Source organism: Prunus dulcis, chromosome 1 (assembly GCF_902201215.1).
Source record: "Prunus dulcis chromosome 1, ALMONDv2, whole genome shotgun sequence".
Classification (NCBI taxonomy): Eukaryota; Viridiplantae; Streptophyta; class Magnoliopsida; order Rosales; family Rosaceae; genus Prunus; species Prunus dulcis.
This window is the reverse complement of record NC_047650.1, coordinates 38,647,303-38,710,703: the sequence shown is the minus strand read 5'-3', so window position 1 is coordinate 38,710,703 and position 63,401 is coordinate 38,647,303. Positions and strand designations below refer to the sequence as shown.

Here is a 63,401-nt window from a genome sequence, read left to right as displayed (position 1 = left end):
GGAAGTCATGTGATTGCTACATGCACTATCAACATACCACATATTCACATTCTTTCCAATTGTTGCAGCATGACATGCATAGAACATAATGGCAGGTTCAGTTACCTGATTTGCAATGTTAGCAAGTTTCCTTGCCTTGTTTGCTTGATCACAATCCTTGACAAAATGACCAAATCGATTGCAGCCATGACACTTTGGTTTTCCTTTAAACCAACACTCACCATAGTGTAGCTTCTCACAATGTTTGCATTTTCCAGATTTGTCACATTGACTCGGTTTTCCCCCTTGATTGGCATTGTTTTGAGGTTTAGAATCCCATTTCTTATCCTTGGACTTCCAGTTCTTCTTTGATTTATTAGTGCCAGGACTAGAACTTGACTGAGATCCTTTTGAGTTTATGCTCATGCTGCTGAAAGCTTTCTCAGTGGTGCTTTCAGCATGTCTGTCAAGACGCTGAGCAAATCCTCTTAATGCTGCAATTACCTCCTGCACTTCAATGGTTTCAATGTCCCTAGTTTGCTCAATCACATAGCAGACTGGATCAAACTCCTTGGTTAAGCTTATTAGCAGTTTTTGAACTATCCTCCCTTTGGTCAGATCTTCCCCATATCCCTTCATCTGATTTACAAGCTCAAGTAGCCGAGTGATGTATCCAGACAAGATCTCATCATCCCTCATCCTGGTGTACTCAAAATCTCGACGCAGACCCTGCAACATGATGGATTTGACTTGCCTATCACCATGAAACTCCTGATGCAAGATATCCCAAGCACCTTTTGAGGTTTCTTCATTTGAGATTCTGGGGAAGATGTCATCTGAAACAGCACCTTGGATAATACCAAGAGCCTTAGCATCCTTCATCAACAAGGACACCATCTCAGAATCTGATGACCCTTCTTCATCAACTTTTGAATCTGGAACTTGAAGGCCTTTCTCAACCAAATTCCAGATTCCATGAGATTTGAAAATTGTTCTCATTCGAATCTTCCAAAACTCATAGTTCTCCCCATTGAATATTGGAGCTCTAAGATCACTCCCTCCTGACCCAGCCATCTGAGACCAGACTCAATGAGCTGAGAGTTGGAAATTTCTCGTTGGATTTCCAGACTCAGCTCACACAGCTTCAACGCCCACTATCCAGATCCAACCTGCGCACCTGATACCATGTTGAATATTTGGATTGCAAATGGAGCAAGAAATGTACTGAGAGAGAGAGAGCAGAGAAACTGAGATTGATATAACAAAATGCTTACTCTGCATGAACATTGCAGCAGAGCTTATATTCCCTCATGACAATAGCATGATCTCTTACATCAGTCGATTCCAAATCTAACAGATTGTAATAGTAAGCCAATGTGAATATGACACATGGCAATACACAGCTGTCCTAACAGCTGGGAATAGAAAACAGACTCAAGCATTGCACCTGGCATATAAGCTCAAGGTACTCAGCTAACACAAAGATTAGAACAGATTAAATATAAACTGACTTAGAACTTACTAACTAATCTGAAATTAGCTAGGCAGTTTACATTTTAACAGGGCTTGCATTGGCTTTTGGCTTGCGGAGAAAATTTGTGGCATTTTTTCTGGGACAGTAAGTCCATGTGGATAGATCATCAAGTGTTTGATTTTGAATGCTAGCTTTCCATTTAAGCAGAGCCTCTGCTTCAGTGGAGCTAGCAAAGCATGGTGTTGTTGAAACCAACTGAACATAAAAGATAAGGCAAGCCAGAGAGGCTAACTTCTCATAAAAAGTTGAAGAGCTCATCTTCTTTTCTTTCGGGCGAAATGTACAATGTAGTGGTTGTGCTTCTGAGATGTATATTTATAATGTTCTTGGCTATGACTTTGTCTTCCACTCAACCATTGGAGTTTCCTTTCATAGGCTTCAGAATTTAGAGGTGTGCAGAAGAATAATGGGGGGCTGTTTTTATATTTTAATTACTTCACTTTGAAAGTGAAGATGATTTGGTGAAGACTTTGGATTAATTCATACACTAGCGTCAAAATTAGGGTGCTGGAAAATATTTTCAAAATGTTACAGGATAAATCGTCCTAAATGGATTACAATTAGGCAAGATCTATGAAAAATCTGCCGGGATCAAGTAGATAGTGGATAACATATGGGAAGGCGCCATTTGAGTTTCTCATGAGCCATGGAAGCAAATCACTTGCTATTTCTAACTAAAGCAGGTGAATCCATTGTTATATAAAATTAATCGGATAAGGAGATTTTAGCTCAAGTGATTAAGAGCAGTTATATACCCGATGTCGTGTGTTCCAATCCCTACTTAAAAGATATAAAATAATCATGAGTTAACCATGCCACATTGAGTTGGGCCTTAAGAATTAGACTGACCCTGACTCGAGTAGGTCCAAATGAATTGGGCCAATATCCCACATGAATAAAATGAGCAGACATGCGTTCACCATTTTGAGCTCAATTTCAAAGTTTTAATAAATTAGAAATAAATGCTATTGAATTAGGAAATAAATTAATTAAATTTAGTAAATTATGTATATGTACATAAGAAAAATAAATAAATTAAAGAGCGAAATCTTAGTAGTTGGAAGGGCTCCTGGTTGGACCTCAGTCCAGGCAAGTGAAGGTGGTCATTGTAATTTGATACATTGCTAAGGTGACAAATGGGGACCAAATTAACACCAAAATATGTATGAAGACATAAATTAGACCAATTAGCCAAGGCAGTGTTGCCTTTGAATGAAGACGTAAATCAGACCAGTTGAATGAAGACGTAAATCAGACCAATTAGCCAAGGCGGTGTTGCCGTTGCTCGTACTCGAATTCAATTCCTTCTTCTCCCACATGGTGACCTTCTAAACTTGTACGAATTTGTTTACTTATTTTTCTTTTCAAAAGAGGACATGATTTTGTTCCCCCAAATATTAGCAACGGACAAAAGCTTTATTCGATTGTTCATACAATTGCTCAGTAGCAGCACCACAGTACCAACTGGTAGTAGTACACTACTTCTACAAATATTTGGGGCAAAAAAAAAAAAAGATCAGGATGAATGTACAGAGCATCGAAAATAAAACCAGAAAAAGAAAAAAAAAAACATTTTAACATTTGCCATGAATTATTAGAATGAGTTCATTTCCAGTAAATAACTCTTGGCCTTGAGCAAAGCCTCTACAACTTCCCCGTAAAGCACATCCCCGCCAAATGCCCCCATCGCCAAATCACCATCCTCCACGTCACCGCTCAAACTCGGCCTCACCACAACAAGTGTCGCGCCCTCCACCCAAACCCCACCCTTCAGTTCCATTCTCGGCACGTGCCTCATCCGCATCCTCACGCTAGGCACCCTGCTCCTTCCCCTATCCCATCCCTCCTCCTCCACCTCCTCCTCCTCCTCCTCCGCATCACACGTGTCCTCCCTCCCGCACTCTCTCAACCCTTCCTTCTCCATCACCACCACGCCCTCTCCTTCTCTGTCTCTCAGAACCAGCGTTTCCAGCCCTCTCTGCTCCCTCACCACCTCCTTCAGCAAGTAGTGCCTCGCCGATGCCGCGATCAGCGCGCTGATCGTCCACACCACCCGCACCTTCAGCCCTCCGGCGAAGTCCGCGTCATCTCCGGGCACCGGCGTTTCCCCGCCGGCGACGACCGATCGGAACCCGAGGATCACACAGCTCCTCAAGGTCTTCCCGAAATCCGCTCGCCATTTCAGCACCGTGCCCTTCTCGAGCCTGAGATCCCCGGAGGGCAGCTCGATCGAGAGGTTTCGGACGTTGTGGAAGGACCGGAGGATCTGGGCGGGCGAGTTCTGGGAGCGGGCCCGGGTCGGGTCGGGCCTCGCCGAGACGAGGTCGTGGATCGATTTCAGAATGGACTTCAGGAAGGTAACCAGGAGGTGCGAAACGTCGTCGTTCGCCGAATCCGAGTCCGAATCGGATGAGATGACTCGGTCGACGGTTAAGAGGAGCGAGTCGGTTTGGGGAACGAGCGAGTTGAACCGCTTCGACACGGCGCGGCAGCGGATGAGCGTCTTGACGTCGGAGACCGAGTCGAAGATCTGGAGGATCAGTGAGTCCGGGAGTCGATCGAAGCCGTCCATTTGAGGGAGTAATCTCGGAGACTTGCAGACAGAGTGTGCAGTGCTCTCTCTTTGCTTGTTTTGGGTGTAAATGAGGATAGACGAGAGAGAAGAACAGAAAGGCAGTGCCTTTTTAGAAGAATCGGGCAGGGGTGGGCCCCATATTTGACCGTCTAGGTGGTGTAGGGAGGGCCCCTGTGGTTAACGCCGGCTCCGGTTTTCGATTTGTTTTTAGATTTCATTTATCACAGAGAGATATTTTGTTTTGAAATGCGTGGCTGACGCGGCCAGTTATGAGCCGTTGATCATAAATGATAATCTCAACGTAAGATATAACGGTCAATAAGTTACAGACTTACGGTCGTTTACGCGTAGATCGACGACTTTGCTCTTACGGGTAGAAACGACATGGTGTGCGGAAGCGTTGAAACAAAACGACGACGGCCCGCAGCTTGAAGAATTGTGAATAGTCAATGTTGAAGAGAAGAGAGACTGGGTCCAAATAAGGTTACAAATTTTGTGTTGAAACACATATTTATTTGCTAACCAAAAGCCCACTGATTTATTTATTTTTCTATAATTCGTTAATGTGTTAGGTCCCAACTAAAGTATTTGTTAAATCCATCTGAGTCAGATAAACACGGTCCATTCTGATCTTTTGCCTAAAACTGGAAAATTGTTTGTGGGTCAATGTGGTTTTATTTTCACTCATTATACACAGAATTAAAGACAAAGATTGCCATTTTTTGTTATCGGTTTTAACTCAATGGAATAGGGCCTCGATTTATAAATTAGCGGTCTCATGTTCGAATTTCAATGACACTTTGGTAGTTATAAAAACCCCCTCCTCCAATATCACTTTGGTAGTTGTAAAAACACCCCTCCCCTAATATCGCTTGTATTTTTAAATATAAAAAAAAACATTGCAATTTTTTTAATAAGAATTTGAAAAATTAAACCTAAAGGAGAGAGAATAAAATATTGATTAAAAATATAAAATAAAAGGCAAGTTCCTCCAACCACGCAATCCTGGTAAGTGATCACCTAACCTTCTAGGCCACTCTTCATCTAACTATGTACAAAGTTGGGCGTGGAGTAATCCACACACAAGATTCAAGGTTCTTTTTTATGGGATGTTTCCTTATTTGGAATATGAGACTCGTGAATTCGGCAAGTTAGAAGTTGGGAAGGGGTAAAAGAATTGATTAGTAAATATTTTTGCTCATCATTTTAATTCAAGGTGTATTTTTATTATTATTTTCAACACTTGACACGTGTTCATGGGTCTAACCATAGTTAATTTTTTACTTTATATTTATAAAACTATGGTTATGCTCATGGACATGTGTTGAGAAGGGTAGTGGTGATCAGTGACGAACGGATTAAGGGACAAAAGGGGTCGCACAACCCCATGAAATGGCCAGAAATATGGCTGTGGATAGCCTGTGGAGGTCTAAGTATACCCCATGACTAGTTGCAAGATGACCTTGAGATGCACGCAAGGTGCTCAACGAAATGCCAACCTGATGAGCTTGAATTGAGCGCTAAAAAGTCAGATAATTGATCTTTGCTTAAGAAGATAGAGAGAAATTAGTGCAAGATGTGTGTGAGATATATTAAAATAGACATTACTACACCTGAGATCTTCAAAAACCCTTCTTCTTCTGGGTATTAGACAGAGGATTTCTAGGGTAGGTTGGGGTTAATGGTAGAGTATTAGTGTGTGTGTTTTATTTATTTATTTATAATTTTTTAAATTTATTTTTATTATTTAAATAATTGGATAGGAAATGACTCATTTGTCCTAAAAAATGCTTCAATAGTTTAGCCTAAAAAAATTTCGACACTTTTACATTGTGACCCTATGACCTGAGAATCCCGGATCCGCTACTAGTGATGATACACCATGAGTTAAAGTGGTGAGCAAAAATGCTCTCAATGGATTATTCCCTCCAATCAATCTAAACTAGTTCAAATTATGAATTTCATTTCGAAACAATTACATACAAGGCAAGTCAATTCTCTTTTTGATTCCTTTTATGTCACTTAATGCATGAGAATTTTAAAACAAGTATTATATCAATAAGCATATGAGAAATTAGAAATTATAATAATTATAATACCAATTTGATGTTGTTGTGCTTGTAAACATGCCATTAGGGTTACCAATTGTTTGAGCTAGATTTTTTTCGTTTTCGACTCACACGTATTCTTAAGTTAGATAAAATGTGAAGGATTCAAGTTAATTCGTGTTAAGGATTCAAGATTAGATGATGGTGAAGAGAAAAGGTAAATAATAAAGAATGAATACAACACATGAATGCTAACTATTTTTCTTTTTTGTATTTTTTGTTAGATAGAGAAAAGCGATAATTGTATTCATATATTAAGCACAAAGACTATCCGCCACAAGGGCAAATACAAATGCCCGCAAAAGGGTAATACAAATATGGAAGCATAATAACCATATAGGGTTAATCCAAATATAGGCCACAAAAGGCCAAAGAAATTTCGGCATAAAAACCGCATGCCTTAACAAACCAAACATGAATCGCAGCGCCCAAATCTACCAATATAACCCTCACAAGTACAAAATACAAGTAGAAACTAGAAAACCATCAAAGCCACTACCGCAGTTGTTGCCACCACCACCACATCTGTTGCTGCCGTCTTGGAGATAGAGAACACCACTGAGATTGCAGACTGTTACCCTACAACAAAACCACATATCCACAGATCTGGACACAAATAACCTCCCTACAAGTAAAACAGGAAATCTAGTAGATGGGAAAGGGGAAAAATAAGTAGGGAAGTAAGGAAAGAGATAGAGGGAGAAAGGAGGAGGAGGAGGAGTGGCGTCCTCCCCTCTCCCCAGAACACACAACGTAAAAGAGGTTTGAGAGAGAGAGAGAGAGAGAGAGAATGGAGGCTAGGATTTTTTAAATACTTTATTCGTTTCTATTGTTATCGTGCAATGTGCTTTAATAATCAGAATCATTTATCTTTTAACTTACTCTTCAACAATCATCTTTGTAAAACATCAACCAAATCAGTGTTTTGTTGAAACATTAATAAAATGACGAAACAACTTCCAATTTAGTTGATTTTTTTGCATAAATAATTCTTAACAAGATGAGCTCGATAACGAATAGTTTCCATTATCATACACATTGGAGAATTAAGAAGAAGTTAGGGGAAGAAAGCTTGGCATTCCCTCTATGCACCGGCAAAATTAGGCAACATTGACTTTAAGTTCAATTTTCAGCAAATGTCGGCATATGGAGCTTTCTCGACTGACGTGGTTTGAGCAAACACCACCAGAAGTTGAAAACAAAACTGCAACCATAAACCACAGTCAAAAACCTCTGCATCCCTATGCCCCCACCAGTCACTTCGGGTGGCAGCATGAGTTGGTGTTGAATTCAATTAGATGAGTTGAAAGACTGTGCAACTACAAGTCATTGAAAAATTCTCCTCTTTTTTGTGTTTTTTTTTTCTTATTTTTAATACAAATGATAGTTTAAAGTTTAAACTATAGAGGAAAGGTAGTTTCACATACACTACTGATTTTGAAAAAATCAAAGTCTTTTTTCACTGAATTATACCATTTTAGCCTTTTATGAGTATTATTAAAACCCAAATTATTTTGATATTCTTCAAACAAAATTGTCAATATTTTTTTAGTTTTCTCATGCTTTGTAAGTCAAAAACTTTGGGAAGTGGCCTATATGCAATATACAAATCTCAAGTTGCAAATTTTAAATTGACTTGACTGGGAACATTGACAAATTTCTATATTATTTTTTGCCCTAATTATTAAACTAAAGGATGGTAGTGTTGTGTATTCTATTCAAGCTGCTGACCAATTAGAGTTACCTTTGGGATATTATAACGCCCAGTTGAGTGTCCAGAGAAAGTGCAAAACTTTGAAATTCAAAGATGGGTGACCAGAGACGAGGTTTGGGTGTAGATAGCACTCATCCACTTCTTTCGAAAGATTCTTGCAAGTGTCTTCCGGTCTTCAGGCCCAGGCTTATTGGTTAGTCTAGTTATTTGGCCCATTTTTCCGTTTTATTATAGATACCCAAGACTTGTCCTTGGACACCCAATGACATTGGGTATAGGCTTAGGGTTTATCATTTGCAATGCGTATCTTTCTATCTCACTCATTACGTAATTCTTGCTATCATTACGTCACATACGTCATGAAAGATATAAAGAGATGGGTTGGACCGGTTTGTGAATTGGGTGTGACTAAGCTCACTAGGGTAAGGTCATAGTGGGACTATAATTTACCTATGTAGTAATCACAAGAGAGTAAAATCCACTGCCTCTTTTTATTTAGGGTGAATCAAAAAATCATCATCATTGAATTCTCCAGTGGCCATTAGTATATGTAATTGACCTAGTAAACAACCTCTAATAATAGTCTAATTTGGAATATCCTCTTGAGTCAAAGACTTTTGCATGCAACACCCCTCTTTTTCTTCTCTCTACCTCACTGCCTCCCATTTGTCCCATGCAATCGACGCTCCATTTTCCAATTGCTCATACACCACCCTCCTTGTCTTCACCACCGCTCCCCATCTTCCCATGGCGGAGCGGGCCCTACCTGCCGGCGACAATGACCCCGTCCCTACAACATCTCCCAAACACCCCGAATTCATCCCACCTCCGCTACCCCCACCAAACTCCCAACAATTGATCCTCTCCAATTCAAACGGCTCCACCGCCACCTTCCGCTCCGGCACCTACATTGTCCAGGTCCCCAAGGACCAAATCTACCGCATGCCCCCGCCCGAACACGCCACCATTGTTGAACGACACCGGGACTCGGGTGTCAACAAAAAGAGTTGCTCCTATTGTTGCCTCGGCATCATTGCTTTCATTGTCCTATTTATCATCACCCTGGTGGCAGTTATTTTGACCATGTTGGCCAAGTCCGGAGACCCCAAATTCAGCGTCGAACGCGTGGTTGTCAAGGGCAAATCGGGGCGGCCCGACTACGACCTGACGTTGGAAGCCCGAAACCCTAACTCAAGAGTGGCGATTGTGTACAAGGACGGTGGTGGAGCTAGCCTTTATTTCAAGCAAAAAAAGATAGCGAATGGAAAATACCCTTCTCTCTACCAAGGCAGCGGCAAATCCAAAGAGGTCGCCCTTGTCCTCCATGGCTCCAACATAAAATTGCCTAAGGAGATTGAGAAAAGCTTGAAAAGTAGATACAGCAGCACATATAAAAAAGGGCATCGTGTGAGCTTGTCCCTGAACATGGACATTCCGGCACGGATGAGAATTGGGACGTTAAATAGTAGAAGCAGGAAATTTCATGTGACGTGTGACATAACGGTGGATACATTGGCAAAAGGGACCAAGGTTCTGAAACAGGAATGTCAAACCGAACGTAAATAGCAATTAAAAATGTTGTTCTTCTTATTGTTCTTGTTGTATGTATAATTAGGAATGAGTTTGGCAGCCATGTAGCGGTGGTAGTTGGTGGTGCTATTCTTTTTTTCTTTTCTTCCTCTTTCGCTCTAGTTCTGTTGATTTGAAGCCTGCAGGTGATGAACGCATGGATGGAGCGTCGATCATGTCCTGTGTGTGTTTCCATTCCCAGAAGATGATGGATATTGATTCACAGAAAGACAAGCCAAAGAAACTTGTTAGTTTTTTCTCATAATTAACCAGTTGTTCCAAACCAACATCAGTTGATCATTATTTGAAGAATTAATCTTCTGTAAGTTGTAGCTGGTCGTTGTCTATAATTACTAACAGTAATTTATATATACATTCTTGCTCCTTTCATAAGCACTAACATCTGCTGATGTAGCAAAACTTGAATTGGCTCGTTACTCGACCGGGTTCACTCTAGTTTTTTCTTGTTTACTCTTTTAGATATAGCAGCAATTCTACATAGAGGTTTTTACTTCACTCATAAGCATACACAAATCGGATTGTTAATTATCCCGGCAGTGGAACATGTATGTTTTTTTTGGATTTTGACAGCGATTCTATAGAGTTTATGATGAAATGAGTTGGGTCAATCCATACCCATTGTAAGTTTTTTTTTTTTTTTTTTTCACACAGAAATCAATTCAAAATGAACCATGCACACTCGTTGGCATAATACTTAGGTTAATAGATTGAAAAAAAAAATTGAAGTTTGGATTGAACATATAGATTTACAAGGGTACAATGTAGTTGTACAAGACATATATTCGATATTAGGATGACAATGAGGCAAATCGGGGTTGAGTATCCCATTCTCCTCTCCTTCCCTATTAAGTTTTTCTCCCACATCTCCGCCTCCATACTAGTAATATTGAAATTGAGGGTTCCGCATCTCTAAATTCGTTTGGAATGAATTCTCCAACCCATTCCCAATAATTTGTTAATGAGAAGGAAAAAAAAAAAAAAAAAAAAAAAAAAGGAGGGCAACAAACAAAATATAATTTTAGTGGGAGTCGTGAAGTCACTCTCAATTTCAATCCCCATTGTGTGAAAGACTTATACATTACTCATTCACCATTCATCTATAATTACAAATTTTGACCCATTCAAAACATAAACTAAAAGATCACTGAAAATTCAATCAAACAAATCATGAGCCTCCTATGAGTTTTATTTCGGCAGCATGAAATTGCATAGAGTTACATGAGTAGTAATTAGGGTTAAGATAGGAAACTACAGCCGTAGAATTCTATAGTAAGGGTCTTATGCTAAGGCCTTACATGATGTCTTATCTCTTAACCATTAGATCAAGTTGTTTAATCGTTGAATTAAATTGGTTAGTTTGATTCAACAGATAAAAAATAGGATCTCATATAAGGACCTTAAAGGTCTTTATGTTAACAATATATGAGCTGGAGAGTGGTCACGTGCTTCTCAGTGTATAACTCGTGAGTGTTAGTTAAGCTTGTTAGTTAGGCTACTTAGTAGAAGTTGTCAGCTATATAAACATCAGATTAAGTTTTGCTTTAGTTCAGTAAGAATTGTAACAGATTTTGATAATAGAAATACAGATCTATATCTCTCTCTATCTCTCTCCCTTCAACTTTCTCTCTCAAACACCCAAACCTAACTTTCTTTCCTCCATGGTTAACATGGTATCAGAGCGGGTTGCCCACGTGTGAAAGCCCAACGGCCATATGTGCTCCACGTCACCCAAAATATGTTGTCCACGTGTTAAGCTTGAAAATTCGCCACACGTGCGGGGGCTTGTGAGAATGTGAAGGTAAAAAGTCCCACATTGGAAAGTTGTAAAACCTAACAAGGGCTTATAAGGAGTTGGGCTACTCCCCCCATTGCCAATTAGTTTCCTATGGGCTTTAATAGGGATAAATCCCAGACAAATACTTCTCATGGTGCTTATCAGTCTTCAGAGTTCTCTCCTTCGTCTTATCAGCCTAATAATACATCAAGCTCTACCACTCAGTTTGTTCCTCGCGGTAGAGGCTCTGTCAATGGTCGATTCCATAATCACAATAGCAACAGAGGTGGTTTTTCACCACGGTTCCCTTCTGCTCCGAGATCACAGGCCATACCTGAGTGCCAAATCTGCAATAAGAAAGGACATACGGCACCAAACTGTTACTACAGAATTCCAAATAACTCATCCACTCCTATCCTTGAGTGTCAAATCTGTGGCAAGAAAGGGCACATAGCATTGAACTGTTATCATCGAGCCAACTTTCCATACCAAGGTGCTCCTCCTCCACAGTCTATTCAGGCTATGACAGCCAATATGTCCTATACTCCAAATGACCTATGGATAGCAGACAGTGGAGCTTCCCATCACATGACACCCAATGTGCATCAATTGCAAGCGTCTGCCCCTTACTCTTCTGAAGACAAGATTACTATAGGCAATGGGGAAGGTCTGTGCATTGACCATATTGGCCATTCTATTTTATCCGCCTTACCAGGCACTTTACACTTAAATAAAGTGTATCATGTTCCTAAACTTGCAGCCAATCTGTTATCTATGTATCAACTATGCAAGGATAATAACTGTAATGTTATTTTTGATGAGTATCACATATACGTGCAGGACAAGCAAACTCACAGGATTTTGTACAAAGGTCAGAGTGACAAAGGGCTCTATCCCATTCCACAAGTTCATCCTCAACCTTCACAAATTCACAAGTCACCCTTGGATTCTTCAATTTCTGTCATAGCAAATAAAGATGCAGCCAATGATAAAGCCTTGTCTCTACCTCCAGCAGCACAAGGGAATTCAAGACCTCATGCACTTTTGGGTCAACAAGTCAAAACCAAGCTGTGGCATCTTCGACTGGGCCATTCTTCCAATGATGTTCTTCATCACATGTTAAAGGTTTCTAATATTCCTTTGTCTGTTGATTCCACAACTGAGATGTGTGACTCTTGTTTACAAGGCAAAATGCACAAATTGCCCTTTTCTTCCTCTTCTACCACTAGTCTTAGACCATTTACTAAGCTGCATACAGATGTTTGGGGCCCTTCCAATGTTGCAGCTCTAGGTGGTTATAGATACTTTCTCACCATTATAGACGATTGTACACGCTACATGTGGGTATTTCCCTTGATCAATAAATCAGAAGTTTCATCTGTTTTCATAAAGTTTCATGCCTATATTGTGACTCATTATCAAGCTCAAGTTCAGTTTTTGCAATCTGATGGTGGTGGTGAATATATTAGTCACATGTTCAAAGATTTTCTAGCTTCTAAAGGCATTCTTCATCAGCTCTCTTGTCCTTATACTCCTCAGCAAAATGGATTGGCTGAGAGGAAGAATAGGCATCTTATTGAGACTACTCTTGCTCTATTAACTACAGCTGGGTTATCTCTTCCATTTTGGTTTTATGCTGTGACTCACGCAGCATTCCTGATCAATCGCATGCCAAGTCGAGTTCTCAATATGCTATCTCCATATTATAAGTTGTTTGGTGGCCATCCAGATTTACTATCTCTCAAAATCTTTGGGTCTGCAGTGTATCCTCTGCTGCGTCCCTATAATGCTCACAAGCTTGAACCAAGATCTCATCAATGTATTTTCTTGGGGTATTCCATGGGATATAAGGGAGTACTGTGTTATGATCTGAGAACTCATAAGGTTCTCATTTCTAGACATGTTATACACAATGAAGATGTGTTTCCATGTAAGACAACCCAAGTTTCGACTCAAAATCAAAATCAGTCCTCACTGTCAACCTCTACCTCTCGATCTCCACCAGTGGCTGTTATTGTGGCTTCCATGCCTCAGAAATCTCCATCCGCACCTATGCTTAATTCCTCTACATCATCCACCAATTCTTCTTCTTTCTCCAGATCTCCAGTTCATGATAATCAGGTGCTGCCAGTTTTCACAGATGCACAATTAGAAGTTCTACTTCCTCTTGAGTCTGCATCTTCACTTATGGACAATTCAGGACCACTTCCTGCGCAGGTGCATCCTGCAAGCTCTATGAATAATCATCCCATGCAAACTCGTTCCAAGTCTGGTATTGTGCAATCCAAGCAATTCCCAGAATTTTCCAGCTTTCATACACAGTTAACTTCCATTTCAGAACCAGACACACCATCCTATTTTAAACAAGCTCTTGGTCATCCAGCATGGAAACAAGCCATGACTGAAGAAATTCAAGCTCTTGATCAACAAGGAACCTGGACTCTTGTTCCTTCTCCTCCACATACAAATATTGTTGGTTGTAAATGGATCTTTAAGATCAAAAAGAATGCAGATGGCACTATCTCTCGCTATAAGGCCAGATTAGTTGCTCAGGGATTCAGTCAAGAATATGGATTAGATTATGAGGAAACCTTCAGTCCTGTGGTACGTCATACAACGGTGCTCATTCTTGGTCTAGCTGTCAATTTTCAGTGGGAATTACGGCAGCTGGATGTGAAAAATGCTTTTCTTCATGGTGAGCTTCAAGAAGAAGTGTTCATGAAGCAACCTCAAGGCTTTGTCGATTCTCAATATCCTAATCATGTGTGCAAGCTTCAAAAATCTCTCTACGGCCTGAAGCAAGCTCCTCGGGCATGGAATGCAAAATTCACAGGCTATTTACCTACCTTGGGTTTTTCGGTTTCACACTCTGATCCCAGCCTGTTTGTGAAGAAAACTGAAGTTGCTGTTGTAATCCTATTACTCTATGTTGATGATATAATAATCACAGGCTCTGATCCTTCACTGGTGACATCTGTTATTCAAGCTCTTAGTGAAGTATTTGAGCTTAAAGATCTGGGAAAGCTCAAATATTTCCTTGGTCTTGAGGTGCAATACCATTCAGGAGGGAAAATATTTGTCAATCAAGCCAAATATGCTAGAGATCTCATCAAAAAGGCATCTATGGATACATGTAAGCCTTGTAGCACTCCTTCTAAACCTCACCATCAGGTCTTAAAGGATGAAGGTACTCCACTTCCAAATCCCACACTCTTTCGAAGCATTGTAGGTGCTCTGCAATACTTGACATTCACAAGACCAGACATTGCTTTTGCTGTCAACACAGTCTGTCAGTTTATGCATAGTCCTACAGATGTTCACCTTAGCTTAGTTAAACGTATTATCAGGTACTTGCAAGGCACATTGCAGTTTGGTGTCACGTTTTCTCCAGGATCCATGGTCTTATCTGGATATTGTGATGCCGATTGGGCTGGTGATCCCAATACACGCAGATCCACCATAGGATATGTTGTTTTCCTCGGTTCCAATCCGATTTCTTGGTCCTCCAACAAGCAAGCTTCTGTTTCTCGCAGCTCTACAGAAGCAGAATATCGAGCACTTGCTCACTGTGCTGCAGATATCTCATGGATACGACAAGTCTTGTGCGATTTGCATATGATAGTTCCTGAAGCTCCTCTCCTACACAGCGACAACTTGTCTGCTCTAGCTCTCAGTGCAAACCCTGTTTTTCATTCTCGCATCAAACACCTGGATGTGGATTTTCACTTCATTAGAGAACGTGTTCAAAGTAAAGATCTCATTGTCCAATATGTTCCCACAGATGAACAGGTTGCTGATATTTTGACAAAAGGCCTTCATAGTCCAATATTCATCAAACATTGCTCCAATCTCAGCCTTGGCTCTCCCCCAGCTGAGCTTGAGGGGGGGTGTTAACAATATATGAGCTGGAGAGTGGTCACGTGCTTCTCAGTGTATAACTCGTGAGTGTTAGTTAAGCTTGTTAGTTAGGCTACTTAGTAGAAGTTGTCAGCTATATAAACATCAGATTAAGTTTTGCTTTAGTTCAGTAAGAATTGTAACAGATTTTGATAATAGAAATACAGATCTCTATCTCTCTCTATCTCTCTCCCTTCAACTTTCTCTCTCAAACACCCAAACCTAACTTTCTTTCCTCCATGGTTAACATAGAATGACTCAACTACAACGCACTTGCGGAAATAAAAATGAAATAACATGCCAGATCTGGCCCATCTTGCCAGTAACTCAGTACAAAATCCAGCTCCTCTTGTCTGCCACTTTGGGTTAAGGGCCCTAACAAAAGGCCATTATAAACAGCCACATCAAGAGAAGACATCATCCACGAAGCACGTTTCCTTTGAATCATTCTCCACATGTTATCATCATATAATTTATCTTACTTAACATAATCTCAATCATAGGAGCTCGGATGCACAAATAACTGCTTATAACCACTTGAATTACAGATTCCTTACCTAACTTAACATACTTAGTTTGATTCTCATGTATTGCCTGTTTAAATAACACCCCATCTTTATACAGACAGTGATTTGTATTAACACAAATTTCCATCCCTTCCCTTGCAACGAAAGACTGAAAAGTAAACACCCTCAGCCTTTCTTCTTCCTGCCAACCCAGCTCCTAATCCCCTTATGATTAGAATTCAAAAGTCGATTAGAATATTTAGTTTTTTTTTAATTATAATTTATAATGAGTTCCTATACACAAGGGATTAGGTCCAAGCTACCTGCAATGTGAGCACCTTATGCACCTGCTCCCTTTGTGAAGATCATTTAGCTAGTCACATGGGTAATCAATCAAAGATCTATATTTATCCAAATCTCGAACACATGCATGCAAATATATATACTTCTTTTACTGACCAACTCCGTACATAAATGATCAATTTTTATTACCTCATTTATGCGTCGACAGTGTTGCACCACCCTCCATGGAGGGACCAGATTTCCTACAGCATGACACGTTTATAAATTATATGTACATCTAATTATACTCGATGCCAGAAACCATGTTAAAAAAAACTTTAAAGACATCCTTTATTTGTTCCCAAATATTCAATTCACAGAGATCCCTTTTTTCCCCCCTTGTTTTAAAGAGACTTGTCTAACCACATGGAGGAGACCTCTCCTCTCACTGCATATATAACACGTACACACATCTCTCTAAATACACTTTTATTCAGGATTGGTCTTTTTATAACTCTAATATTTAATATTTCTTTTTTAATTCCCCCGGGTGTTTGTTTGTTGGCACCCCAGAGGGTTCACTTTAAAATTTTTGAATTAAATTAAATTTTTTATATATAAAAACGATATCCTACTTTAAATTAAACTCGATGCATAGTGAGAAGCACATCAACTCTATCCAATTTTATTAAGCCCGTGTCTGCATTGATTAAATTAAATTAACTAACTCGAAAGACTTTTCTTTTCCTTTTTCTTTTTTTGGGTTTCTGTTTGGTTTGAGACACATCATATGTTATGTCATGGATGATGATTCGAGTGAAATGAAAATTTAAAGCTGCAGAAAGTGTGATACAGGGAGTTTTAGTTGGTCGAATTGTCCTTGATGAGATTTTTTTATGAAAAAAACTCCCACCAATAATTGGGGGCCTCATCAAGCTTGAAATAATAGAAGAGCAAGACTTTGTTTATTTCTGTTTCAGGAGCCAATAATGGGGTGGAAGGAAGATGAATCTAAGTGGGAAACTTTCTTTACACGTCTGAAAATAGGGCAGAGGTTTTCCATGGGTTGGAAGCATGCTGGGTGTCCCAATACAAATTAAAACCCATGTCTTCTTCATAGCAAGCACTTTCAGTGGATTCCAACTCCTCCTTCAACCATATTGGGATCCCTCTAGGCCACCTAGCAATAGCCATAGCTAAAAGCTAGCTCTCATTCATATATAAGCTTAGTGGGTTTCCCTCTCATCACCTAACCCTATGAAAATAACACATATTAATATTCCAATGACAAATTGTATCCAATAAAATACTTCTTTCTAAGATTCTTCCATTAATCTTTTGATGTGGGCTCTCCCAAATCTTGGTGCCCAATAGCTTAGGTCTATATCTCTCTTTCAAAAGCCATATGCTCTTCTGTTCACTCATTTTCCACCCCCTCTAATATCTTAACCCTAGCTGTTTAGCTACCTTGGATCTTATATATATTTGTTTATGTAATTGGGATCTTTTTATATATTTGTTTTTGTTTTGGATCAAATTTAATATCCATCATTTGTGCGATCGGTTTAAAAAGCATAGCTTCTTTATTTGCTTTAGGTTTATAAAAAAATGGGTTCATGGTAAGTAATATTGTTCCTTTGTACCCTAATACTGGTGCCAGAAATTAATTAAAACTTAATAAAACTTAGGTCTCGTGTGGTCCTCTTTCCATGATCTCTTGTCTGAGACGAGGGTGAAGATGAAATAGTATCTATGAACGGAAGCAACAAGATGGGGCTAAAAGATTTAATAGTTGGCTATGGCTTTAGGTCTATGTACTGAGGTGCATGTGTGTTACTTAAAAAACACATCAATCATCAGTTTAAATTGGTTCTTTTTCAAATCATCCCCTCAATTATTGGTATAGCTTCATCACTGTGTGCCGACGGGAAAACTTTGCTTATATTTTGCTGTGATTCAAATATACATCAAATATTTACCCAATCTGTCTTATGCGTGTGTGGCTGTTATTTTTTACGCAAACAAATTCACACATAATATTAAGTAAACTCTTATCATTTAAAGTAATATCTTTCACTTTGTTGAAAGAGATCCCAAATTCGAATCTCTCCTCAAATAAATAAACGACAAGTTCATATGGAAAAGTTTGCACCCTGATGAATTAGCTTAAGTTTAGGCAATAATGATTGAAGCACAAATTCATTTTGGAAATCATCACTTAATGATTGTGAACAACAATTAAAGAGGTGGTAAGTGAATATGATATATATATATATTAAAGGTACATATGCACTTACTATACAGGATTTGCAAACAAATCAAAGTTTAGGCAACAGAATCATTTTCCTAATTTAGGGTTTTCTTAAAGAATATATGATCCCAATCATAACTAGAGGGTCACAGCATTTTGATGGTGCCATTTTAGGTCTCATATTCCTTGATGATACAATCATGCATAGACTGATAATGAGTGAGGACAAAATGATTAGCACAAATGGAAATCCCATTGGGACTTTAATGTTTTGGCTTGAGATGCCTTGTTGCCAGATTAAGAAGATACTTAATGGTTGGGTTGTGTATGGAGATGATGAATATATGCCTGCTAATTATGTAGGAAAAGATTAATAATGTGAATGAACAAGGCCACTAATACGTCCTCGCAGAATAAGATATTTTTTTTAGTACAAGCGATGGGGGTTTTATACAAATATATTTATGGGGTGCCTTGAAATTTCGAATCTCTATTCACATAGTAGACGAACTACCACACTAATGACGCCCAAGAATTTAAAATAATGCATGTGAGTTTGGAGCAAAACATGTAAACGTCATCAACTTGCACACATTTTGGGCAATAGTCGCAGTAATTATTCATATATTAAAAGAATACAAATATAGAATTCATTAGGTTCTTTACTCTAAAAATAAAATCACAAAGTCTTAAACCTCAATTCAAGAAAAGTGTTGATATTCTAATGTTTGGAGAGCACCATTCTGCCTAACTATTTGGGCATTTTGACAACTGTGAATAGATGCTTCCTATTATTGAGGGTTTTAATAACATTGAGTTTGTGTGGACAGAAGCCACCCAATAAACATTGGTCATTTGAAACACTCAATTCAAGAATTCTCAACTGTGCCTTTTGACTGCTGCATGCATATTTTTCTATGCTTTTGTTAGGTGATCAAGTGTAAAATCATAGAATTAAATTAGACATAAGAGGATCTCAGAACACGGCTTCCTACACCACGTTAATCCAACACCAAATATAATTAACTTATTATTAATATATATTAAGGCAATGTGCACCAAACTTGGTCCCCAATTAAGTTCAGGTCTTGGATTCCCTAGTGCATGCAAGACAGCTTTTATATGCAATGTGCCACCAAACTTATTGGTCCCCAAGTTCAGTTCTTCAAGCTAAAAACTAATAAAAAAAAGTAAAAATTTGGAATATGTAACTTCATGGTCCCCATCTTCATTTACATAATCATATATATATATATATATATATTCTTCTTCTCACAGTAATTTATATATAGTTTAAGTGGTTAAGAACATTCATTCTTACACCAGAGATCCTAAGTTCGATTCCCACTTTCTCTAGTATAGCTTGTATAAAAAATATAGATTCTCCCTCTCGATTACTAATAAAAGAAGTTCAAATGTTCATTATTATATATGGAGTAGGGTCTAAATCACTAGTGCCCCTGTAAAGAGACATGTCTTGATTCCATAATACAAGTGGAACCAAGTTCTATAGGATGCTGGGATTGGAAATAAATAAATTAATTAAAGAGTAAAAATACAAATAAAAAGCAAGAAAATGGCTCAATTTGTCGTAAAATAGTGCAAGGAAACTATTTGCCTTTTCCTACATGTGAAGGGCAACTTCCCCTCCTCATCGACATGATATGTCAAGGAGCTGCATGAATCGCTTTCAAATCAGAATAATTCATTGATTTATTAACTTCAATTTGATTTGATAATCGTACTATTTTCATTACTTTATAGGAGTAAATTACATGTCAATTCAGTAATATAAGCATTGTCCTTTCTAAAATAATGATGCTTGCATATGTGTGTAAAAAGATGACTCCAAGTATATACATGTCATTCATAATTGTTTCTTATTTGCTTTAGAAAATTAAATTTTCATCTCTATTAAACTCTAATGTTAGATTATATTAGTCATTCGTTAGGTACATTATTCATGTAGGTACAAACATAGATATATTGGTGTAGATACATCATATGTACCTACGTATGCATATAATCATAATAGTGCACCTAATCAAAGAACCAAAATCACAAAATATATAATTAAAAAATCCGCGCTCAGTGAAGGGAAAAAAATAACTTATATCAAAGGATGAGAATCCCAATGTCCTTTTATTTTTTTTAACATACAACAAAAAAAAGATGAATTGTAAGTACGAGACGAGCTATAAATTTAGACTATATATATTTAATCTTAATCCCAAATGAAGAATAGAAAGCATTGCATTACAAATTACAATAATGATATGAGTTTTTTGGCCCATGGTCAATTTATTTCAACTTCGAAGGGGCAGGATAATTTTGCATAGGCTCTAGGCATATATATAGGCTTTGACATATATATATATATATATATTTTTTTGTTGTTGTTAAAGTCGTACGTTTTTCAGTTTGACAAGTGCAATATGAAGCTACTACACAGAAAAACGGCCATGCAGATCGATGTATATGGTTGAGTAAACAAATAGAGTAAGGCACAGAGAGAGAGAGAGAGAGCATTATATACAATTTCCAAAATTAATTATGGGATCGAGTTCAATAATTGATAACCACTGGAAAAGAAATTAGAGTAGATAATTCAAGCCACCCTTGACAAAATTTTAGGGTGGGTTTCAATCAATTTTTTTTCTCTATTTCAAGCCACCTCTCTACGAGTCTAGTTTCTTTGTTGTTGGGACAATCTTTTCCACTCCACCAAACGCCACAAAAAGTCCTTAACCTGCGAAAGTAATGCAATAATACAATACATTAATTAGGTTTAAACCAAACAAAAAATATATATAAAATAGCATAAATTCCAGGTTGGGGTTCAATAATATTATTATTCTTACCTCTGCTGGTTCTTGTAAAGAATAGGACGCATTTGTTTCTTTTGGAACTTTAGAAACCAGAATTCCAAACCCCTGTCCTCTATCGCGTAGCACCTAATTATTTTAGATGTGACAATACCTTAGACGAAATGTACGAAAATATTGGCAAAGGCAAATTAAAGAATTACAGGGAAGGGCATTTGATACCTTGAAGGCATCCTCATCTGTTCGATCATCTCCAATATAGACCGGTAGCACTTCATTTGAATTCGCATATCCTAAAAGGACAACAAACAATTTTATTAGACGTAATCGTTGATACGGGCATGGACGTGCTTTTGTAAACGTTGATTGATGTGAGTCTCAATAGAGAATCAATGGTAATGTCCTTTTAGAAGAAAGTATTGGCTCAAGCTCACCTAATGACTCTAGCAAGAATTCAAGAGCTTTGCCCTTGTCCCATTTGATGGTTGGCCTGATCTCTAATACCTGTTTTAAATCCAACACATGAAGTTAAGCAATTGCTTATGTCCTTAAAAAATAACCAAGGCCATGCAAAAATTAACTGAACTTTTTGGTCAAGAAGATTGATCTCAATACAGGTATGATGGTACCTTTCTCCCCTGAGTCAACCTGAGCTTTGGATACTCATTGAGCACTAGTCTGACTTGCTCTGCTAAAGCAGCCCAACTCTGGCAAACAAAAAAAATAAGAATATATCATTCATCAAATTATATGACTACAACATGTTAAAATTAAGAAAATAATTGTAAAAAAATAGGTGGGATTTATTTGTTTACCTTCTCATCAACACAACGAAAGTGTACAGATAAGCAAAACTTATTATTTTCCACCCTTGCTCCTGAGATGGATCTGGTTTTCTCCACTAAAATTTTGCACACCTATTGGAAGAGTTACACAAATTCAGTCCCTCAAACACAATTTTTTATATATTCATTTTTGTTTTTTTTTTTCCTTAAAAATGATATCAAAACAAACCTCATCAATCATTGGTACGAACTCACTGGCTGGTTGGAAGAGAACTGCTTGATTACCCTGAGTAATTCAACAATAAATAAAATAACTCAAAATCATAACAAAAAGTAATATTCAGTAAAAATAAAAAGAACAGAGATGAATAATAAAGCTCACATTCTTATATTTGCTACTTTTGGATGGTCCTTTGATGTCCATCCCATGGCTGCCTGCATAGTAGAGCTCTCCTAATTTCACAAAGCTATGAACCTGCAAATTTGTCCAAAAACATAATAACCATTATTGTTAATATATGTCCTTTCAATCATTCAAAATAATAATAATAATAATTTTATTTTTCTGTTTATATAAAGAAAAATTGTACCTTGTCTCTGCACCTCCCGCTGACTATTGCTGTAGGAAAGTATCTAGCAGCAGCCTTCACAGCGTTTCTCATCTGACCAAAATGACCACAGTAGTTCAGAAGCTTTACATATAAATATATACACATCAGAAATACAAACATATACGTATATATATACATATGTATTTTATTTTATTTTATTGTGAAGAAAGTTGAGCAGAATCAGGGTAGGAGTGAAAAATAAACCTCTCTGGACATGAAAGCTCGATCTGGGTCTTCCACAATGGGGGAGAGGGTCCCGTCATAGTCAAGAAAGAGCACAATCTGCTTGCCCTTTGAATAATTTGTTATCTCCCCGAACATGCTCATAGCTGAAGGATGATGAAGCTATATATATGTATTTCCAAGACCATCAAAACAGAAACAAATTAATCAAAATTGTCAACAACAAAAAAAAACAGATACACACACATAGAGTTGCATATATAGGGCAATGCTTACATTCCAAGAGCTATAATCCACAGTTTCAGTGGCAGATTTCACACGAGGTGGAGAAGAAGCCCTCAGAGAGTCAACCCAAGCATTGACTCTGGCAGCTCCACCTTCTGTCTCAACCTTCAAAAGCTTAATGTTCCTGGGAATGGTGAAGCAGCCTCCACCTCCTCCTGCCTCAGCAGTCCTTGGCTTCGGCACAGAGGAAGAGAACATGGACTGGTTCGCAACAGTCACTGTAACAGCCACTGTAACAGCCACACCTTTCGCATCAGAAACAACCACATTTTGGTTGGTCATTTTTGTTTCTCTTCAAGTTTCAGTTCAAGCCCTGCATACATACAAAGAAAGCAACAAACTTTCAAACTCTAGCCACATCAAAGCAAACACAGAACTTTAATTTTTTTTCATTTGATGGAATGATTTTGAGAAAGCCCATTTGAATGATTGTGTTTATATACCTTGAAAGACCGATGAATTTGAGGAAAAGGGTTGGGATTGAAAGAGGGAACAGAGGAAGAGGAAAAGAGAGCAGAGAAAAAACAGAGGAGCTGGTTTTTTGTTTGTCTTCTTTGTGGTGGGTTCTTGGGGAGGAAACAGAGGAAGGGCGAGGGTTTTAATAGCACAAAACCTGAGGAAAAAGGTTGAAAAATCACAGCACACGCGCACTGGCTTCACAAGTATTTGACATGGGGTCGCTTGTCAATTTATAACTCTGTTTCACGGCACTACCTGACGAAAGTATCTCTCTTGTAAACGCCTGTACTTTTCGGCCTCAATATTGTAATAGAATGGCAGGGAGGGACCACTGTGACCCCAGTGCAATGCACCCAATAATAACATCCTTCAAACAAACCTTTGTAATCAGAAAAATAAAAAGTAATAATTTTAACTAGAGATACCCTGAAATTGACATAAATCCATTGCTATTTCTAATTTTCAATACCGCATGCTCTCTCTCAGAACGGAAAATTATTGTGTGGTACTGAAATACAAGTAATATTTTAGTGTGACAATAATACTATAATGTTGTATAGTTTGTTCTAGTGTTATAACACGAGTGAATAATATTTGTTCATATTATAACATGTGAATTGATTACATTACGTGTTGTTTCAGTTTATAATTTGTTTAATGAAACCCTGAAAATTAAGCTTAACACAAAAGTGCCCTTTAAAAGGAGCCCATAAAATTTTGTGAATATGTATGTGAACTTTCTTCTTAGGCTGATCAATCCAGGTTGAATCAAAAGGTTAGGAGACTGCTTCCTTAAAAGCGTGGCGGGTGAGAGTTGAATTCTCATGGTGAGTGTGGAAACATTTTTACCACTAAAACTATAAGCCTATTTTCTTGAAAAAAGATTCTCTTGTCGAAACAAGTTAAAGTGGGATCTAAACACCGCGTAGAATATATACCAATTCTACCTTTGACCAACCAAAGGTTTTAACTTTATGCATTTCGTTGAGTTTCTACAACTTCTTGACAAATCTGTCTTGCAATGTTCAGGTTATTCCATTGTTTTTCAAGTAATTATTTTAATACAAAATTTCCTACCAAAGGCATAACTCCAAATAAAATCATCTTCTACCTCCGGACAAGTGCAATCCAAAAATGAAAAAGTGCCAAATGAAATACGTGTAATATAGTGCATGTAATCATCTCTTACTTTCCTCTTTGTTTACAATGACAGCTGCACGATAATAATTTTCAAACATCAATAAGGGAATAACTATATATATAAGTGATGCATATAATCTACATTATACAATGCAGATTTTGAGTAGAGGGGTCTATTATATATATGGCCCCATTGTAGTAAACTTGTTCACGATGCAAGAAAAAGACAATGTTATAGCACTATCTTGGAGCACTGATCACAAAATGGCCAGGGACCACTTCAAGTCCAAATCTCTCCCTATATGTTTGATTTTTGTTTGTGATCAATTACAAATCAAATTACACTAATTAAGCAAGAATGTTGGTTCCTGCAATCATGGTTATAAAATAAAAAAAAATGCATAAATCATGTACAAACACAATTTATACCAGCCATTAATTATTATCTGTGCAAGATTTATGATCCAAAAAAATCATGATTTTTTCTCCTCTTCCACTTATACCATGTTAGTAATGCAATGATATGTCAAGTCAGTTTATGATGTGACTCAAAGTAATGAGGATGCCTCTTGTATACTAAACAATGACATAAATTACAGCAATGCCTTTTTTTTTCTTGGTTTACTTTTTTTTCTCAAATAACTTTAAAATATCATGAATTTCATTTTCAAAGTGTTTCACATCATATTTGTATTTTTATAGAGCGCTCTTTGAGGTCTATCAATGCTCATCAGGAGACAATAGACTCATCAAAAGTTTTTACACATGTGTCAAACCGTAATTTACATGAAGAAATTTCTCTTTACAGGAAAGGAGATAAGTAGTATCCCTAAAAAAATATCGTAAAACTTGAATATTAAGAATACAAAGACCCTCAAACACAGACCTCCTCCTGACAAGAGTCCAAAGAATAGAACAATATTTAAATTGAAAGTGAGCTAGCAAGGAAGGAGAAGTAAAATTCAAACTTGCAAAACAAGAAAGACCTGCTTTTAATTAATAAAGCATGTGGTACACTTCAGAAAGCATCAATTCTCCTACTAAAAATACCAACTACTTTCACACTGACTGTGCCTGCGCCCCTTGTAATCTCATAGTTCTGAACAAAAACAACCAGCTCCAATCTAATCTCCCAACCCACGTACGTTGTTTGAATCAAAACCAGCAACTATAAATATTTTTTCAATGGCTTTTCCATTATGTTGTCTGCAAATGCACCATATCAATTTTATCCCATTTTTTCTTTTCAATTTCATAAAGAAAAAGCATAACTCAGTGTGTGATTAATAAATTAATATCAAGGGGTCGACATTGTTGAATTTGTTAGTAGATTCATGTGTAAATTATTTATATATAGACGTGCACTTTCGGTTTTGAAAGCTGAGTTGAGCTTTTTGTTTGTGCCTAGAAGTTTGAAAATGATGAGAACTTTTCTTCGTCTCTGTCTGGGATTATAATTATGCGATGTAGGAAAATATGTTTTGGGTGCAGACTGCAGGGATGAAGAAAGGGGATGGAAGTTTCCTAACAATTGTTACGTGCTTTTTAATAAATAATTTATTGGCCTAATTATATGAGTTTGCATGGTGACCAAAGGCCTACGGCATATGGACTGACGCGATCCTTTGACCAGGTACAGTAATTAGGAAGCCAACCAAGTCCCACTTCTAGACTATAATTTCTTTTTTCTTTTCTTTTTATTGATTCACATAATAATATTTTAAAAATGAAAAAAATTGAATTCTTGTGGTAAATGCGTAAATAAGTTACAACCCAGCAAATGATCAACTTTCGAGTTGAATTCTAATCAAGATCTGAGATTTTGAGAGCCCTATATTAAATTAATTTCACTAAATACATAAGTATGTAAATATGTTGCATGCTCACATATATATACAATACACACATGAAAAAAAAATTCAAGGGCCCACTCCAATACTGACTATCTTCTTAATTTATTTAATATATTAAGATCATATATGTAGTTTAAAAGGTTTTTTTTTTTCATGATATGAAATAATTTTTGTTCAAATTAGAACTAATTTGTAAATACAAACCAAAATAAATAAATTTGTCACAATCATTTACGAAAAAAGAACTTTGTCACAGTTGATGTCTAACATTCGATAAATATTTTATGTTGGTATCTATATAATTCATTAAATATGTCCTCTTATTCAATTAGAACTTTCAAGAAGGCAGTGATTATTCGTGGTAGTATTGAGATCTCAATCAATGGTTGAACCTTCCTTGTCTTTCTCGACACCTGGTTTTTTTTTCTTTTTTAGAGGAAATGATACATTGCATTTATAAATCAAGTTCAAAGGTCATTCATTGAAAAGGCCATTACAAGGACAGATACATATACTTAATTTTTAGGATTAATTCATATAAAAAAAAATACACCGACGTCAACAATATAACTTCCGACATAACCACACATAACTATAATGAATACGTTAAAACTACGTGAGCCTAGACATAACAGGGAAGAACACCTCTGAAATAAGCACTTGTACCACAAAAGAAAGGATCTCCTAATAATTTAAATATTATTGCTAAAGGTAGCTAGGTCTTTCTGATTCTTTCTTCCAATTTGTTTCCATGTCCATATGTATTGTCATTAGTCAAAGTCGGTGGCAGAGATGCTTTGAAGTTTGAAGCCGAACGTGACAGAGAAGTATGGCAAAATTCAGTTAGATAAACTGATTGTCAAAAAGACATAGTTAGGCAAGCAAAAGGAAGATTAAAGCCATGAGACCATTGAATTAGGCCATTAAAAAAAAGGAATAACTTTTTGGTTAAGTTAATGTAATTATTTATCCTTTCAAATAATTAATATTCTAATTCTGATTGCCTGAGGAACAACAATAATGCAAAGGAATATTACCCCTAGTTCTAACTACGTGCCATATTATGTGAACATAAACGTGTGTTTTGGTTGATCAAATCTTATTACTATATTTGCTAGAATGAGTTCTCTCTTGGTAGCCTAATTCTAGAATAAGAACCTTCATTTTGGTACTTTATTTGCTTCTCTTTTTCTTTTAAATCAAATCTTGGATTAATTGGTGCCAGAGGCTTCTAGCTCAAGTATCTAAAAGTATTCACTTGTACACTCACATCACATGAACACCCCGATATTGCATGTATATTAAGGAAACATAGGATACTCACATGTGGTCATATGTTTGATTTACTTTTCCATGATATCTCAAATTAAAGAAATAAAGGGTTAGTTGCAATTTCAATCCTTGTACTTTAGTTTATATTTCAATTGGATCTGTGACATTTTAGTTAATTAACTTGTTAATTTATCGTTGCTTATGCTGTCTCTCCTTTTATACTGAGGGATTTCTTATTTGAGGGACATCTATTTGGAGAGATGAAAATTGAGGAAATGCTTAAAATTTAGGCGATATAAAATAGATTAAAATACAATATAAAATAGATTCTACAAAAATATCTCACAAACAAAGTATTTGAAAGATCCCTCAATTAAAACTTGGTATGGATACATGAAGCTCACACTATGGCCATATTAACAAAACCCAGCGATTGTAAACATGTACATGTTGTCAACACATTAAGGTTGACAATATAACCATTCAAATTTTGGGAACTAAGTGGAATATGGCCTCAAGATTAGTAGAAAAACTTACTTGTAACAGGAATAACACTGCCTTGCTATCTTCAACCAATAACACAATGAAACATGAAAAAATTATCTCATATGTTATTGTGTTATTGACCACTTTGTTGCATGAAAGCCTTTTTCCAAGATTAAAGAGGCAAAAGGGCTATCCAACTCAATTTTCTTAAATATTTAAAGTTTTTATTTTTGTCGTTTTAAGGATTTCCGCCCATATTTTCTCAATTTTTACATGGGACTCGATGAAAGAAACTTCCACTCATATGCTTAAAAAGATGAAAGAAGTTCCTCAAGTTTCCCTTTCACCACTTGGCCACTTGTCCAAGGTAGTTTCATTTTTAAAGTCCCACATGTTTTTGTGTTACTTGACTAAGAAATATAAATAAAAGTTGCTAGCACTTTCTAGGGGGCTAATATCGACTTGAAATTCTGGTCAAGAATAAAATTAAATTCTAAAATTACAATTAAAAAGACGGAAGGTTAAAGTCTCACACGAAGCTTCTCCCGATGCATATTCAATAAATTGTTCGAGAAAAAAGTATTTAGACTCTTCTATTTCAAAGTTAAGGTTTATATTACAAATGGTTTTGTCGTTTTTAAAAGTCGTTTAAAATGGATTAATTTACATTAATCGATATAAGATCAAATGACTTTTGTTATATCAGAAATGTGGCACACAATATGAAAGTTACTTTATGCTTGCGGAAAAGAATATATATTTTCAACGTGAATTCAAATATAAGCAAATAAAATGTTGATGAATTTTTAGAATTTTAAAAATTAGGTTAAGAGTTGGTGTCTATAATATTCTTAACCTAATTTTTTTTTATTATAAGGCACTTAATCAAGTAGAAAGAGCTTGGGACCTCTCACTGATTTTTTATTTATTTTATTTAAAAAAAAAAACTACCGACAAAGGAAGTACTAACACGGAAACCCTAATGACCTTTTTAACTTTTATCCCGTGAGAAAAATTATCTTAAATTTTTAATTGAAAATCTAGGTTCAATTTTGATTAATCTTAGTCATACTAATTACATATGTCGACGGTGGACCTAATGGGTCAAAGATTCTTTTAACTGGAAATAATCATGCGTGGACATATATGTTTGTTGTGGTATCTTCGATGACAAAAGTCGTGGGGAAACCTTTTAGGCGGTGACAACAAAATCCCCATGGACCAAACTTTGGATTGCAACGGCAACCAAGACATTTTACTTCCTTAAGGGCAAAGAAAGCTTAGGGATGCATTGAAAAGTGCAAGGGTTTTACAAATTGTTCACTCTTTCTTTGACCCAAAAAAGGAAAAAAAAAAAAAAAAAGTTATAACCTTTGTTAATAAGACGTTGCACTTCTCTATTCAGGTGAGTTTGAATTTGTAAGTAACCGTCTAACACTGTTGTAGTTAGTTAAAAGTGTTAAGTGACGGTCTAATTAAAAACTGACTACCACTCAACATTACTACGTAGCTGGAACAACCCCTCTTAAGCTTTTTACATTTTACTACAATGTTTAAAACAAATTTTTCTTTCAAACTATAAAAGTGAAAAGAATTATAATTGATCCTAACTTATACTAATTTGTAAGTGCATCGTTTATTTTCATAGTTGAAGGCTTGAAGCCTTCCGAAAGGTAAAGGTCAAAGAATGAAATGGCATCCAACAAGGTGTGAATTAGTTCACTTGATTGACAAGGCATCAAATCAAAATGATGTTTGCATCAAAAGTGGCACAAACACACGTGCCCCCTCGTAAAAGTTGGAATACAATTCAAACACACCAAGCGTGCAAATATGTATTTGATTGAATAGCTAGCACATAGATACCTAGAACGAGAAATGAGATATGACTTATATGAGCATGAGCCATCACGTTATACACAGCTAGAGAGCACTGACCCACCATTTTCCTCACCCAATCGAACCTTCTCGTGTTAACTGCATAGTAAATAAATATGTACTTGTGAGAACTTAGTTCAGTCTCGACAATTTCTGTGTTTGGCCTGAATTGAGCCAAATACGTAAACAACATATATTAAGACGTGAGATATGTATAGTTGTTGAGCTTGACAAGTTAACATCTACAACATCGAGCATCAATTAAAACTAATTGAAAATGAATAAAGAAAACGCACAGTTCATGAAGTTCAGAAAACAATATCAAGTTATAATCATTTAAGCACAGTTAGCCATATATACTTGCCAACTTTTTAGTGAATCAGGAGAACAAAAATATGTCTCCATTACAATTTACATATAACTTATAACCCACTCCTCCCCACCCAAATGAATAAATAACATAAAAGTTTTATAAAAGAATTGGAAAAAGAACAGAGCCATTCATTGCTGCTAGCCCCCTGAATCGTTGCAGAAATCCTCAGCCAAAAATAGAAAAGGCAATCTAATGCCAGAAGACATTAATAGGGTAAAGAGAGCTAAAACTGAAAAAACTGCCACAACAACAAAGAAACACCTAATGGTTTTTTCAGTTAAGAAAATGGGCCTCCACTAAGAAAGAAAAACCAGACGCTGCATGATATAATGGGCCCACTCCCTTTCCTTTTATCTGATGTGACATGGGGAGTTGGCCTGGCAATGATTCATCAAGGGGCCCACAAATCATGTTCAAGTGCTAAGCCCACTGAAATGCCCACCATCCCCCACTCAAACTCTAAAAATTCATCTTACCCTAGTCCCCCACCAAGCACCTTCCGAATATCCTCTCCCCCTTTTCTTTTTCTAGATTTTTATGGATTTTAATATTTTGTAAAGTGGGGCATTAAGAACAAGTAGAGATAGATCAAAAGCTAAATGTTGTTCTATTATGATTTTGAATTAAGCATTTAGTGGGTTGTTTGGGGCTGCCAAATTAAGGTAGCTTTCCATGTCTATATGTCTAGGTTTTGAGAAATATGCAATGTATGGGACTAATTTGGATTCACATCCACCCATAATTCTTTAGTTTTTTCAATCTTCTTTTCTTTTTCTACTACTTTGTATCACTATTCACGCATAAAAAATAGAGAAGCGTTATCCAAATTTCTTTAAACAAACATATTTTCCGTAGGATCAGCAATGCTAGAAAAGAGCGTGAAATCAGGAGTGCAACAGAAAAGCACTATTTTTGTAGTTTGTGTTATGTTCCTCTTAAGGCCTTAACAAAGTGCCTAATTAAGAACTTATGGCGCATGCAAGAAGATTTTCCAATTGATTATAATGGGATAATGAGGAAGTTGCTTTAAATTATGAATGATAGCTAAGTTGCTCCTCTAATATTCTATTAAAAGAATCTCCTGGTTTCTCTTTCCATTTTCTGGTTTTTTAATTTGAAAAAAATCAAGCTAATTGTACTTGAGACAAATTAATGGAAACATCCTAAGACAAAATCATTGCTATAAAATTAAGTAGCTTTACGAAGTTAGGCTAAGATAGATAACACATCGATGAATTCGCCATGCTTGCCAAGATCTTAAAGTGCCTTTAACTCATTATTTGTGTTAGTGCCTTGGGCACTAACTAGGATGTCTAAAGTCGAATTGATTGCCACGCATTGCTCTCATAGATGTTACATCTTAAATCCATTACTCTCCTATGATAAGGTGTATTTTGTCCTAATTCAACTTCAACGACAAATTAAATTTTCCACAAGCATTCTATTGGTAGCTTATTAGTTTGGAACTGTGGAATTTATATCTTCTAACATTAAATGATTTCTTTTATGTTTTCGTCATGTTAAATACTATGAATCTTATCTTTTTAAAACTCTCCCATTTCGAAATCTCATGCTACTTATCCAAACACATTGTAAATAGCTACGTTGTACATACGTCACACGACTAGCGTCCAATACCTTTGAAGAGATTGGAAAAATTCTTTATTTTGTTTCACCCCGGATATGGGATATTGTTTCTCATATGTTATAATTTTTGCCAAGGACGTGCACGTTGCATTCCTTTCTTGTTTCTCGTATATATGCATGCATGAAATTTCTCACTTGTTAGCTTGCAAAATGAAACTTGATCAATCAACTTATATCGGCATGTTTGAGCGATGAACTATTCTATATAGGGTTACAGCAGCTGCACTCAGTCATATATATGTCATCTTCACGCATTTTTCCCTTCCACTTTGATCCCTAATAATTTCGTGCATAACTTCTTCTTTTACTACCTCCATCCATTACTTAATGATTGAGATCCATGAAAAGATATGGAGAAGATGGTAAGCCAGATTTGACATAAAACCAAGCCTTTATTTCTTGTTCAATATTTGCATTATTCAAATAAAAACTTGGTCAGTGGGGATTTAGGGAAATCTTTGGCTTAAAAAGTCTGAGTCAAAATGATTCACATCCATATATGCTAGGAACTCAAAGTTGTGAATAAAGTATTTGACAGTACAATCATTGTACAATTGAAATGTGTTTTTTTATATTCTTCTTAACTCCATTTGGAGGAATCGAAGACAAATTCCCACACACAGCAAATGGGAAATTATAATTTGATTTGCTCTCAAATTTGCTCATGTTTGGATTAGATATCTGCGCACCCAAGATATTGACAGGCAGAAGTTGAAGTACAAAATGCATTCCAAAGTTGGATGAGTAGAGTTTCACGTGCTTTTAAAAGAATGAAGAAAGAAATCATATTGCGGACAGAATTATTTTGGATGTTACGGCACCAAGTAGGATCCTTTTGGTCATGATCTTTTGTAATTAAGTGGTAACAAGAAGAGCCCTATGATTTTTATAGTCGACATGTTTATCTTAATACCTTATACTTGATGAAAGAGAAAACAGGGACGAGAACTTTTACTTGTTAAGTAAAAATTATGTAACTTTCAGTTCGATTTAATTACCTTTCTATTATGAATACTAAATCTTAAAGCAAAGCGATCAATGCTGCGTTTTCTTCATGACAAGGACAATGGCACACAGATTTGTGAGAGAATTATTATAACTAATTGATTGACGGATCCAAAAGAGGCTGCTAAATTTCAAAGATATCATACAAAGATTCATTCATGCTTCATCTAGTAAGCATAACCAACTCCATTAACTTTTTGGTGCAAATAGTCCATTAATTGCATTTGGCTAGGAAACGCAAGAATCAATTCTTATGTCCAATGTTCTTATATCTACACCTTTAGAGGTCATTTTGATACAAGATAACTCAGCTAAGTTGAAGAAAACTTGACAATGACTTCATCTCTCATTTAATCAATCTAACTTCGTCAGTTGAAATCACATAATTTTACTTTTTGATATCATCGAATGTAACTTAAAATTGTATACTCCTTTTTAAATCAGTGGAGGTAGGGTAATTGAATCTTACGATCTCTTTCTAATATTTGGAAGAAAAATATCACTAGATCAAGACCTAGTTAGCATATTTCGATTTCGACTCTTACAATGATTTGTGTCTCGTGCCAAAGTTTTAACTACAAAAAAAGCCCAGCCCAAGTTTGTGTTGGTCTCATTCCCCAACCACAAAGCATTAGTAGCAAACCTCAACCAAAAACCAATAAATAAAAAACCCAGCCCATCAAGGAGTATGATGGAGTGAGCTTGATCTGAGCCCAAGCTGAAATTGCAGTCCGGCAGACTCGACCCGAACCTGAAATTCCCAAATCTAAAGTTTCGGGTTTTGTCCCAGCTCATTGGTACCTTCTTACATTACATTCCAACGTAAATCCAGAGAGACAAGGACCTTATTTTCCGGCCAAAAAATCTAAAAATGTAACGAGAAAAAGGGGAAAAAAAAAAAACTTAACGGAATAGAATAGAAAATCCTTAAAATGCAAAAAAGAGAATAAATAAATAAATAAATATTGGCAAAAAAAACGACCCGAATTCTCATTTCCCGGCAAGTGGCAAGAAACAAACAAACAGCTCCCACCACCAATTTCTCGTAAAAAAAAAAAGAAAAAGAAAAAATAATTAAATATAAAAATATAAAAAACAAATACAAGAAGATTCTGAAAGGCGAAAGCCAAAATCAACTTAGACGCCCCGTTCGCAATTTTCCCTTTTTTTCTTCAATAAAATCTGTGTCTCTGTCTCTCCTTGCTTTGAATTGCGACGGGGTGTTTAGGTTTCAATTCTATCAAATTTCAGAGATTGATTCAATTTCGGTTTCAGAGACATTAGGTGAGGGATTAGTGTAATAAATCGTGAAGAAAAATCAGATCTTTGAGATAGCGACAACAAATTGGGCAGAGAAGGAAGACCAAAAATGGAGAATATGATGAGCAGGCTTCGGAATTTGGACGCCTACCCCAAAATCAATGAAGATTTCTACAGTCGCACGCTCTCTGGTGGCGTCATCACTCTCGCCTCCTCCATTGTCATGCTCTTGCTCTTCCTCTCCGAGCTTCGTACGTCTCCTTCTTCCTTTTTTTTTGTTTTTTTTCCTGTTTTGTCTTGTTATATTTGTGTATGTTTATTCAATTTCTCTGTGTTAATAGATCTCCATGATTGTTTGGTTTGGTTTTGGAAGGAGGATCTATTCGCTTTCTAGGGTTTGTTGTTGAATTGCTCTGTTTGAATAATGTAGTAATAGGAACATAAAATGATTGAATTCTGAATTCCAAGTTATGTAAAGCTGCATTTTTTTTGTTTGGCAACCTAGTGGATCATCATGGAAACTCATTTTGCATGAAGACTTAGTATGTCAGAATGTTGTTCTTAATATGTTAAATTTTCATTACGTTGGTTCAGGGTTATATCTTCATGCGGTAACGGAAACAAAGCTTGTGGTGGATACTTCAAGAGGAGAAACACTACGTATCAATGTAATGTTTTTTTTCCTTCTACAAGAATCTAACTTTGAGATGTGGTACGATTGTTCACTTAAACTAACCGGTGCATATGCTTTTTGGCATTTACGAGTGCAGTTTGATGTAACCTTTTCTGCTCTTCCTTGTTCTATACTAAGTCTTGATGCCATGGACATCAGTGGCGAGCAGCATTTGGATGTAGTATGTATCACAATTGATCGGTGATGTGATATAACTTTTGCTTTCTACTCAGTCACACACAATTATACTGTGCCCTACACTCGTCACCTTGTGCTTGTTTTTCAAGATTGACTTGTTTATAATTTCTCGTTCTTATTTAATTGCAGAAGCATGACATAATCAAAAAAAGATTAGACTCCCATGGAAATGTTATAGAATCAAGGCCAGATGGAATTGGTGCACCCAAGGTTAGTAGTATAATGTTGTTTGAAGAACGTTTCTTAGAACCAACTCTTTTCATTTACATTTTATACATAACACAGTTAAAAATATTCTGGAACTAAGAAGTTCACCGAGATAGTTATTTCCTTTGGTCTGCAATTGCAATTTTGTAAATGAGTTGCATTGAGGATCTAGATAATTTCTCTTTGTTTTTACTCATCTGTCTCTCATTCTCTTATACCTGTTACTCCTTGACACAGATTGAGAAGCCCTTACAGAGACATGGTGGGAGGCTTGAGCACAACGAGACATACTGTGGTTCCTGTTATGGTGCAGAAGCAGTATGTTTGTTTGTCTGGATCCTTATGCTAGATTTGAGTTAGATATAATGTTGGAATTTGTTTGTGTACGCATTACAGTGCAGTACCATGGGGAATGCTGAACTAGATAGGTGTTATTAATGCATCCTGTATCTGTTAATGATGCTGATTATGATATGCAGCTGCGGTGTGGCACATGAACTTAAGCTATTTTCAGATCCAATTGTGTTATAATTCCAAAGAACTAAATTTTCTAACAATAAACTAGAAAGATTCTCACACGTGTTTGAATTATGATGGAAGCTAGTACTGGGAATACAGAAAACTGGGTTGCAGAGGATAACGGTGAGTGTTTTGTTGAGAGAAGGAAGATGAGAGTAAAAACAGGAAACTGATTGGAAATGGGGTAGTGTTCAATTATCATACTCACTTTGTTTCTTAAAATAGTGGAAGTATATTGAGCATCTCATTATCATATATTTCCAACAACAGAAGTTCTATAATAATATAGATATACCGATTCAATGCCTTAGTAGACTGTAATAGGATATGCAAAGGAAATGGCCTTTTATTTCTGTGAAGCTCTGTTCATTGTGTTGTATTTTCTATTTTAATGTTGTCTAAATACATATAGCTCACAATCACTTAAGCTTAATCAATTACTTCAACTTGATTACATTCAGCTTCCAAGAGGAACAATTTCAGAAATGGCTTATACTTTCGGTGCTATATCTGTCACTTTGGCCTCCATCCATTGCTGTAGTTTTTCCTTTGTATTTCATTTCTCCTGGGCGTTCTGTATGCAGACAATGTTTTCATTTCGGATTTTGTGCTGCCACTTTTGAGAGGCATTGTAAATATAGCTGAAAGTTTGTTCATCGCAAGTGATAATCATTCTATACAAAGATGTTTGAGTCAAAGAATTTCCTTTAATTATGAGTTTCTTATTTTTCTAAGTTTATTTATTACTGCAGGCTGATGAGGATTGTTGTAATTCCTGTGAAGACGTCCGCGAAGCTTACCGAAAGAAAGGTTGGGCAATTTCAAATCCAGATGTGATTGACCAGGTGGGTGAGCTTGAGATTGAATCTGAATGAGAAATGGAAATTGAGAAATATTTATTGTTGTGATCTCTATATGCGAGTATAAACTTAATCTTATGCATTTAGTGTTTCTAATGGTATGTGTTGCATAACAGTGCAAAAGAGAAGGTTTTTTGCAAAGAATTAAAGATGAAGAAGGTGAAGGATGCAATATATATGGATTCTTAGAAGTCAACAAGGTAGCTGGGAACTTCCATTTTGCACCTGGGAAAAGCTTTCAACAATCAAATGTTCATGTGCATGATCTGCTGGCATTTCAAAAGGATAGTTTCAATGTAAGACCTGATCCTGGATCTTTCTAGTTTTCTTTGTATGTGATATGGTTCTAATGAAAAGATTAAGAGATTTGTAATTTTATATGATAAGCAAATTTCCTTGAAATCAATTTTTAGGAACTCCACCCTGCATTGTCAGAAAAGTCTCCTAATTAATTTATATTGCATGGCACAGATTAGTCACACAATCAACAGATTGTCTTTTGGAGACTATTTCCCTGGTGTTGTAAATCCTCTTGATGGGTATGTTTTCTTCTCTTCCTTCATTTCCAAATCCAGTCAGCATTATTTATTTCTAAACATTTGAAATCCTCTAGGTGTTAGCTATTTATACGTCATAATTATTGATATATGCTATATATTGGTTTTTCAACTATCAGCGTGCACTGGGCACAAGCAACACCAAGTGGGATGTATCAATATTTTATCAAGGTACAGTGCCTGCAGTGTTGCCTCTCAATTTTGTTAACTGGTATTCTTAGTCTAATGGAAAGAAACCAAAGAAACCGTGGGTCTTATATTTGTTTTGTTCTTTTCCATACTAGTATAGTGTCTGCAGTTTATTTATTTATTTACTTCTTTTCACCACAGCTTTTGAAATCCACTTGCGAAAGATTTAGAGCTTAAATTCACAGGATTCACTATTTCTTGTTGTTAGTTATTATGTCAAATACATATGTATACACATATACAGAGCTACATTTATGAGCATGTGCATGCACACACTCACGCGCGTGCGCACACAAAACATGGGTTTTAAGTTAGCAGGGCAAATGGGAGAATGGGGGCTGGGGCGGGGAAGAGAGCTATTAGATTCCACAACATTTTTGCCCTAGATGTTTTTGTTGAAATTTTTGGACTATGGATATTTTTGTAGATAAAAGAGAATTAGTCCTTTTGCCCCTTTATCATTACATAGCATACTCCAGCTAGAAGTTGACAGTTGGGAATGTCTTACGTGAAAGCATGCTATTGGGGGGAAAACTGACTTATTTCAGAACTTACACATATTTGGTATTGAATGATGACTCTGGTTTAACTTGCTGGCTATCTGCTTCTTTTATACTTTCGCCCAAAACCTTGTTCTCCCCTTTGAGTTGAATTAAATATAAACCTCTGGGCCAATTGTGTATGGGTATATCATAGATCTTATCTTGAGTCCCCAATCAACCTAATTCCCTTACTCTCTGCATATTTAATTGTATTTGGTAATGTAGATACTCTTTAAACATATGCATTGCCTGTCTGCTCATACAATATATTCCACATATGAAAAGCGCATTTTTGGTGAAGCCATTTACAGCCACTCTTAATCTTCCATCTGATATAGTTGCCTTTTATCATTGGCTGTCTTTATTAGATCATGCCTTTTTCTTTAATGATTTTAAGCATCCTTTTCATTTTGCAGGTTGTACCTACTGTGTATACAGACGTGAGTGGACACACTATCCAATCAAATCAGGTGCAGTAAACTCGAACTAAGAAAAGAATAAAAGATTCTGCAGTTTCTGAATTTTGTTTGGTGCTAGTGTAAGATGACATATTCTGAACTAATAATTGGAATTTGCAGTTCTCTGTGACTGAACATTTTAGGGGTACAGAAGTAGGCAACCTTCAGTACCTTCCTGGAGTTTTTTTCTTCTACGATCTTTCTCCAATAAAGGTGGGTTTTACTGCTTATTCAATTCCAAAGTTTGTTCAAAAACTAATGTAAAGAGATATATATATATATATATAATTTTTTTTGTTTGGTGCTGCTGCTGTTGAACATATATTCCTATGAGGCTGAGTTGCATGTTGCAGGTAACTTTCACAGAGGAGCATATTTCATTCTTGCACTTCCTGACGAACGTTTGTGCCATAGTAGGAGGTAATATAATTTCTCCCTCCCATCTTTGATTGATTCTATCGATGAGCGACATCTTACAGTTTCCATCTTTGGTTTTTCTGGTTATTTTCAAGGATTGTGAAGTTATATGGTTTCAGTTGTTAAATATGTCATTTCCTTTTTCTATTGTTTAACCCCCTTATTAACATTATTTACACTAGTCATCAGCCATCTTGAACTAAACCTTTTTCATCATGCTACATTCCTTTGGCTCTGTTTTTAAATTGTAGGTCTGCCGCGTGGAATATTTTATACAATGCTCTCTCTCTAATCGGTATTCCTGGTTTTTCTTCCCTTATTGTTTTGATGCACAAGCAATGTTTTTTTTTTTTTTTTTCAGGAGTTTTTACTGTTTCTGGGATATTAGATTCATTCATATACCATGGTCAGAAGGCAATCAAGAAGAAGATGGAAATTGGCAAATTTAGTTGAGTGGTTCCACTGGCATAATAGCTGCTGCTCTATTTGTTGGTCTGCCAGTCAATGACTTTGGGGACAAAATCAAATCTAGGGATGAGGAAGCATGTAATGCACTCATCATGTGGTTGGGCAGGGCATCGTTTAACCAGAGACTAAAGTTTTGTGAATGGCTTGATCAAGTGAATTAGGTTGAAATTCCTTAATTTAGACATGCCAAGTGCCAAAATGTTGAAACAGTTTTGTAATCGCTATCTTGATGTGCATAACTGCTTGAAAGATTAAAAAAAAGGGCTTTTCCATTTCTTGCGGGATATCTCATTGGAAAGTCAGAAACTCTCGCCCTACCCTTCCCTAATTACTCTTTTTTCTTTTTTAAAATTTGCTTTTTTCACATTGGATGAATTTGAACTCGTGATACATCATATAGTTCTACCCATTTCTTCTACTGAATTTCATTTTATTAATCAATGCCATAGGATTTGCATCTGGTTAAGTAAACTAACTAAAACCATTGTAGCATTTTCCTGTATGGCTATTAAGTCGATACAAGCTTCAATCGTTTGTGCATGTGAGTCGTGGTTCGACCCAGTACGTCTCTGGTAGTCATGACAGACCGGGCCCTTTGAAAAACGGGAATGACTCTCAGAAAATAGACATGACATTTCATTCCCAAGCAAGCTATTCAACTAACCAAACTCTATTGGAGTGGCAAAACTGGAATTAGGTTGCATGGTGAATGTATTTAAGAACTTGCTTTTAGTTAAAAGGCCAATACTTCATAACTTAATTGTTGCAAATCCCACGTGGGAATTAGCCTAGTGAAAAAGAGCCTTAACTTAAAGATTAGAGGTCTCATGTTCGAATCGAACCCCATGACTCATTGGTAGTGCATGTGTGATACACTGGAAGGAGGAGTATCTCCTTACAAGTTGAAAAACTTACTTGTAATGAGAATAACACTCTTTTGCTATCCTCAACCAATAACACAATGACATGTGGAAAACTTATGTCACGTGTCATTGCGTCATTGGTCGAGATAGCAAAAAGTGTTATCCTCATTGCATAAAATGTTTCTCTCTTATGATGGGGTCTAGCCTAGTAGAAAAGAGTCTTAACTCGCATACCAATTTTCTCGAGTTCAAATCGAACCTCATTGACTCATTGGTAGTGCTTCTGTGATGCGCAAAAATGAGGAGTATCTCTTTACAGGGATACTACTTGCCTCCTTTTCTATAAAGAGATACTCTCCTTCCTATGAATCACAGTTTCACGCAAAAATAATTCATAAAAAATATATATATTTAAGCAACTATTGGTAATAATTTAAAAGCTCCTATTAACATAATAAAAAGGAAAATATTTTCCTATAAAAAAAATTCTCACACGGACCCATTTCCCTTGAAATGCCAAAACAAAAAACAATGACACAAACCGCGTCGGCAGCACCAGAGAAAAAGGTGTAAAGGCAGTCCATTCTCCAATCTCCGTCCATATATTGGAAGCTTTTTTCTATTTAGAATGATTTTCTGCAGATTCTTCCGCCCAGCTTATCCACAGATAAAAGATGGCCCCACTGATCTAATCACCTTTAACCTTTTTACCTTTCACAGCAAAATGCCAAAACCATTCCCATTCCCATCCCATTCCATTGGCTATCTTTTTTTCCCCATCGTCCAAAACAACCTTTGCACCGTTTCCACCAACCATTTCACACATCTTTTCCCCCTTCTTCAAGTCCTATATGCCATTGCTTTTGAATATTATGTAAAGAACACAAGTATTTTATTGAGAATTTGATTTTAAAGAGATTTATGATTATTACTACCTAGACTTTAGAATCAACCCATGTTTTTTATTTTGTACGAAAAATGGTTCCAAATACCCCACACGGTGTGACTTTTTCTTTTTCTTTGGGTCCTCCTTCCTTATCACTCTTTTCGTGTGGCTGTGACCTTTTTTCTGCAAAAGGCACGCTTGAAATTGGAAGAAATGGAAGGAAGAATAAGAATAAAGATGGATATATATATATATGTATGGTGCTGACATCCAAAGAATAAGAACAATTTGTTTTGCCCTACTCTGCCTATCGTTTTAAACAGTAGACGTGTTTTTTTTAAAAGAATTATGGGGCATTAAAGATGACTGTGCAGTATCAATTGTGTTGATCTCGAGAAAGTCTTAGGTGTAACCGGTTTCATATTTCAATCCTGATTTCTAGTCTCATGGAGTCATGGGATTCCTAACTTTTTAGCTTAAGAAAATTCCAACAAAGTCCATATTGTTTTAGAGAAAAAGGAAAGGTTTATTTGTTGATTTAGGGTTGGGGAACGGGAAGGTGAGACAGAATCAAAACTCTTGCAATGGTTATGGGTAAGGGTGAAGTGTGTTCTATCAATAGGGCTATAAGCTCCTGCAAATCCAAGTCAAAGTTCAAATTCAAAATTTTAAATTTTATAAAAAAAAAAAAAAAACTAAACATATCTCTCTATAGGCACCTAATAGCTTTTTAACTTTAGCTAAGAGAAGAAAATTGCAATATTTTGGATGAACATGCATGGAGTCTATCTTAACACTTAATAGCTGAAAAGTATATATGTGTCTTAATACTCTGGTTTAAGCCCCTTAAACGTCAAGGCCGCCTCAATTATGATAAGATAGGTAAATGCTTATTCAACATACCAATGGCATTCCAAAGGTATATAGTGCAACCACAGGATTTAATAATTAGTAAGTTTCAAATTTGATAATTGTTATTTACGCTCCAAAACAGTCATCGTGTACTCTTCGTGTATAAAAATATAAAGCAAAAATTGAGCTTAAGAGAATGCAAAATAGTGTTGTTTGGAGTGTGATGATAGCAACATCTAAGTTCAATGTTGCATGTGCTTGGTGCACGCATAACCATTGACCAAACATGTGCATACCTTATAACTAAAGGATTTTGAATACTTGAAGTACTTGTGAGCTCCAATGGTGTCAATTATTTATTCAGAGTTGAATATTTGAGAGACAGGAGGAGGAGAATCGCTTCTGCCTCAAAAATGGTGCGACCAAGAAAACAGAGCAATGACTTAGCACATGCACTGCTTAATGGAAGTGATTATTGTCCTAACACCATGTGATTATCTTATAATAAGGCAACATTTTGTTTTGGTGTAATTTAATAATAGGCAAACAATTTGCTTACACATTAGTCAGGGTCCTCAGCGACTATGTTTCGTCCCATGAGGCCATGAATTGGGACAATATTCCTCATCTGATATTAATTTAATAATCACAATTGAAAATGGAGCTTCATTAATTAACTTTTACCAACCCGTAATTGAGCTTGTTTAGTGTACTATATGATTGATCACATGAAGAAAAATGAAAGTCTCGTTTGCAAGCATCTTCAAGGTTTGCAATTTATGAAGTTGGCCGGAATTAGGAAATACGACATCATGGTAAACAAAAAATAATGTGAGAGAAACTTCCATGTAACAAAGTGTGACTTATGCTGTGAGGATAGTAAGTCATCCATTTCTCTCACTCTCTCCCCTAATGCATCAAAATTTATATATGTTTCATTTTACTCTTGTTCACGTACATTATAACCTGAGGAGCATCACTCATTTAGTTAAGTTAATCATCATGTTGAATTATTTTGGTTAATCATCATGTGAGACTAATTGTATACACTAGGTTTAGGTAAATCTTTTTTACAAAAAGCGACTCAAAAGGACAAATAGGAGAAAAACTTTGGTAACCATCATAATTGCTAGTAATATTTTTGGTAAATAGTTGGCTGTAATTCTTGGAGTTCGATCTAGTGGGAAACCAAAGCAACAATGAATGATGAAGCTATCCACCAACTCATGTTTAGGTCCGTGACTTGCTACAGAAACCAAACCAGAACAAAATTTCCAGATTCTTCGCTGCAGGCACCCATCAAAAAATCAAAAGTTCAGATAGGTCCAAATGAACAAAACTTTGCAGATTCTTAGCTGCAAGGCGCCCATTACAAATTCTGAATTTGAGGTAGGTCCACATGAGGAGTTATATGACTACCCAGCGACTCAGCATCACATGTTCAATTTAATATCTTCCAGATTCTGCGTACACAAATGCAATTACGAACCAATAAAGTTTGAATACAAATGTACAACCTCATCCCAAGTTCCTAACACTTAAAACTTTTTTGCATCCGAGTTCGATCTTCCATCGGCAGACAAATTTAGAACATCGATTTGTGAAAAGATTATAAAATAAAAAAAACATTAAGACCAAAGATTAACACAAATGGATGATACAATATGACAACAGAGGTACATAAAATGAGAATATTACATATATATAAAGAACTTCAACCAGTCATGGCCTAGCAAGAAAAAAACAAGCAGACCATGATGAAGATTTTTTACATCATTGTATGAACATCAAACCCAATTTGACCCAAACTAGAAAACTAGACTAAAATTACTACAATGTGTAACCCTGCAGATGCCAAAAACTTGATTGCAGTGGCCACCAGAAAAGAAGACCCCTAAACAAATTACTAAGACTGACTGACCAAACTAAAACATACTCAAATTACAATTTAACATGATTAATTAAAGCTAATTAATTGAGGATGGAGGCCCAATCAATCTCAGAAGGGTACTTCTCCAACATAGCTGTGCTCTCAGAACCACTGCCGTTTTCCCATGGCAAAAACTCTGCGTTGTCGGCGAAAGTCAGATCGGACAAAGGAGAAGAACCAGCAGACCCGTCGCTATCAGTCATCACCGGCGACGAGGAGGTCTCCACCTTCACCTCCGGCGGCGGCGCCGGAGCTCGGGCGGCGGAGGACCTCTTGCTGGGCTTTCCTGCTGCCTTCCCCTGTTTCTGGGTTTCAGCCAAGCCTTCGCAGATGGCTTGAAGCTTGGCGTCGACGGAGGAATGCAGAGGCTTGTACTCACCGAAATCGCCTCCAACGGAAGAGCCGTTGTGCCTGAGGTGCGGGAAATTGAGCCTAGCGAAGTCTCCTCTGAGCTTGTAAGCTGCCTTGTCGTAGGCCAAGGCGGCTTCTTCAGCTGTGTCGAAGGTGCCAAGCCAAAGCCTGGTGCGGTTCTTTGGGAGCCTGATCTCAGCGACCCATTTGCCCCAATGGCGTTGCCTTACACCCCTGTAAAGCTTGGTGGGTTTTGGCGGCGAACCAGAAGAACCCACCTGCTTCATCGGGATGGGTTTGGGGCCGAGGAAGCTGAGGGTATGAGATTGGTGGTGGTTTTCTGGGAGAGTAATTTGTTGTTGCTGAATCTGATAGTTTTGCCAAGCCAGGTTGGGCTGGTTTTGAGCCTGGATCTGGACTTGGATCTGGTGGATCTGAGAAGGGGTTAGGTGGTTCAGCCCAATTGAGCCAGGTTGCTGCTGCTGCAGCTGCTCAAAGAACCCATCTGAAAACAGGGTCATGGAGGAGGAGGTGGAGCAACCATCTTGGTACAAATCGGGCTGATGGATTGTGGTGGTTGTGGGGATTGAAGGAGAGAAAGAGAGGTAGCTGTTGTTGTAGGAGGGGGAGGAGGAGGTAGAAGGGAAAGAAGGAAGAAAAGGGTTTGAGGTTGAAGAAGGAGCAGAAGGGGTTGTGGGTATGGAGCTGGGTGGCGATGAAGAAGCACCCTTCATAAAAGGCTCAAGTGCTTCCATCAGCTCACCCCTAAAGGGATCTGATGAAGATTGAAAAGCTCTGCTACTGTAGAAATCCATTGTAGCTGCCATGCCTCCTTCAAATCTCTCACAAATCACAAAACACTAGCAATTAAAAATTTAGACAAAATAAAAAGATAGGGAAAAATAAAATGCTGAAACTTGTGCCTAGAAATCAAACTGTTCTTATCAAAATTAAAGAACAGATAGTGGGTTTTTACAGAAAATACAGACAAAACCCAGAAAAATTAGAAAAAAGAGATTTCAAATAAACAACCTCTTTTACTCCCAGAAAATTAAGAAGAAAAAAAAAAAAAACCAACCTTGAGGGACCAAAAATCACCCTCCAAACTGATTTTTAAAGGAAAAATAAAACTAAAAACTTAACCAAGCAGCGAAAGAAAAAATAATAATTATATAAAACCTGGATCTCGATTCTGAAAACACCTGGCTTTCGAGAAATCCTTCTAAGTTTGCTTTTTGTTAATTTGAAAAACAAACCCAAAAATCATAACTTTGAAAGACAGATGATTAACAGAAAGGGATTCAGAGAAGCGGGGATTACAGAGAGGGGGGGAAAATAAAATTAAAGAAGAAAACCCAAGAACACAATCGCTCTGATCTCAACTCTCACACTGTTTTTTTAGCTTTATTTTTTTGCTGTGAATGTATCACTCGTCCTCACTGTGTTTTTGTCTCAGCACCTGCCTTCTTCTTCCAATATATAAAGACCCTGGGCCTCTTAATTACCTCTGCTAATCGCGTCGTTAATCCCAATTATCTCACTCTAAGCCCCACTTGCCCTTTTTTTAATTGTTACGTCCCTCTCTCATTCAGTCCCGGTTCTGTTCATGACGTAAGGCTCATTCATTGAATGCACCAGAGCGAATGGAAACCTGCCACGTACCCTCTTCCATGCTTGATTTATGGACACGTGTCCTTGGCCAACGGACACCTGTCGGTGGACTAGTAGTTGGTCGTGGCTTAAATGTGTTGCCAAGGTTGTTGACCATTATATAGCGTTCACACCTGCTTGTAGTTCTGAGCCTCTGTCCTCTCATTTCCTCTTTCTTGAGTTCTGACAAAACTCTCCACAAATAATACAACCAATTAGGATAATAAAAATATAAAATTTCTTAAATACATTCAAAATAAAGAAATAGTTAGACAACTACGTGGTTTCAGATTTACAGTCTGATAACATAAACTTTTCATCTTTATTTTCCTAACAGTTTACCAAGAAAATATTTCTCATGATTGTAATTGTACACATTATGTTAGAGTTATTTACACTAACAGTCTCCAAAGTTTTCGACTTTTTCACAAAACTTTATAAGATTTTAGAAATTACACGAGTAAACAAACTAATCTTGACTGTAAGTACAGATGTTATATTATCAAATATTATTTCAAATGCGATTTATATATATGATCTAAATTGATTGTCTCATATCATATCATAACATACGTAATGTTTTTATTATCGTTAGTTTGTGGTTCCGAACTGATCTTATCAATTAACAGCTGACAATCGTTATCTATGCATTCTTTAGTGCATGATCCAGAGTCTTTCTATAAGGCATGATGATCCACTATGTTTTGACATGGCCAAGTATGATATAAAACCTTATCCCCACGATAAGCTTAGTTCACCAAAAGTGAGGAAAGCCGAAGTTGATGGACGGCTAGTGATGAAATAATTGGGTTACCACTATACCAACTCCCTTCCATTTTGTGGGTTGACAATTTTACAAGTATATAATATTATTTTTTTTAAAAAAAACATGTATATTATTTATAAGATGGTGTAATAATGCCGGTATATAAATTTGTAAATTTTGAATGATTAAGACAGCGCCACATTCTACAAGCAAATGGAAGCCTCTAGCTCTAGATGAAGATGATGATGAAAAACTCATCTAATTAACTAATTAATCCTAATCTTCTCCACGATCTAATCTTCAGGCTTAATTATTAATTGCAATTATATATTTAATGGAAAGTCGCGTGCGCGTACCAAAAGACTAAACAAAAGTTCAACCATATTTGAGTGACACAGACATAAAGGTGCTATTACAGCCGTTGATGATCAGGAGATGTGACACAAAAAGGAAGTATCTGATGTCATGATTACATATCGGATGGTGGTGGATGTCCCTTTATATTTCGTCTATCAGAGAGATGATTACACATGGAAATACTTGACTTTGGGTTTGGATTTCTTAACTTTGGTTTTATTTTTGGTAACCACAGTTAGAGAGAGAGGGAGGAAGATTTGAACTGCAAACAGTTGGATGTAGGATTAACTACTCTTAACAAAATTAAAAGAGGATTTACATTTGAATCTTGGTTTCTCATAACAAAATTAAAAGAGGATTTACATTTGAACTCGATTTCCCCAATTGATTGTCACACTACCTATAAAATACACTCAATTATTTTGTTTGTAATTTGAGAGTGGGCGGAGAATACGGCGTACATTGGAGTGGGAGCCAACATGTCACGTGCAGGACCACGCGGTTGGGACAAGCTCTTCAATTGCGGCGCTACTCAGTCTAGAATTTCTCAACCCATCCCCACCAGCACATACGCCTTACAATGATGGTGAGTTCCGCCACGTGTCATGATCCAGACGAAACGTGGATTCCACTGATTACGGAAGGGCGTGGGAGCAGAAACACTGCAAGGCGTGCTAAATATTTTAATGGTTTATTGTGTGTGCGAGTGGAGAGTGATTAGAGCAAAAGAAACGTTTCGGGCAAGTTGGTTGGTTGACCGAATCGGGTTAAGCGAATCGCGAATGAATCTTGCGGCATGTCGGGCGGAACCCGAAGCCCAATTCTTTCCATGATGCCATGTTTTGAAGTCGTGCCTTTGTCTTCAAGTCTTCTAAATTCTAACGTAAAGCAATCGATTTTCCCTTTCTTTTTTTTTCTTTTTTTTGGGGTTGAATTATTGTTTAGTTTTATTTTTTATTTGGGACTGAAAATTAAGTTCCACATTTTTTATTTTAACCCGGACTTCATACCCAAAAAAAATATAAAAAAATAAATTCTTGTGTTGATAATCAACCAATACCAACTTGAGGTTGCGGCCTTTGTGTCTAGAGTAGGTGGTAACCATGTGTTGGGACCAAATGTGGCCTGAGTGATTTTTGATATTTTAGCTAGTGATATAAACCTTTCTATTCGTCTTCAATTAAACTCTCTTTGTCGGAAAAAAAGAAAGAAGAAGAAATAATGTGTGATTTCCACTTTTACACTTAATAGTATATTATCCAGGTTGTAATAGTGAACTTCAAATGATAGAACTTATAAAAATAATATCCAAAGGAATACCATTTGTAAAGTTGTTTGTTTTGTAAATTTATTTCAATGCAATAAAAATTATTAAATTGTGATGGTGGTGATAATAATGATAAGAGCGAATACGATGTCACTTGTAATAGGAGTTATAGTGACTATGAGCTCAGTGGTTTCGGTAGAAAAATGGCGACAGAGTTGGTGGTGCTAGTAGCACCGACGGCGTCAATGGTGATGGTAATGATATTGGTGAGGCAAATGTTGCGAATATTGATTAAAAAGTGTAGTTTTTATGGAATGCAGGTAATGTAATGTGGTAAGAGGTACATCTTTACAACTCATTCTTACCTAATGTGGTGTATGATAACTAGCTTTTGACTTTCTTACCACAATCGCATGCATTATAATGTCAAATTCATGCTTCATTAGGTCAGGCGCCATGATTGAATCAACTTCAAGGCTGCATTCGTTACAATTTTTTAAGTTTTCTTTTGAATGATGCGTCAAGATGCTTGTCACAATTCTGATTCTATATTTCTAATTGGCACAATTCAAAATGATCCGAAATTTGAAGAAATGAAATACACTGTCACATCTTTTGGTAAATATTTGAGAAATAAATTTAATAACTTTGACAATATTTGTAGTAAAATAATTTTCTTAATATTTTGTAATATTAGACGAGAAGAAGGTTCTTTTGAGTATTGGATGGATCAAAATTCACATCATATCAAATCATTCATGCATCCTATCTACTCTACTTATTTTTCATATGGGGCTCCCATTGCATTTACACATAACTCCAAAATTCTCCAACCTTTTATAATCAAAAAATCTAATATGAAAGCAGTTACAATATGATATTAGAGTAAGATAACCTGATAGAACTCGTTTTACGTAAGTTAAAATATGAACCGTCTTGTCCACTCATATTATAAATTATAGACAAATTACATCGTATCGTTGTATATTTCTCCAAATACATACCTCATTTGATATTTAAAACAATTACATACCTCATTTAATAATTATAGACAAAAAAGAAAACAACTCATTCTAGGTTTAAAATATTCAGAATTATTTTCAGCACTTCAAAATGTTCAAAATGTCTCCAACAGAAAAAATAAACAAAATGTCATCTCATCTGTATGGGAAGCACGTGACAAATATGTGGGGCCCATTTGAGCTTTTTTGACGCGGTTTCGCGCCTCTCTTCTCTAACACAACGGATCTTGCACTCAACGCCGCAGCCGTTACCAACATTTTATTTAAATTAATTAACTGAGGTATTACTTTTTTTGGGTCCAAGTAAATCGTGAGCACCGGCCCTTGACTGCCGTTCTGTAGAAAGCTGCTAGACAATTTGGCTGGGAGCTTACCCAGTCCACGGTCCATTGTCCGTGTCAAATTTCGGTCTAGCAGAGCACTCAACTCACCTGCACCTCACGTGATATCAGAAAACGCGGCTTTGACCAAATTCAGGTTTGATTTATTTATTTATTTACAACTTTTTCCATCGTCTTATTTTTCATACATGACATCAAAATTTTATTTTCTTTATATATAGCAAAAAGCTCAAAAAGAAAAAACCCAATGGTTTTCAAATTTTCTTAAGCGACAGGTGATCTTTGATTACTTGAAGTAATGAGTAATGAGGTTTGTATGTAACCAAAATCCTAGTAGTAGTAGGTAGAAATGCTTCTATGGAGTTCTAAAAGATTCTCCACATTTCGTGACAAAATTTGTATACTCTTTTCTACGTAATTCCTTATGAGGAGGCAAACCCTTTTGTCCTTTAATTCATGTAATATTTTGTACAATTTCATCACCCAATAACTCATCCAAGAAAGGATTAGCCAATTGTCTTAAGCTCACGGACAAAAACTTGCCATAATTTAGCTTAGATTAGGTGCATTTTTAAGTCTAATATTTTGTTTGTGCCTCAGATGGATTTATTACACCAAATCAACGATTGAATATAGTAGGTTCTAGAAACTACACAAAACCTTTTGTAAAGTGAGTGTGGAATTTTAAGAAAATTGTGAGTTTTACGCACACTTCTCACTTTTGTGACCGGTGATGAACGTATTACACCCACTTTACAAAAAGAGCATCTCGAAATTTATTAGGTCAAGTTTCAAAAATCTTTACAACTACTTTAGAAGAGTACCTTAAAGATGATTAACCAAAAAGAAAAATATGCACATGCATTAATTAACATGTCCAAATCTATTGAGTAGATTTCCAAAACAAGGTGCCTAGCATTAGAATGAAATTTAAGGTTACAATTTGGCCACCTGAGCCACAAGCATGCCAAAAAGGATTTTGGTTCACAAAAGTCTCAAAAAGGAGTACAAATTAGTGCAACCACCTCCTTTTGCCACGAGTTACAGACAAGTCAAAGTGATTAAGGCTTCTCCTTGGAATTTCATGTACACCGTCTAATATGTTTCCAATCAAGGGTGACAAGTAATGGAGAAGGTAGGCCATTGATGGTTGATTATTAATTCTTGAAGAATGCTGCACGCAAGGGTTCATACGCGGATGAGATATTCTAGATGTTGATACATTATGAATTTCACAAACACCACGGCTAAAATCAATTTATGCGTAAGTGACTGACCTTAATGTTGTTCTTTAGTTCTTTGTAACTAGAAGTCTAGAAGAAGGGGCCATAGCAGGGAGGCCCAGGGCATTGAATTTGAATTGTTTTGCGACTAAGCAACGCAAAGTAATAGTTGTCGTTGTCATTTTCAAAGGTGGGTTTCATGTCATTATAGCCAAAAGATATTTCAATGGATTCGGTGGGTGTCCTCAACTTCAACTTTTCTACGACACTGCCCATGACTCTTGATCTCGACTGTTTATAATTTCTTCAAGCCTCTTCTTCTTATTTGCTGATACATATGCCTTTTTCCAATTGTCAATTGCCTGAGCCTCAGGTACAAAAACAGTACCAAGTTTGATTTGAATTTGAATTTGAATAGGACCAAAAAGCCCTTAGTGAGAGCATCATGAAGACTTATGATGCCCAACCTATCAAAAGTAATGTTAAAACAATGAAAAGTTTTTAGGGCCTCGGTTGGAATGTTGCATAAAAGCGAGCAGATGGAATTCTCAAAGTCTTCTGAATTTTCTCTCTGTTCAATCTTTCCAATTTCTTTTGTTCTTATTCGATTTCTTTTTCTCTCCCTTTTCAAACTATGTTGGTCATTCAAGAAGAAAACTATTACTAGCTTGTTAATTTTATTCACCAAATGACGTGTAAGTATACATACCTATTGATATTTGATATTCTAGAAATTCACAAGGTTTGGAATGAGTTAATTTTCGAACAAATCAAATGATACAATTACATTACTCAAGGAACAAAATTATTGAACGAATTCAGTGACTTGAAGATACATAGTTCTAAAAGATTGATGATGAACTTGTGTGTGAGTAGCGCTATATTTACACTTGATAGTTATAATTTTACACTCTTGTGAAAGAGGGAATGATAATGTTATTTGCAATTCTTCACAAAAATACAACTAGAGAGTGTACTGCAGCTAAATTCTCACTTCTTGTATACTTCTTTTTTCTCTTAGAATCCTACTTTATAATCTAAATTCTTTTGTTACCAATTTGGCACTTGGTAGGGTCAAATTTCAATGCCTATAAGTAAACCTAACAAAGGTGTTTGGAAATATCTCTTAAGATTTTCAAAAAGACTGGATCGATCATACTCCTCTAGCATCTCCAAAGGAAAATGCAAAAGAGTATTCAAACCTCATTTGCCTTGCCATATTAGCATTTTTACGCTCTAAGGGAAGAGTCAAATGGATAGGCAAAATATACATACTCTTCTCAACAAAGCAATATTGCATACTTCAAAGTGAAGAGGTATATTGAGCCCCCCTTACTTTTTATGATAAAATATTATATCTACTCTCTCACCTACTTTCTATAAAATATAATAGTAAATATAAAAGATAAAAATAAATAATATAATAATGGTTTGTAGACTTGCATTGCCGAGTACCTATGAGTGAGTGACCAACTCTTTTCATAAGGTAAATAGATAGGCAACATGCCAATTAAATTGTATAGTACAATTTTGCGTATTTCATATGCAGAATTCTTAGAGATTATTATGAGGATATTATTTTTATCCAACTTTTTATAATATTGTGGATAGTGGATTCGTCTTTGTGGTTTTATGTTTATTTAGCACTCATTATTCATCAACTTTTAATGTAATTAAGTAAATAAATAAAAACCCCACTAACGCATTTTTTAATGTTAAAATTCGACCTTTTTTTAAAATAACGAAAGTGAAAGGAGATGAGAACGAAAGAGAAGAATACATGAACTTTTTAAATTTATTTATTTTGTGTGTTTGAGAGTAGATAATATGAAAAACAGTGTTTGTCTTAGCTAAGCCTGGGAACAGCCAAACAAAGTCCAATTTATAAGTATTTGGGCTAGAGTCTTGGCCCAACTCAAACAAAACCCACTTACCTCTATTATTAGTATGTGTCTCGTTGTTTTCCGTTTTCTTTTCTGGGCACAATCGCTCCCTTCTCTGACTGAAAGAGTTGACATTGATTGAAAAACAAAGCCAAAAAAGAAAAGGGAATTCACACACGCACATGTCACGTTTACTTACAAGTAATAAGAATGAGAATAAAGGGAATGGTTTTCATTCATAACTTCTCCAATATTTACTTACACATAAATAATTATTAAACATGCGGATCTTACCTAAAAATCCTTAATTAAATATCCAAGGACTCGATTTCTTTGCAAAGCTTTTTATAATAACTCAAAAGGAGGTTTTACCCATGCCAACTAAGACAGGCAACAGTGCCTCCATCTTCTAGATTACATCTACCATATTCATTCAACACTAGACTCCATTTTAATTTTCTTTATTGACCAAAATCTGCATCCTCAGCTCCTCCATTTAATATTATCTTAGAAATGTTTGACAGTTTTCTGTTGCACCAACCGCTCTGAATACAAAACGAATTTCTATATATATATATATATATATATTAAATGAGGGGAGCTTTGAATGGAAACTGCCTACGATATCTATAATGAGCGGGACGCAATTGCACCCAGAACATTCTTAGATCCTTTTCATGACAGTTCCAAATCAAATTAAGGAAACCAGTGAATGGACCTATATTTGGTGGTAGTGGAGATACTTGCGACGTTATTTCGAGTCAATCACTTGCGATGTGTTTTAACTTTCGGATATAAAAATACAATTTTCCAACAAGTCAATGCATGATACTGCCACGATGGCATCCCCTTTACATGTAAGTTATGCAGCAGTCAATGAATTCTTATACATGAAATGGATTTTTACAGAAGCAAAAGAAAAATGCTGGACTAAGATTGAAAATTTTCTATCACACATTTTTACAATCTTTGGTTTGGCTACAAAATAGGACTGAAACCAACAATACAGGACAATAGCAAAAGATCAATGGTTCAAGAATTTTAAAAGAACAAAATATTGAATAAACCATATCTGTTTTCAATATACACATTGACCGGAATGACCTTTACAAGACCAGAAGTTGTTCTCCATTTCTGCTTACTCAAAAAATACTTCACAGAAATAGGCACCCAAACGACAATTAAGAGAGCAAAATGCCAACACCATGTTTTTTTTTCCCTAAAAACTCTGGATCTATCTTACTATTATAATTACGGAGGGACCCTTGAGTTCAAAGTCCCCAATAGTATTTGCAAACACTGTTAGTTAAGAAAACCTCAGCTAAAAATACACCGCCATGTTTACACGGGTGCTGGACTTGGAGACATTCCACTAGAACACTGCTTCTAGATATTGGTTGTGATGCCTCTTGTTGAACTCTAATACGCTACCATATGTGCGATCGGCGATCCCAACAAACAGAGCTTCAGTGTCGGGGCTAAAGGATATCCCGGCAATCTCACCAAACAGATCAATCTCTTGTCCCTTGATACACCCAGACTGGGTATCCATGATGTGAACAAAGTCTGCTGGCTCAGCCATGGCCATGAACCGGCCATCGGAGCTGAACTTAATGGCTCTTATTGCTCCCATCCTTCCCTTCAACACAGTGAGGGACTCTGAGAGGTTCCTTATGTCCCATAACCTGCAAGTAGTGTCTTGATTCCCAGTAGCCAAAATTTGTCCGTTCGGGTGCCACGCAGAGGAAAAGGAATAGTCTAAGTGTCCTTTGAGGTTTCCAATGGCCTATGTCGAGTAGGTAATAGATCAGAACACTTCATGTGGTTTGGATAAAAAAATAAATTGGCAGCAAAAAAATAATGCGACTTACTTTTCCAGACTGGGCATCAGCAATCAAGCAGTCTGCACTATCACCAAGAACTGCAACCAGCTTACCGTCTGGACTAACAGATGTGTTCTGCCAAGAACCATTAACGAAATAAGCAAACATGAGGAATATAGAAAAGACAGATTGGCACCATAAATAACGGTTTTTGTAGAGGGTACTTACATTTACAGACCAATCAAAGGAGAATTGATTTAGGCAAGCAAAATTTTGGACATCAAAAACTCTGACTTGAGCATCGTTGTTTGCAGCCATTACCCTCATTGACCCACTACACACAGAAAAGTTCATTTATCCTCCTTCCAAGTCAAACAACCTATATAGTTTATGGCAGAGAACTTACGTAGGGCTTTGGAAAATGTCCACTGCATTTGTGATGGCATTGTCATCTGCTGTTACTTTTGAGCAGAAAGCAACTCCATGTTGATTGATGTGCTGCCCAACATAAAAGAAAAATATCAACATTGGGAGAAAAGTGCTACGACAGATTCAGTACACAAACGAGCATTTTATTTGAACATTTCCATACCTTACAGATGAGCTCGCCTTGGAAGCCCCCAACAACCAATAAGTTTTCCTTAACAGCCATAGTGCTTATCTGCACTCTAGAGAGTGGCTGAGACAACAACCCAGGTCGTTTCTGAAAGAAAATACCAACTTAAATCAGACATTTTTTTTAGTCCGGATTTCAGCAATGAAACCTGACTAAAAAAAACCAAATGTTTCATACCTCAGTAGGCACAATTGGTCTTGATACATTGAGTACTTCTTTCCCTCTCCTGAGCAAAGAGGACCAGTGCATTACTGAAAAGTTCTGCATAAGGTATACATCGTGCTTTGATGTGGCCCATAACAAATTCCTCAGCTGCACATGAAGAAAGAAACCAAGTAGACGGACATCTTAGCAACAACATTCCGCTATCCAAGAAAGCAAATAAGAATATTAAAACAACCCCATATCTGTGTATGCCAGATGACAAATATGAACTAAAGGTAAAAAAAAGCTGTAGAAGTCACATAAGACAAGTGTCGGAGGTATCAGCTAATTACAAAGTACTTTTCTATTTTGTCTTCTCCCTAGAGTGTCTTTCAGAGATTATGCTTTATTTTATTCCTGGATTATAATTGTGCCATAAGCTTTAACATTGTGTGCAATTCTTTTCTACTCAAAATCTTGTTGCAACCGAGTACCTAATGAACTACTGAAGCCAAAGTATATAAGCCATTTTGTCTGAGTTGATACATAGGTACCCATAAAAACTAATATCATTAATGTAGTACTTATAGGTCAGTGGCCAGTATATAAAAACCATGCATCATTTAGCCTTTACTTTTCCAGGCCGGTATAAGTTTTTGTAAGTTGGAAGACAAAGTTAACTCTAAGGCCCTGAAGTGATGGGTAGTGACATGGAGACATCCCATGCATATGCACTTCTCCGGGTATGAGACAAAGGCATTTGAACAAATTTCCACTTAGGCAAGACTACAAACAGGTCGCTGGGCAAATAAATTTGGGGATTAACATGACAACCACATCAGCCAAGGGAAGTGCATCCAACCATTAAGAAAGTACAGGTAAATGAAACACAATGATCACTCTTTGACCCTCACAGCGAAAGAAAAAACCAACATAATAAGGCAGAACAAATTATTATGAACAATCCAATGACATTCTTAATCACAAAGAGACAGACAGTATATATACTTGAAAAGTAGCAATGCAAACCACCATAACAAAATATACCAGCCGATAGTATTGTAACCACATCAACATAAACTTTGGATGACAATAAACAAATGTCAAAGAAACGCAAATGTGATGACCCTGTATGATAAATGCCAAATTAAAGCAAATGTGAAGGCCCTGTATGTCTCTAACAACTCTAGAGAGAATTCAAAGTCTAAGAGAGCAAGGACTGTGTAAATCGGGCCCCGTAGGATCAGAAGTACTGCCACTACTTGCTACAGTGGCCTCTTAAATGCTTAGATATTTTCCTATCATACCATATAAACAACGTCGCGCCAGCAGCTCTAAGTTCCACCCTGCTTTAAAAGCTGAAATAAAAGAGAGCAATAGCAGGCCTAAATGCAAGAGATGGGTTAAAGTGAAATATTATTGTCAGCAGTCAACAGAAGCAATATATTTACCACCACAAATAAAAAAATACAAGGATAACTAACATTCAAAAATAACAATGACTATGCAATATGCAAAAGAAATGGCATACAGAAAATCAAGGCATAAAATGCACATGAACCATTTACAAGAATATTTGAATTGCATGAGTAACCACTGTTAACTATGTAAGATACAAAAAGCGAGGGGATCCAATTCATCTTAAGTTTGAACATCAACCATAAAATGCAGTGCAGGTGACTGGTGCTCAACTGTTCACAACTAATCTTACACAAGTATACCTTAGTTAAGGGTTAGTTGTTGATATAACTGACATTTTAGATCCTATATCAACAAAAAGGTAAAACGGCTAACATACATCTTACTTTCAATTATAGTGGCTGCATAATGAGAAAATCTTTGACATCAGTAATGCAGAAGACACAGCAGCGTGTACGTGTGCACAGGTGTGTGTGTGTGTCTAGACATGCCTCATTATTTTGAAAAAGAAGGTTCATATCACCAGACGATATATCAACATTAACACCAGGTTCCATATCTCAGAGATACCAAATCGTACCATAGCCATTATGCATTCATACCCCCCAAAATAGGCATTAAAGCATCTCTTTGTGGAAAGGAGCAACAGACAAAATATTCAATAATGTACCTTTGAATCATGACAATTTAATTAATAAAAAATTTATACAAGCAGATCAAAGTACATAGAAAGTAGCCTTTATATGTCTGCTAAAAGGGATCTACTGAATAAAACCCAGTTTGATGCCATTATTTGCGGCATTTAGCAGTTCAAAAACATTTTTGGCCTTAGGCCAGTGCACAGAATATATTGATCTGACACGCATCTGAAATCAATCCTTCCATAAAAGGTGCAATTAATTTTCTGAAAGGATTCAACTGCAGAAAAGTGCCCTCAGAACAAGGTTATCCTTATCCAAACTACTATATTATAGGGGGAAAAAAGTAGACCAAGAAGGGGTGATCTAAATTATATAAAACTGATTTGGTCGAAATTGATTCTGTTTTTATTTAAGTTAAACAGCAATAAACTATCTTGACAATAAGATGTTCGCCTGTTGCCTACAGTTTAAGCAGAACCTTAGTTTAGGTTCACGAAGAACGCCAATTACATCTGAGATGATACAAGATCTAAAATAGGGCCCAACAAAGACAGAACCATTATGAACTCCATACCTTCCAGTGAATGGTTGAGGCACAGAACCATAATCACAAATTAAGATATCCATCATAAAGGATAAAACATTTTTACAAGACCTGCAAAACTACCAAACTAATAATATGCATATAACTACATTAAAAAACAGCTATAAATGGAATCTTATATCCAGCAGCAAGGCACAAAATTCAAAAGGATATAAACTTTATACACACAGCATGCCTTCAATAAGTGACAAAAATAGCTAGGATATTATGATGGGCAATGCCCTTGAATAATCGAATGAATGCATGCAATATGAATATCAATAGTAGTTTTAAGAACTTAATGTATCCAAATGATTGCTAAATGAATATGAAGATGAAAAATATGCAAATGTTGCACCATTACACATGGATGAAGTTTTGAAAAAATAAAAACAGGGAAGTGAAGGTTTATATGAACTCAACATCAAAATATTCCTATGTCTTCAAATAAAGTCACAAACCAATTTTCTTTGAAAACATTTCAAATAGTATATAGAAGAAAGCACAAAATCTCTACCTGGAAATGGACAATTGTAGACTTGACAATCCTTGTATTGTAGTGAAAGTCATAGAAGGTCTTCCCCATCTCTACTCGCAAGCACTCCTGTCAACATAGTATGTTCAGCAACAAGAAGATTCACAAAACTTACAACAAAAACAAAATTGATATAGCCGCTATAATGGGTAAAATAATTTCGTTTCACAAAGGACCGACATCAAAACATATGTAAAGATCAAGCCTTGAAGACCAACAAGGCATTTCTAAACCCGAAAAATACAGAACACAGAGGCAGAGGCCACAAAAAAGAGTGAAGAGTACAAAGTAGAAACCTTTTCGAGGTCTTGACGAGGGCGAGAGAGGCTCTCGTAGTTCTTGTACTGCTTCAATCGTGTCTCACGATACTTATCTCTGGTGAAGTTAAGCCTCTCCCATGGAATTCCCTGTATGTCTTTCCCGTTTCTAGCTTCCATAGCTGAAGTATCAGTCTTCACCTTGCTCTGCTGCAAATTCACCAAATATCACTCCTATGGTTTAAATTGTATAGAATTACCAAATTCAACAGGAAAAAAACAGAGCTCAATTACCTCATCAAAGTCGTCCTCAAAGTCTGAGCCGGCATCTTGGCTCCCACGGAGCTGGTACTCAGCAAAAGCGTCGTTGTCTTCGAACTCAGCGACGTCGAAGTAGTCATCGACGACATACTCCAGCTCGTCGTTCTGAAACTGCGCCATCAACCTTCACACAACACACAGAACCCAGAACCTCACCCCATTAATCTTTCAACTTTTAATTTCTGAATTTCAAATTGAACTTTCAGAATTACAAATTAAAACACCAATCCGATAACCAATGAACAATGGCTTTGTATATAGTCAATTTATACAGCACGAAGCTAAAAAATGAAAACAAAACCGAAGTAAATACCTTGAATTGGGGGAGAAATCAGTTGGACTGGTGAGAAAAACAGTGTGTGTAGAGTTTTCCCGAGAAACAAACAGAAAAAGTAAGCGTTTTTGTTGGCGTGTGAGAGAGAATGAGACGAATCTAAAAGATTGAGAAAGTGAAAAGAGAAGAAGAATCTGGAGCGAGGTTTGACAAAAGTGCGAGGAACGCTCAACCATTGACGCTCTACTTATAGTCGTTTCAGAAGAGAGAGAGAGAGAGAGAGAGAGAGAGAGAGAGAGAGAGAGAAACGGTGGACCCGGAAGACGAAGCTGGAAGGTGCCAGCCAGCAAGTAAATTGCCACAATGCCATTGTGTATTTTTAAAAGATTTTATTTTTATTTTTAAAATTATGATTTGATATGGTACCGCTGGGAGAATATAAAATAAAATTTATAAAAAAAATCTTTTAAGAAAACTGCTTGGTCTATTTTCCACCAACTGCCACAAGAGGTCGGCTACGGTTTGACTGTGCTGTCGCGCCACAAAGACCTGACAGCTGTCAGTCAGTCACTTGGACAGTTAACCCTACGGCCATAAGTGGGTCCCTGCCCTGCCACCAATGTATCCAAAATGAGATGGAGCCCACCGGATACAACCTACGGAGTCCACGTGGTAAGCTCACAGCGTGAGTTTCACAGCCTTGGCAGACCCAGTTGCCACCACGTGGCACTCGCAGCTGACGGGTCCCACTTACCTCGCTTTTCGCTTCGGATACGTTAAAATTCGCTAACGACGTTAAAGAAAAAACGGGGTCGTTTATTGCCCTGGTCTGGTTAGTTGAAGGATTTAGCGTACACCGCTTTCTTTTGTAAGAGGTCGGTGTGGTCAGGGTCCCACTGCCACTACAGTCACGCGGGCCCACCATGGAGATTTTGGTTTGGATGAGGTTGTCGATAATCTCTAATCACTAACCACTAATCAGTGTGGTTTGCTTAATATTGCTTCCAAAATCAATGGGTCGTTTTTAACCTTTTTGATTTCAGGTACAACTCCTTGCCCCTAACCACCCCTTTTATCGTATTTAGTTTCGAATTTTAAAAGTCATTTAGATTTTTATTTTATTTTATGTTTTTTCATTCTTGGTAAATTTTTATTTACTTTTTACTCCTTAATTTGTTGGAGAGAATCATATTATATATCACGATAAAAAGAGACGTAATGATACAAATTCAATTAAATGATAATCTACATTAAATTTAAATTCTTTTTAGTTAAGTATAGTACAAAAGATAGTCCCATTATATGTGGTAGATCTAGAAATATTGTTTAAGGGTTGAAGTATAAACAGTGGCGGACTCAGGACTCCCGAGTCAAGGGGCACAATGTAAAAGTGTAGAAATTTTTTTTAATAAAAAAAAGTAACACTAAAAATGAAAAAGATAGTACTTTCATTTAAATCTCCAAAAATTAAAATATGAGTACAACACTTATTCGGCAATTAAAATAATATATTTATTAATTTTTATTGTACTAACATATTAGTTAAATATATCACTGGGGTAAAAGGTTTAAAGGATTTTATTAATAAAAAGTTGGGCCATACTTTTTAAAAAGACCTACAAGTTATTAATAAAACTTTGGGCCATACTTCTTTATCATTATACATGGCCCAGACTTTTTTAAAAACCTACAAGTTAGTGAAACACTGAGTTTCAACAAAAATGAGGAATAAGCTAGGGCAACTTCATGACATCATCTTCGTCACTGCCTTTGCAACCCAAAAAAATCCAAGTCGTGGTGCTGCAAGAGTGCGTTTGGAAGAAGGTTAGAGAGCATTGAGTAGCGCAAGACAAGCCTACATGGGATTTTCATCGAGCACCTTACGTGCACATAAGGGGTCGCTAAGATGATGGCCAAGGAGTTGTTGGTGGAGTCCACGACCAGATTTCTGGCATTCCAAAGGGTTGTGCGACCCTTCTTATCTCAATGTGCGTCCGCCATTGCGTATAAAGTATTTTGAATCGTGTTTGTATTTGTATTTGTGTATGTCACTCGATTAATTAGCTCCATTTTCAGTCATGTAATAAAGTTAGCTGCATACTATATATATAGTTATTCTCTCATCCGAATGTCCGTATGTTATTATTGTGCGAATACTATTGTAAATAATAAGGAAAACAAGAAGAGGTAATATAAAATACATACGGACATCAATTACCAACACAACCCGTTGGATATTTATTTAAAGTTAATACTCTTTCTCTCTCTCTCTTCTTGAAGGGTGTAGAAAATCGATGAGAGAATAATCCAAGGAAATCTATCTAGGAACGAGTATTAGCAGAGTCTAGATTAAAGGTAAAATCACACCAAGAGGCTCTCTCTCAAACTTCAAGGATATATAGATAGAAAAAGGTAAAATCATAAGTAACAGATTAATATCAAACAATGCAGATATTGGAGGAAATTAACAAGGAAGTGCTTATAAACATATCATCACTGTAATTCTTCTGAGCGAAAAAGAATTCCAACAATTCCTGTCCAAAATAAGAAAGCAACTTTTTACCCGTAAGGCGATGCAGCAAGAACAGGGTAACATTTTTATAAGTGCATGTGTGTTGTGTGGGCATGATTTAACTATGCTTTCATTGGACGGGTGGTTAAAGTTTGACATTTATCAACACCTGCCCCTTGTTCTAGGTTTCTTCACTTCAAGTGCACCTATTGACCAGCATTGCGACATTATTTACTCAATTCTGTATTTTTAACAATCATATTCTTTGTAACATGTAATCCATAAGAATATTATCTAGATCAAAACAAAATCCAATTAAGTCTACACAGCAGACCAATAAGTTGAAATAAAAAAGTAACTCAAATTTGAAGGACAACCTGCATGTAGATGTCCTAAGTAGAGAGGGCATCTGGTGAGCTAGAACATATGCATAGGCGATTAAGCAAAGAACCTTATACTCCCTGAGCATGCATGGTGGATTTTTAATATTATTAGAATATAAAAAGGAAAATTGATTAGAAATGTCTTGTGTTTCACCCAAACATAGACACTGTGATTTTTAAAAAAAAAAAATTATTTTACCTCGATTTTGTTTATTGATAAGAGTATTTTAGAACATTATTCATTATTTTAGGCCATTATCCAAGTCTTTATTGTCCCCTTTTTGAGTTTTTACTTTTTCAAGGTTATTACCCGTATAAAGAATTTAGCATTTTCATGTTTAATACTCGTATTGTACACGTACATATGTATTTTTCATGTTTAATACACATTTTTTTTACAAAATTTTCTATAATACACACAAAATTCACGTATTATCCCTCAAAATATTGGTAACTTAATAAACCTACACACTCTGTACTTGCATTATGTAGGGGCTTTTTCGTTCCCGCCGCTACTGATGGGCCTGAGCTGCTATAAAGAGCCAAATATATGAAATTGCCCCTTAAGTCTGAGTTCAAGGATCAGACCCCAAGAGTGTTTCGAAAGGGTAGCTGAGCCTTAGGAAATACCTTGGTCTTCTTCACTAATGAAACCAACAATGGCTTACAGATAGATTCTTAGATTGGTATGAGAAGCTTGTGGCATGAAAGCAAATCAGTCATGAGTTTAACATTAAAGAGACAGATGGCTATGAGTTCCTATGAAAAACACGGGTTTTAAGGCAAGAGGGAGGGGATTCTAAGGGGGTTCGTTGAAAAAAGAGAGAGAGAGAGAGAGATGGGGGAATAACAATGGGTGTGTTGAGTAGTTTCGGCAGCTTGACGAAAGCTTTGTCAAGCTCTGGAATGATTTACCATAAGAGAAAATGTAAGGAGATGGATGAATGGGGCTCGAAATTGCAGAGCTTTCAAGAGAAGCTTGCTCTCTGGATCTATGTTGTTTGATGGGTATGAGATGACCCTTTTTATAGCCGTTGGAAGCTCCTCCTTTCCAAGAAACCCTAATGGTTTCTCTCCAATTTTGCCAAGTCTCTCATTTCATTTCTCTTCTCTCTTTTTGACTCATCCTATTTTGTGAAATC

General features: G+C 36.5%; 6 protein-coding genes across 9 annotated transcripts; 2 read left to right on the top strand and 4 right to left on the bottom strand.

The window, feature by feature from the left end:
- Positions 1–2,908: 2,908 nt before the first annotated feature.
- On the bottom strand, positions 2,909–4,300 carry LOC117621808 (F-box protein At1g22220-like). The gene has a single exon (XM_034352379.1). It carries the CDS (start codon positions 4,083–4,085, stop codon positions 3,108–3,110), a length of 978 nt encoding a protein of 325 aa, XP_034208270.1. The 5' UTR covers positions 4,086–4,300; the 3' UTR covers positions 2,909–3,107.
- Positions 4,301–8,559: 4,259 nt separating this feature from the next.
- LOC117614705 (NDR1/HIN1-like protein 13) lies at positions 8,560–9,852 on the top strand. Its single transcript, XM_034343599.1, has one exon. The coding sequence runs from the start codon at positions 8,658–8,660 to the stop codon at positions 9,474–9,476; it is 819 nt and encodes a 272-aa protein (XP_034199490.1). The 5' UTR covers positions 8,560–8,657; the 3' UTR covers positions 9,477–9,852.
- A 10,889-nt stretch (positions 9,853–20,741) lies between these two features.
- Positions 20,742–23,568, bottom strand: LOC117635276 (probable trehalose-phosphate phosphatase D). The gene is made up of 12 exons (XM_034369625.1): positions 23,343–23,568; positions 22,891–23,212; positions 22,636–22,776; positions 22,411–22,482; positions 22,203–22,295; positions 22,050–22,106; positions 21,851–21,952; positions 21,665–21,742; positions 21,470–21,539; positions 21,258–21,328; positions 21,072–21,164; positions 20,742–20,959 (listed from the first exon to the last, which is right to left on the bottom strand). The coding sequence occupies exons 2-12, from the start codon at positions 23,179–23,181 to the stop codon at positions 20,897–20,899; spliced, it is 1,131 nt and encodes a 376-aa protein (XP_034225516.1). The 5' UTR covers positions 23,182–23,212; positions 23,343–23,568; the 3' UTR covers positions 20,742–20,896.
- A 10,302-nt stretch (positions 23,569–33,870) lies between these two features.
- On the top strand, positions 33,871–39,680 carry LOC117637431 (endoplasmic reticulum-Golgi intermediate compartment protein 3-like). Its single transcript, XM_034372317.1, has 13 exons — positions 33,871–34,523; positions 34,867–34,940; positions 35,043–35,126; positions 35,273–35,353; positions 35,588–35,668; positions 36,622–36,714; positions 36,846–37,025; positions 37,201–37,268; positions 37,406–37,457; positions 38,434–38,487; positions 38,596–38,688; positions 38,829–38,895; positions 39,254–39,680. The coding sequence occupies exons 1-13, from the start codon at positions 34,382–34,384 to the stop codon at positions 39,343–39,345; spliced, it is 1,161 nt and encodes a 386-aa protein (XP_034228208.1). The 5' UTR covers positions 33,871–34,381; the 3' UTR covers positions 39,346–39,680.
- A 3,922-nt stretch (positions 39,681–43,602) lies between these two features.
- Positions 43,603–45,755, bottom strand: LOC117633974 (ethylene-responsive transcription factor RAP2-4-like). The gene has a single exon (XM_034367858.1). It carries the CDS (start codon positions 45,067–45,069, stop codon positions 43,933–43,935), a length of 1,137 nt encoding a protein of 378 aa, XP_034223749.1. The 5' UTR covers positions 45,070–45,755; the 3' UTR covers positions 43,603–43,932.
- Positions 45,756–53,782: 8,027 nt separating this feature from the next.
- LOC117626320 (uncharacterized WD repeat-containing protein C2A9.03-like) lies at positions 53,783–59,637 on the bottom strand. 4 transcript variants are annotated; one of them, XM_034357991.1, is made up of 10 exons: positions 59,404–59,637; positions 59,064–59,214; positions 58,809–58,979; positions 58,495–58,581; positions 55,368–55,502; positions 55,167–55,277; positions 54,981–55,072; positions 54,803–54,908; positions 54,623–54,709; positions 53,783–54,537 (listed from the first exon to the last, which is right to left on the bottom strand). In XM_034357991.1, exons 1-10 carry the CDS (start codon positions 59,598–59,600, stop codon positions 54,124–54,126), a joined length of 1,551 nt encoding a protein of 516 aa, XP_034213882.1. In that variant the 5' UTR covers positions 59,601–59,637; the 3' UTR covers positions 53,783–54,123. The 4 variants fall into 4 exon arrangements, with proteins under 4 accessions (XP_034213882.1, XP_034213891.1, XP_034213902.1 ...); XM_034358000.1 differs by having other exon boundaries at positions 53,842–54,537; positions 58,809–58,976; positions 59,404–59,594; XM_034358011.1 differs by lacking the exon at positions 59,404–59,637 and adding an exon at positions 56,642–56,692 and having other exon boundaries at positions 53,842–54,537; positions 58,809–58,976; positions 59,064–59,150.
- Between the last annotated feature and the right edge of the window lie 3,764 nt (positions 59,638–63,401).

What these genes read in the sequence shown, in the direction of transcription:
- LOC117621808 (XM_034352379.1), bottom strand. Translation starts at nt 4,085, where the DNA reads ATGGACGGCTTCGATCGACTCCCGGACTCACTGATCCTCCAGATCTTC.
- LOC117614705 (XM_034343599.1), top strand. Translation starts at nt 8,658, where the DNA reads ATGGCGGAGCGGGCCCTACCTGCCGGCGACAATGACCCCGTCCCTACA.
- LOC117635276 (XM_034369625.1), bottom strand. Translation starts at nt 23,181, where the DNA reads ATGACCAACCAAAATGTGGTTGTTTCTGATGCGAAAGGTGTGGCTGTT. An exon ending in AAAGTAGCAAATATAAGAAT is followed by an intron (nt 22,107 to 22,202) that starts GTGAGCTTTATT and finishes TGAATTACTCAG; the next exon opens with GGTAATCAAGCAGTTCTCTT. An exon ending in CAGATGAGGATGCCTTCAAG is followed by an intron (nt 21,165 to 21,257) that starts GTATCAAATGCC and finishes TAAAATAATTAG; the next exon opens with GTGCTACGCGATAGAGGACA.
- LOC117637431 (XM_034372317.1), top strand. Translation starts at nt 34,382, where the DNA reads ATGGAGAATATGATGAGCAGGCTTCGGAATTTGGACGCCTACCCCAAA. An exon ending in GAGAAACACTACGTATCAAT is followed by an intron (nt 34,941 to 35,042) that starts GTAATGTTTTTT and finishes TTACGAGTGCAG; the next exon opens with TTTGATGTAACCTTTTCTGC. An exon ending in CGTTTGTGCCATAGTAGGAG is followed by an intron (nt 38,896 to 39,253) that starts GTAATATAATTT and finishes TTTTTTTTTCAG; the next exon opens with GAGTTTTTACTGTTTCTGGG.
- LOC117633974 (XM_034367858.1), bottom strand. Translation starts at nt 45,069, where the DNA reads ATGGCAGCTACAATGGATTTCTACAGTAGCAGAGCTTTTCAATCTTCA.
- LOC117626320 (XM_034357991.1), bottom strand. Translation starts at nt 59,600, where the DNA reads ATGGTTGAGCGTTCCTCGCACTTTTGTCAAACCTCGCTCCAGATTCTT. An exon ending in CTACAATTGTCCATTTCCAG is followed by an intron (nt 55,503 to 58,494) that starts GTAGAGATTTTG and finishes CTTCATGTGCAG; the next exon opens with CTGAGGAATTTGTTATGGGC. An exon ending in GACCAATTGTGCCTACTGAG is followed by an intron (nt 55,278 to 55,367) that starts GTATGAAACATT and finishes ATTTTCTTTCAG; the next exon opens with AAACGACCTGGGTTGTTGTC.